Raw genomic sequence first — 72,089 nt, 5'->3', positions numbered from 1 at the left:
AAGCGAACCAATTGTGCCCCCGCTCAAGGTGTCAAAAGACATCGTCGCTAATGATCCGAGTATGGTGCCCGGTTATAGCAATCTTGGAGATTACCTGCCCGACGATGTACATTATGAAATCATGGAGGTGGACGAACACAAATACCATTACGGGAAGCCTCTCGTCAAAGATGAAAGATCTCTAAGCACGATGATGCGAAGACTACATGATTGGTACATGAAAACCTGCAGAGAGTCTGATGGGATGGATACTTTGACGCTGAGAGTTAAACCGGAGCATGACCTCGTTGGAATTGATCTGCTGAGTGTTCCATTTGAGGATTTCTTCCAGTTTTACAATCAAAAGGCCCTCGATAAAACAACGATCACTTGCTACTGTCTGTAAGTAGTACTACTTCTGTCATTAAGTCTCTCTATATAGGTCAGCTCTTTCATTGCATGTATTTATACTTATCCTCACTATATTATGCAGATTGAAGATCGCCGAATTGAAGAAAAGACAAATCGGTGATATTGGGTTCATTAACACAAATCTCATAGATGCATATACGGTTGGAAAACATCCCAAAGAAGCCGAGGCCAACTTGCTACAATCGTTGGTATTAAATCAAAACAAAGATATAATACTCTTTCCTTACAACTTCAAGTGAGTGTTACTGTCTTGTGCATATTCGGTTTCCCTTATTAGTCCAGGTTATGGTAATGTAATTGATGACTTATGCATGCATGCGCAGCTTCCACTATATTCTCCTAGAGATTAAGCTTGAGCAGGGAGTAGTAACCGTCTTAGACTCGAGACGCAAAGATCCCCACACTACAGGAATCAGCTATTTTGCCGTCTGCCACGGCGGACGGCAAAGGCATGAACGGCGGACGGCAAAGGCCTTTGCCGTCATCCACGGACGGCAAAAGGCTCCGGCAAAGTAGGCTACGGTAAACAGCTACTTTGCCGTCTGCTTCCTGGCGGCTGACGGCAAAGACCCTTTGCCGTCTGCAGCGGACGGCAAAGAGAGCGGACGGCAATAATTGTGCTCTAAGTCCGTTAAGTGGCTAACGGCAGGCCTTTGCCGTCCGCCGCGGACGGCAAACTTTCTAGTTCCTTTGCCGTCTGCCAGCGGACGGCAAACTTTCTAGTGTCTTTGCCGTCCGCCGCATGATGTCATCTACACGTCACTACATGGCAAAGATTCTTTGCCGTCTGCTGGCGGACGGCAAAGAGCCCGCAGATGGCAAAGAGCTTCTTTGCCGTCTGCCATTTCTTTGCCGTCTGCTTTTGGGTAGCTGATGGCAAAGAGCTTCTTTGCCGTCAGCTAGCAGACGGCAAAGAGCTGGCAAATGGCAAATTAGCTGATTCCAGTAGTGCCAGGACTATGCGAACATGACTCAAATGCTCGAGACGACCATATCAGCAACTTTGTTCATTTCCTGATATCAAGTAATTGTTTTCTTTGTCTGGCAGGGTTTGGAGAAAATTCACCTCAAAAGCTCCGGGACTGCCGAAGAAGCTGCAATTTAATCACCCGAAAGTAAGTACTATAGTAGCATGTTCCGCGCATCTCCTAGTGATTCAAGCGCTAGTTTCATCAATACCATTTAGCATGCTTGCTTATCAGTTTGATTGACCTCTATTTCTTGTAAAGTGGTTGTGGCAGGAACCCGGGAATAATTACTGTGGATACTACGTTTGCGAGTCCATCCGCTACACGACCTGTGAGCGGGGCTACACTGAAGAACAATATGAAGTGCGTAAGCAATAATATTCACAATTTTATTTTATTACCATCATTTGTGTTGAGTTTCATTTATTCATATATATATGTATTGACCCCCTTCTTCAAATTAGATGTTTCGGAAGCGGGATGAACTCCTAGCAGAAGATCGTATGCGAGGAATTCAAGAGGAATTGGCGGCATTCTTCCTTGACCACGTGATCGCTGAAAACGGAGAATACTATGTGGACCCTGTGTTCCTACAATTTAATTAGGAGATTGTATTGTAAGAGATAATTATTGTATATATGTAGCCGGTAGTGTCGGATAGATATACGAGAACTTGTTGTTCGACCAATATCTCGGAGAAGGAGAGGTGGTCGATATCACTTCTCTCTGTATGCATATGTTCATGACGATCTTCTGTTTCCTTCATTTGATTACTAGCTAGCGTGTCTACTCCTCTCCATACGTATATAGTACGTAGCGTCGACCAAGCACGGAGATAAGAGAGGACACTTCTCTCTATTTATTAGCTAGCTAACACAATATATGAAACACCTAAATTAACCCCCCAAAACCCCTAAACCACCCCCTTTCAAAAAAAACAAAAACCTCAGCTCCTGCCAGCTGCTGACGCGTGGATGCCTATTGGTCCCGGTTGGTGACACCAACCGGGACAAAAGGCCCTACCTATTGGTCCCAGTTGGTGGCACCAACCGGGACCAAACGCCCTCCTGCCTTGGCTCCCCGCACCGGCCACGTGGACGGCCTTTAGTCCCGGTTCGTGTAAGAACCGGGACTAAAGGGCTTGGGCATTAGTAACGACCCTTTAGTCCCGGTTCCATAACCGGGACTAAAGGCCCTTATGAACCGGGGTAAAAGCCCCTTTTCCTACTAGTGGGGGCCCGCCCGTCAGGGTTTTGTCGGCCACAGTGCTCACGGCGCGCGGGTGACGGCCGTTAGGGCGCACGGGCCGTCCCGACCAGGTAAAAACGGATCCGGCCCTCACTCTGTCTCCCTCGCGCTCACTCACTCTTACTCTCCCCCCTCGCTCTGTTTCCCCTGGCCGAGCCCTCCATCGTCACCGACCACCTCAGTTCCTGGTCGCCGGCCAGGATGCCTTCTTGGAATGATGGGGATGAGAGCTCCGACGACAGCATGGGGGGCAACCTGATGGACATGGAGTACTTTGTAAGCCTCATCCTCCTCCTCTCTGTCATTATCTAGGGTTAGGGTTAGGGTTGAATCGATTTGGGAATGAGGGTTGATGAGCTGCATATTTGTATGGATGGATTCGTTTGGTTTGGTTATCTATTAGTTTTGATCTAGGGTATGGATGGCACTGTGATGTCTGATCTGACCTTTAGCAAGGCAAAGCTTGACTCAAGTTGAACTAGTTGATGCATTGGTTCTGATCTACCTTTTACTGCATGTAGGACACACCTGACACCATCCTAGAGCCACTCTGGTGTGGTGCTCCCATGGAGGAAGTTGCCAAGTGTACTCTGCACGATATGAAGCCTAGGAAGTGTGTTGCTTTTGAAGGTGCTAACACTGTGAGGAGGTTCTATGGATGCCCTGTTCAGGTGAGTAATTGAGTATGCTGGGTGGATTCAGTTATGCCTAGTGGATTCAGTTAATGTCTAGATTCAGTTATGCCTAGTGGATTCAGTTATGCCTAGTGGATTCAGTTATGCCCAGTGGTTACTGAATTTGTACATTAACTCTGTTTGAACTGAATTTGGTACTGAATTTATGGTTACATGTCCTCCTTGTGTACCAATCCTCTTTTTGAATTGAAGTTAGAACTGAATTTATGCATTTTCTGAAGTATGTGTTCTCTGATCAAACTACAGGGATGTTTGAATTGTGGTGTAGTTCAGTGGGTTGATCCTGCCTGGCCTGATGTACTTAAGAACTGCCTCATCAAGTTGTGGGAAATGTTCCATGAGCAAAACCTTGGAAGGATTCAAGACAAGCATGCATGTGAGGATGAGGTTGCCAAGTTGAAGAAGGACTATGATCATCTCTGCACTGAGTATCATAAAATGGTTGATGATGTTAGCAAGATGTTTGACTGGCAGGATGGTGTTGGCAAGATTGACTACCAGAAAGCAATGGATGCTGAGAAATTTGAGAGGCAGAAGGAAGAGCTAGAGCTGGAGATGAAGATGGAGAAGCTAAGGCTAGCAAAAGAACAGTGGTGTATCCTTCAGGCTCAGGCAGACATAATTCACAACACCAGGAAGGCGATGAAAGGGATAAAGGTGGACAGGGATCTTCTTGCACAAGAGAAGACAGAGCTTGAGAAAGTAGTTGCTGATCTGCTGAATGCTGGCCATGGGAGCAAGGAAAAGCTTGAGAAAATTAAGGCCATACTGGAGGCTTGAAGATTTGGACAATGGTGGTTAAGTAAGTAAGGTGGCCTACACATATAACATGCCTTGCAAGATGATGGTAGGAGTATATTTTGTGCAGTCCTATATATATATGAACTGCTTAAGTTATGGTAACTAGAGTGGTGGAGAACCTTTGCTAAGTCTGGCTTATGTTATTGTGCTGTTAAGAACCTATCTATCTTAAGTAATGCAGTGAAGAACTGTTTTATTTATTTAGGTTGTTTTCCTGAAACTACCAATGTTGTACTAGTTTATTTTTGGGCCTAAACCCATTATGTATACAATGTGGGCCTAGACTGGGCTGTTTTATTACTCCACCTACCTACCACCAACCATTAGTAGTCTATAAAGCCCACCCCCTGGGTGAAACCGCAGTCAATCCCCCCATCCCCACCCTTCTCCACCCCCCAGCCGCCAAAGAAACCCTAGAATCCCAGGGAGAGATGGATCCTGGAGAGGTCATAGATGGAGAAGAAGATGTGCCCAGGCAAGCCAGGCGCAGAGATGCAAGGAGGAGGGCGAGAAGGCAACTTGCTGAGATGATCCTTGCAGCACGCAACCGCAAGGACATAGAGCAGTTCCTGGAGGCATTCCCCCTGGCTCCAACCCTAGTGATGATGATATCATCTACTGGGCAAGGAGGAGGGCAAATTTCCATCACTTTCAGGTCACTAGGCAGAGGTGGACTAGGATTCTGTACCCATGATGCTGCTGTTATGTTTCTGTGTTCCTAGATCAGTTCCTGAAGTTGGTGTAAGAACAATGTTGAATGAGCTATGTATGTGATGAATCAAGTTGTCTATGATGCAATGCAATGTATGAAGCTGGTGAAAGAAAAATGTTGAATGATCTATCTATGTGATGAATCAATCTGTCTATGATGCAATTTATGAGTGAATCTTTTATCTATATTTGTATGTATGAATGAATTGATCTAGTGATCTTGATGTTTTAAGTTAGATATGTTATGGTTTGGTCAGATGGCCAAATATTGTTGTTTTAGGTTTGATCTCTTAGGGTCTGGTGCCTAGATGGGCAAATCTTGATGTTTTAGCTTTGATATGTTAGGTTTTGGTCCTAGATAGCCACTTTGGGGTTGGTCGACAAGTTGCCACCCAAAGTGGCCACATTTGGCACCTTTGGGGGTTGGTCGACAACTAGCCACTTTTGGGGTTGGTCGACACGTTGCCCCCCAAAGTGGCCAAATGTGGCCACTTTGGGGTTGGTCGAGAATTAGCCACTTTTGGGGTTGGTCGACAAGTAGCCACCCAAACTGGCCACATTTGGCACCTTGTGGGTTGGTCGACAACTAGCCACTTTTGGGGTTGGTCGACAAGTAGCCACCCAAAGTGGCCACATTTGGCACCTTTGGGGATTGGTCGACAACTAGCCACTTTTGGGGTTGGTCGACAACTAGCCCCCCAAAGTGACCTAATCATATCAATCAATTATCAACAAAATAAGTCACTTGATCTACATAACAATGATCAGCATAAGAAATAATTTCATATGAACAATTCATAACGTAGGACATATCAAATCAAAATAGAGCTTGACAACATATAACTTAATTGTTCCAAGCAGTTCAAACACATACCACATAACTTAATTGTTCCAAGCAGTTCATACACAGACCACATAACTTAATTGTTCAAATGAAAACAGAGTTCACTGCAAATAACACAGATAGCAAGCATGCCTAACAAGCAGAGTTCAAGGCATAAAGCATAGTTGAGTGCAACACATTCAATGGTTGCCACTGGTTGTGAAATACAAAGCAAGTTTGCTTGGGGCCTTCCTCTTCCTCTTAGAACCAACATCAGCTTGACCTGATGTTGATGCTGCCCTTGGAGCATTGAAACCTCTTGCACTTGACCTGGTGTTCTTTGCTGGAGATGATGCACTTGACCTGGTGTTGTTGGCTGGTGCTGAAGCAGATGGTGGGTTCTTTCTCTTTCTTGATCCACCTGTTGAAACTACAGTAGATGTGGTTGCCCTTGTTCTTTTACCCAGTACATGTAGTCATCTGACCCATAGCCTTCAGTCTCAGTAAGTGCTATCAAGTTCAGAGAAGTGATGTCTGAAATAGAAAACCTCCTTTCCATGTTATCTCTGCCCTGGAAATGCAGCCTAACCTCCCAAATGTCATCATCCAGCCTGCATTACATAATATGTTATTTGAAAAGCCCAACTAACTAAGTGTTTTTTGCTACAAAAATTCAGTGCACACTAACTATAAAGTACAAAAAGGAATCTGAATCCAACAAATGCTTCTCTGAATCCACCATGCATTTCTACTAAATCTAACTAATCCTTCCATGCTAAGTGATACTGTTGCATCCAAAACTTGCCACAGAGTGTTTGCTCAACTATTATTCTGTGCATGTTCATGTTCTAAGATGAATCACAGTAGCATCAACCTAGGGTTTGGTCAAAAAACTAACTAAATTATGCTATGTTGTTTGAAATGAACAAGCAGAAATGCAGAAACTGTTGAAGGAGCTCATATGAGAAAAAAAACTTACTCCACCCCTCCAAATGCAGAGGCCCAGTGCTGGGAGTTGGCCGGATCTGCCTGCACAACGCTAGCAAAAGACCTCGCTTCTATGTACTCAAGCGAGAACTGGCAATCATCAGGCTACGGCGGTGTAGCCTATGGCGTAGGAGCCTACATCAGAGCTGCAGCCTGTGGTGTTCGCTGCGGCGGCGGCGGTGTAGCCTCATGACCTCAATGCAATCTTCTTCCCTATCGCTGACGTTGTCATGCATCAGGCCGCTGATGAGGAACATCGACGCTGGCAGCTCCGCATCCCTCACGGTGGTGCTCGACGATGCGTGGGATGAGGTGAGGGCGTGGCCTCGGGAAAAAAAGGCCAACAAAGCTCACATTCGGGAGAAGAATAAGGAAACCATGGAGGTCGGGGATCCCCTTCAATCAGAGCAATCACCTCAAGGCCATTGTCCAACTAGGATGATACCGAGTAGACTCAGATCCAATGATCGACAACTTTAAGTTTTCTTAGTCCTTCTTGATGGGAGTAGGGCCCTCAACGTCATATTCACCTATGCACTTGACTCTCACTAGACGCTAAGTATGTAATGACCCGTGACACACATTTCTTTACGGGATTATGCTCGGGGCTCCTGTAATCCTGGTTGGCCAAATTCATCTTAAGGTCAGTCTTAGAAATTTGGAGATTTTTTTTCTATAAAAGGTTATGCTCGACGTGGTTGATTTCAAGATGGCATGGTGTTTAAGCCATCTTGGCAAGGCCAACTCGTGCCAAGTTAATAGTGGACACTCAACACATGCATTAATGTTTCAAGATGCGCCAGGTCCAAAGGGCAATCATCCAGCACACAAAAAACCATCTTAAGGTGCAATAATGACAACTTTGACCTCATCACTGTGCTTCCTGATCACACCGAGCAAAATAGTTCTAAGCAAATGGTCTTCATGAACTAGAGTGGCTAATCTTATTCTCAATCCTAGGAGTGCCATCTTTGTCAACACCAGATCGTGACATCTATATAAGTTTGGGGATGAAGTATGATTAGGTGAGAAAATATTTAAATACTTGAGGTGTAACTTAGAATATGTTATGTCCCTACCATTAATAAGTCGTTATCTTCATTGCAAACTAATAAGACCTTATGTTTATCCGAAAAGGATTGTACTCCATCCAAAATGCATCGTCTTTTCTTTCCTTATTGTCTAACATTCGAACCTAGCAAATCCCAACAATATTATTCACAAAAAAACTTCTAACAGAAAATTGATTCATCACAATCGTTGTTATGCAAATCATAAATTATAAATATTTTGTAATTATAAACATGTACAAAAAATAACACTTCAAATGGTTAAATTTCGCTATAAATGACAGAGGGTTACCCTAAGGTAAAATTTAAGGATGAGTTTGAGCAAACACATGGTCAATTTCTTTTATGAAATTGACTAGCATATGATCTCTCTGTCCGTTGGTTACGCTATGACCCTTTTCTTTTAACTTGTTAGCATATCAGTTTGTTCCGAGCAGGACAGTTCAAATTTTTTGTATTCCTGGGTGAGTTAAAATAAATAGAAATTATGCTATAATTTTATACTTATTTATGATCCATTTTTATTGCACTACAATTCTTCGAAGTACATTTTTTCTTTGATTCAGTTTGCATAATAGACTAATAATGTTCTTTGCTAAATACTATTATCATTATTTGGTACATAGTTCTAATGTTGATCAATGAAAAATACACTTGTGTTGTGCTAGATATTTTATACAAAATTGTAGGCTGCTTATTATCGTTTAAGAGAGATTAATCCCTGAAATATGTTTAACCAAGTGATCTTATATTGTGTGTGTGTGTGTGTGTGTGTGTGTGTGTGTGTGTGTGTGTGTGTGTGTGTGTGTGTGTGCGTGCGTGCGTGTTATATTATCACTATATTTTGCGTTTGTCTAGACGCATCTAGGTTGATTATATTTTTAAATATCATGATAGAAATTTGTAAATCGTATGGTCTACTAGTTTTTGGTGTATTTATGTGTAGCAAAATATAAAGTTATATTCCTTTCGTTCACAAATATAAGATGTTTTGGACATTTCAATATAGAGTACACACGGATTGAAATGAGTGAACAAACACACTAAAAACATGTCTATATACATCCAATTCGAAGAAAAGCTAGAACATCTTATATTTATGAATGGGTCGTATGAGTTGTTTATGTTGAGTATCACACCACTTGCGCGTTGGCTCATAGCTTTACAATCATCTTCGTGTTGGTTTGATAATGACCTGGCATCACACACTCGCTTTATATTTAGTATTGAAATAACAGTGAACATCAAAAATTGTATATTTGGTTATAATTCTACTGCTTTTGGACTAGTATGCAGGTACGTACAAAGCACGTCCCCTCTAGTCCACAGTCCAAACAAACAATACATCTTTGCATTGGGCACCGTCTAAATACATTCATTTGAGCAACAAGTAATATGGATCGGAGAAAATACCATTTTCTTTGCTTCAAAGAAGGAAGATCACATGGCCATGAACTGGTCGTGCGTGCAATTGTTTAAACTTGTGTGCAACATGAGTGAAGTGGATCAACAGCAGTGGCTTGGTCGAAGCAATTTTATCACAAAACTCAAGACCAACTCTTTTGGGCCACCAAATAGCCTATACGGCCAGCTTATCTATAGTGCTATATGGTGGATTTACATTTTCCTAAATTAATGGATACTTTTTATTTTCAAATGCATGATTTTTGTAAAATTCACAAACAATTATGCTAACACATAAACATTTTGTGATACATTGATTTTTGTTTTCATATTTGAACTAATTTAAAGTAATACTTTAAAAAAATTAGCAGACAGGTTCCATTTCTCTCCTCCTCTACAAGAAAAGTTCTTCTCCTCCCGTCGGCGCCGCCGCCGGTCCGCCCCATCCCCGTGCGGAGGATCTCGCCTCCCCCCCCCCCCCCCCCCCCCCCCCCAAATTCAATGTCTTGGTTGGGGCTGTGTGGCGGCGGCGATGTCCCTTAGTAGGAATAATGTCTTCCACGTTCTATCCCCATCCCGATGGTGCGTCTGGCATAGCCGGAGGGCGTGTGGAGGTTTTTTCTCCGTCGGATCTCTCGGGATTCAATCAGTGCGGGTCTTCGGCGGACCTGTTTGGATCCGGTCTTTGTTCGTCTTCGTTTGGGTGTTTACAGGTTTGACCCTTCCGATCTACGACTTTCTTCATCGGCGATGATTGCTACTCTGGTGCGCTGGTCCTATGTGGCCTTAGCACGACGATTTCCTGACCGTCTACCAACAAGGTTTGCCCGACTTGGGTGATGGAGGGGTCATGACGGCGGCGCGCCTTTGGCTCGCTCAAGTGGTTGTAGTCGTCGCTAGGTGGTGCACGGACATGGTTGCAATTTTTATTACCTCTGTTGTTCTTTGTACTGCCATGATTGAAGATGAATAGATTGGAAATTTCTTGCAAAAAAAGTAGTATTTTTTAAAATCTGCCAAAAAAAATCAAGTGGGTGCTTCCCTCAGAGCCTCCAAATTTTGCTCCATGCGTGGGAGATATTTGGCCTGCCATATGAGGGATATAGGGGAGAACGTATCCGGTGCATATTCAGAAAACCAGACATGCAATCAAACCGATAAGGCTATCGGTGTAGGTTTTTACCTATCGGACCGCCTGTTCAACTAGTTTAATAGCGACAAAAACTGAAATATTTAAGTTTTTTTTAGAAAATTGACCTACGATCAAATGAATACACTTAATATTAGTTACAATCCAATAGTTTTGCTAAAAGACCGATACACCTTAAAAAACCAGACAAAGCCTTGGTTCTGGTTTTTCTGGTAGGACCACCGGCCTAGTCCGATTTTTCGAACTATGATCCGATGAACTAACTCAATTCATGCACCGGATGCACCGGTACTGTATGAGACACTGAATACAAAACTGAGGGATATGATCATGCTGATTGATGAATTGTTGAAACATTGTAGAATAGTCCTTTTATTTTATCAAAATCAATCCGCATTTCACAACTCCCTCTCCTATAAATAAATCTGTGTGTTTAGTTTAGTGCTTCGAAAGAGGGGTCGTATATCTTGAACTTCATGTTTGATTTCGGAAGCGTTTTGACTGCCTTGTTTGTCGAGATCCTTGAATCAAGATCAATGTTGAGTATATTTTTGAAAATCATTTTTGTTGCTTTTTGAAACATAACTCGAAACTTGAGTTCAACATTTACACGTTTTGTAATTTGTTGATGAGAAATATCTGCCTCTCTCACACATGGGTGTCGTGCTCACATGCTTTTATTACGTCAAGTTCAGAGTCAAGTTTCAAAAAAGCAAAAACTTATAACTTTGAAACATATTCAACTTTTAGCTTATTTTGAAGATTTCATCAAAGACAAAAAAGGCAGTCGAAATGGATCTCAAATCAAACATTCGATCCAAAACATAGGAACCTTTGTGTTTGGGAACAAAAATAACATACATATGTTTTATGGGAATGTGTTTTCTAAAGCGCGGGTTAATTTGCACAAAGTGCAAGGCTGCCTCCGTAAAAAAAAGGCATGGTCCAACTTTTGACTAAAATCTGGCCCATTATTTTGCATCTAAGGTCCAGAATCCTCCTAAATGTTAACCGTTACTCAGTACGATTTTATTCAGATGATGTGCAAATACAGAAAAATAGAAGTAAACACATATAATTTCTACCAGGTACAACCTTCCTCATGTGAGTTACTTGGTACATTCGATAGCATTGATCGTAGTTCCTCTTCTGCGTAAACAATGTCAGACAAAGTGTTGATCAGCTCTTGATTGTCTCCTTCACCTTGGGAGCAATACATCTGGAAGGCAGAGGATCTTGCTGCGTTCGTCAACTCGTGTGCTGCTTGAACTTTCTCTATTGTCAGCCTCCAGCCTTGCATCAACAGTTTATTTTGTTGCTCGAGTGTTTTAATTTTTCTCTTGAGCCGCTGCACTTAGGTTCTGTCACGTCGGCCTCCATTCTCAGCTTCCATGTTGAATTTTTTGCGGAGTATTTTGATCATTTCTTGCGCAGCAGCTTCTTCGATCGGCTTCTTCTATGGAATGAAATTTCTTTTCTTTCATGGTGCGTATTTCTCTATTGCCAGTTGGCTCTGACAGATCGTTGATTGTGATTCTTGCTGTAGCAGCATATTGATTGATTCTGTGGTGTCCTCCAATAAAGTGCCTGATTTCAAACATTGGTTTTTGAATTTGGAGCGCTTCTGTTATCTGTTCAAGGATAAGTTTTTGACTGATGCATACTGTTAATATCTCACCTGTTGTCGTGCGAGCGACAGTTATTTCCTGACTGATGGAGTATTAAATAAATATCAATAAAACATCACTAAACATATATCTATATTATATTTATTTAGTAGTATTATTTTTGTTAATACTTGTCTCACCAATCTTGGTCAAACTAAAAAATGTTGACTTAAAAAAACTATGCACGCTACATTTAGGAATGGAGGGAATACCTTTTCGCTTTATGCAGGGTGCACTTCTCTTGATTAACTGGGCGGTAGTATTATAATCTTCGGTTTCCTTGGGACCTGTGGTTTTGAGGTTCTTCATGCTCCACTCTGCCATTTTGAGAGCTTGTCCGAGTTTCTGGGCGGGAAGGCCGGTATTTAAAGGCCAACGCACCGCTACTAGTAGAAAACAGGGCTTTCGTTCGGACATGGCAAGCCCATCAGTCCCGGTTCAGTCACGAACCGGGACCCATGGGGGCATTCGTCCCGGTTCATGAGCCCAGGAGGCCGGCGGGGCCTCGTGGGCATTGGTCCCGGTTCGTATGAAACCATTTGTCCCGGTTCGAGGCACGAACCGGGACTAATGGGCCTCGCTCCTGGCGCACAACCATTGGTCCCGGTTCTTGGCTTGAACCGGGACAGAAGGCCCGGATTTAGTACCGGTTCTAGCCACGAACCGGGACAAGTGAGCTGCCTATATATACCCCATCGCCGCAGCAGAGCACTCCGCAGTGCTCTATTTTTTCTGGCCATCGATGGGAGGGCATTTGGGTGCTCTAGCTCACCTCCTATGCACATGAGGTGTTCGATGAAATGTCTGAGCCACACTAGTTAATCTTTCTCCTCTCGAAACTCGACCTCCGAGCTCCATTTTCCCCGAAATTTGTCTAGGTTTAGCGGTCCGTCACGTCCCATCCCCGTCTTCACCGCCGTCGATCGCCCGCGCCGATCTCGTCGCCAGCACCACCGTTGTGAGCCTCTTGTTCTTATCTTCTTTCTGAAAGAAAAAAAATTCTTACTTCAGATAGATACTTGTCTAATTTTGTTACTTTTATTATTCCTTCTTATTATATAGTGCGATGGTTTTGGTATCCGCCCCCGTCGGCCCTCGTCCTGTCTATGATTCGGATGTGGTATATATTATCTTTTTATAACTATTTGGTTCATTTATTGTTTATGACAATTATGCCGACCAACGTGACATAGATTTTATTTATCTAGGAGGTGGTTGAACCGAAAATTCTAACCGACCCTATTGTCGAGAGGTTAAATTTAGTTGAAGAAGAAAACAATTACTTGAAGGAAAAAAATAAAAAAAATTGAGGAGGAGAAGATGATATTGGAGTTGCATGTTGCGGATGTCGTCGATGACCACAAGATCAAGATGGATGCCATGCGGTTGAAGATTAGAAATATTAGAAAATATGCCATTCATACCGAGGCTTGGTATCATTATGCAGTTGGATCAATTGTTACCTTCGTTGCGATTATGATCGCATTTATTGTTGCATTGAAATGTTTTACATAATTTCAATATATGGTTTAATTAGATGCTCTAGAGAGCTATATATATGTTGTTCAATGAGAACTATGTATGTACTTTGGTTTTAATGTGATGATGAACTTCTATTAATTTGGTCACTTATCTATTCATGAGAGCTATATGTTGCCTTCAATTTCAGGGTCTTATAGCTCAAAATAATCAGTAAATGCATGAAAAATAACAAATGAAGTCAGAAAGGGTTGAAAATTGTTGATGTGGCTTTGAATGGTGCATTTTGAACACAGAAAAACTATGGAGTTCAAGTAAGTTCAAAAAAAAATGAAATCCCTTTGTAGCAGACAAGTTTCCGTATGAAACCCTGATACTTCGAAAAAGATTGTCCGTTTTGTACACGAAGTGCATCCAGTTTTTGCCGTAACCCTCTCTACGTTCTTGCACATGCTATGTGGGTGAAATGATGATACCATGCCAACTTTTAACCTTTTCATAGTTGATTTGAAATGCTTTTCAATTTCAGGGTTTTATAGCTCAAAATAATCAGTAAATGCATGAAAAATAATAAATGAAGTCAGAAAGGGTTGAAAATTGATGATGTGGCTTTGAATGGTGCATTTTGAACACAGAAAAACTATGGAGTTCAAGTAAGTTCAAAAAAATGAAATCCCTTTGTAACAGACGAGTTTCCGAATGAAACACTGATCCTTCGAAAGAGATTGTCCGTTTTGTACACGAAGTGCATCCAGTTTTTGCCGTAACCCTCTCTACTTTCTGGCACATGCTATGTGGGTGAAATGATGATACCATGCCAACTTTCAACCTTTTCAGAGTTCATTTCTAGTGCTTTTCAATTTCAGGGTCTTATAGCTCAAAATAAACAGTAAATGCATGGAAAATAACAAATATCATAAAAAATAAATAAGTAATTAGAAACAGAATAAAATAAACTTTAATAAAATATATAAGTAAAAACAAAATAAAATAAACTTTAATAACATAAATAAAATTTATGAAACTAAAATTATCAACGTATTTTCTGTTCAAAACATTATAAGCAACCTCTAGTATTACTGAAACTAAAATTATATAAAACTGATGCAACTAAAATTATCAAAGTTATTTCTGTTCAAAATCAATAAAAGCAAAAGGAATTTTCATAAAGAACTTTTTTTGTTAGAAACTTTAATAGCAAAAAGAATTATCATAAAATAAAATAAATAAGTAATTAGAAACAAAATAAAATAAAATAAATAAGTATTTTGTTGTAAGTAGAAACAAAATAAAAGAAATAAAGCAAAAAAGAAAAGAAATAAACTGGGAAAAAATAAAAAACGCCACCTACTGGGCTACCCACGCCGTCGCCGGCCGCGCCCCTGCGCCACGCCCCCACGCCGTCCGACCCCGCCCCGACGCCGTCGCCGCCCCTGCCCCGACGCTGCCTCCTCGTCGCCGTCGCCGTGCACCCTGTGAGCGCCGCCCCGATCCCCTCCTCCTCCTCCCTGTAATGGTCGCCGCCGCTGCTGCCGCGCCCCCTAGCTATTATATATGTGTAGTTTAGATTTGTAATTTAGTTGTATTAATTTGGATGTGTAGTTAGATGTGTAGTTAATTTAGTTGTTGTAATTTAGATTTATTAATTTAGATGTGTAGTTTAGATTTTTTTGGTGATATTATTATTGAATATGCAAATGTTTGTATGTTCATATATATGCAAAGAATATATCAATTTTTTCATAGAATTTTTATGATTTTTTTCTGTTGTAATTTTGTTCATAGAATTTTTATGATTTTTTTGTTCATAGAAATTTCTTTGTCAATTTATGTATATGTTCATATTGTGTAGGAATATGAAAATTGTGTATGATCAAAGTCATCTATGTATGTTCATATTTAGAAGAAAAAGAAGGAGAGAAAAAAGGAAAATAAGAAGAGGAAGAAGGAGAAGAAGAAGAAGAAGAATAAGAAGAAGAGGAGAAATAAATAAGAAGATGAAAAAGAAGAAAAAAAGAGTAGAAGAAGAAGAAATAGAGGAGAAGAAAAAGAAATAGAATAATATATTATTCTATTTTTTCTTCTTCTCCTCTATTCCTTCTTCTTCTCTTTTTTTTTTTCTTTTTTTCGATCTCCTCCTCTATTCCTTTCTTCTTCTCCTCTTCTTTTTCTTCTTCTTCCTCTTCTTATTTTTTATCAGGTATGTCGTTGTCGATATACGTACCCCCCTCCCCGATAACTTTTAGTAAGTACTACTTAGAAAGTGTTTAATAGAATTAGTTACAAAAATAATAGAACTAGTTAAACTAGCTTGTTTATTTTTAGTAAGTACTACTTTATTCTATTTATAGTAAGGAAATTAATAGAACTAGTTTGTTTTTTAGTTAAAGCAATTATTCCCGCATCGACATCGATGATGCCTATCCAGCATCCTCGTCGTCGACTCGGTGGAGGAGGCCGGCTTGATCAGAGGGGCCATGTCCGGGACTAGGCTCCGCCGGGCTGGTTTTGGGAGGTGCTACCTTCCGGGGGCGTAGGTTGGTGAGGAGCCAGCCCGTCGTTGACCCGATCCTTGTTTGGTGGCGGTCGCGTGGGCCAGTGACGGTGCCGAGGCTTCCGGACACCGCGGAGGTGGTACGTCACCGTGTTAGCGAGGAGGACCAGCACGCCCGTCGCTACATGGTTGCGTTGGAGGGCAGGTTCGACAATACCTGGCAGGTTCTTCAGGGATCTCACTTGAGCTATGATCCTGTGATGGTTCCTTCCCTTTGGGTGTCCACCGCCCGCGCCGATACCCGTCGGGCACTACAGTTCTAGCTGTACTGGCGATATGTATGATAGTATTCGAGGTGTATTAGTGATAATATTCGACGATGTACGGACGCATGGAGATGATGTAGTTTTGCTTTGCATCCTAATTTGAATACTACTTTATTTTGCGATTTGATTTTTCTTATTGAATGCTCAAATTGGAAAACTACTCCTACTTTGAATGCTAAAATTGGAGAGCACTATGCAAGGCATATGCATATGATTAGTTGATAGCTCATAGGGTTTTTGTTTTCGCAGAAATCTAGGAGCCCCCGGCCCCTCCATCATCCCCGCTGTCGTCCCCGTCACCGACCCCCTCCGACATGGTGAGACCAGCCAAATCCTCTTTTAGAAAGATAATTAAATGATATTTCGGGTTAACTTTAAGTCTGTCGAGTCTCCACCATATATGAGATGACGAAGAATCCCGACTATTGTCGTGGGGGTAGCTTCTCCTTCGTTCCCGTGTGCTAGACAATTTGGTGTATTGCACTCGGGAACGAAAGAAGGAGCTACCATCACCGACGGTCGCAAATGTCAGAGAGGAATCAGTGAGGGAGAGTTCCACCATATATATATGAGAGGACGAAGAATCCCGACTTTTGTCGTGGGGGTCGCTTCTCCTTCGTTCCCGTGTGCTAGACATTTTGGTGTAATGCACTCGGGGACAAATGGAGGAGCGACCATCACCAACGGTCGAATGTATACACCACGTGAGCTGAGAGTTTTCAAGAAAAGACTCGACAAACCGATAGTCAACCCGTGATGAATAATAATGATCTAATTTAGTTTTTGTAGTACATATATTTAATTGTACAAGTTTAATCTTTGAATTATGAACGTAGGAAATGTCATCATCGGACGACGAAAGTCTTCCGGGGGAGTGCGGGTGGTGCCACAACGATCGAGGTTTGTGCGACAGGCCTCACCTGGACGATGATCGACGCTTCAGCATTAAGCTCGAGGAGACCTTCGATGTTGAAACGGTACGCAACGACGACAAGTGTTTTTTCGTAATTAAGCATGACTTCAACTATTTCAACGTGTAATTTTCATCTTTTACAATTCGAGTATAGCTTATCCCATGCCATGCAAGACGCTATGTCTTGGAGAAGATGGATTTTGAAGACCATGAAAATTTTGAAACGAAGAAAATTCACCTAAGGACCCATCATGATGTGGATTTTGAAGTAAATTTGTATAATGCTGAGAGCGTAACCCATTTTGGTTGCAAAAATTGGGAAGCATTTTGCAAGATGTATGGTTTTGATGAGGGTATGCTTGTCACCATGGATCTTGGTGATCCTGAAATCGAGCAAGACAATATGCACATTTGGGTCCTTGTTGATACGCCTCCAGTTCTACCGCTATGTGAGTTTCTCAAACATAGTTATGAGCTAATTTATATTGTTTATTTCAAAATAGTTAACAGCTTATTTCCATTGACAGCTTATTTTGATTGTTCAAATAATGTGCGGAACATGGTAGACAAAACCCACTACACCGATGGCTCCGAATTAACTTATCAGGAGAAAAATCATCTGGTCGGATTTTGTACTGATATTGAGAATTACAATATCTACAATCAAACTCCTCAACATTATGGTCAATACGTGTCACTAGTGCACGTGTTGAACTACGGTAACTACCATGGAGATACCCTGGTAAGATATTTTACTATTACGACATCCGTGCATCTTTTGCATTCTTCTAAAACTAGTACATCATTGCTAACTATGAAGTTATTACTATGTTTTTCAATAAAGAATCCCAGAGGATTGTGTGCCTCATTTGATGTATCAGAATGGCAGCCTTCGTGTTTTGAACATATATCCAGGTCATCCTACGAATCTCAACTGTCCATACCGGATTTCTCAAAGAAGTGGAGACATGCTAATCAATAAATGGAAAAAAATGTATGGACAATCGTAAGGAGGTTCTTGGAAGCGAAAGGAAGCGAAGCGCAAGAATTGGAGACAGGATGATCTCCATTCTCCATAATGGAGAGTCAGGGTCTATATTGTTTTATGCTATTTTACCTTGAAGAGGGTATTTAGGTCCTACCTAATACTGATGATCATGTGCTAAAAACAAAGTAGGGTTGGTTCGATGACTATCAGGATGATGATCGTATGACTTGTTATTAATAACGAGTAGAAGTTGTATGATGTTGATTAGTAGGACTTGTTATTATGATGATGCATGATGCGAGCATGAAGAGTTATTATATATCTGTGGATGAAATGAATATGGATTGGATTGAAGTGAAGACAACATGCATGTGGTGCATGTCGAAAGTAGCATAATCCAAACTTAATCAAGTTAGGATTAGTATTACTTTCAACATGCACCACATGTTGCCTCACTTCAATCTAAGTCATGTTTAGGCATAGCAGTAGCAGTAGCATGGAGATAAGAGAGGACACATCTCTCTATTAGCTACCTATACCAACCTAAATTAACCCCCAAAACCCCTAAACCACCTCCTTTCAAAAAAAAAACCAGCCACTGAAATGCTGACGCGTGGAAGCTTATTGGTCCCGGTTGATGCTACCAACCGGAACCAAAGGCCCTCCTGCCTGGGCTCGCCGGAGCGGCCACGTGGAGGCCCATCTGTCCCGGTTTGTATAAGAACCGAAACTAAAGGCCTAGACAACGACCCTTTAGTCCCGGTTCCCCAACCGGGACAGATGGCCTTATAAACCGGGACAAATGGACTTTTTCTACTAGTGCGCGTTTAGTCATGTTCCTGAATGTTCACGTGAACTTATACATGTTGTTACTTTGACACGTATGTAAGCCTGCACTGATACGCGTCGTTGTTCTAACGATTTTTTCTGCATGCTTACCACATAGTCGTTTTTCTGCTGCATGCTTACCACGTGGTGATTTTTTACTGACTGACTGTGAACCACTGCTGCACCGCTTGACACAGTCAGTGGGAGACAGACGCATGTACATCGAGCGTGCACCGTTGAGACCAAAAGTTTGTGTTGAAGTGCCAAAATAAAAGGCTGGAGGGGAGTTACATCTTCAGTGTTCTCTTTTACAGACAGGTGGCACCTTCACCTCAGGTCTACCCGAGCTGTCGCTTCGGTGAGTACTTCACTGGTGTCCTTACTGCATGGTTGCCATCTGTGATTGCATGTGCATGGTTTACCCTCCATATAACCATGGTCTTCCATGACGAGATTAGTAGCACCCGCGGGCGGCGGCCCCGTCACCAGAGCATGATGCGTTCGCTCAGGAGCTCACCAGCACCACCATGAGACATCTAGGTCATCACCCCGACGAAGACCAGCCCGTTCAAACCAAATTTGGGTGCCGCCACTTCTGTTTGAAAGAAAGCAGGCAGAGACCGCCGCCGCTACACCCCTCGCCGCCTTCACGACCAAGAGTCAAAGCCATCACCGTCACCATGGTTCTTGCCGGAGAGCGGACCAGGCAGCCCACCGACAGAGTGACAACACCGCTGATGTTGTTCACTCTGCCGCTGCCCACAACACCTCGCTGTTGAAAGCACCACAAACACGCCAAGCACACCGCCGCCGCCGCCTCCACCACCACGGTGCCCAGCAGTTAGCGAGCCTCGACGACACCATGTCGGTCAACAACATGGACCGAGCACGAAATGCACACCTAGCTCCAGAACCAATGGATTTAGCTCCCCAAGCCGTTGCTGTCGACGAGGCACCACCACCAGGAGCCAGCCCCACCACCACTGCCGCCAAACAAGGCCATCACAGGGAGGTCTCCTTGTGCCACCCATGGCCGTCGTCATGCCAGATCTGAGGCGGAACTTTAATTATTTTGGAAGCCAAGAGAGTATTTCGATAAATCCATCCGGCAAACATTATAGATCTGGCCTCGCAGCTGAACCATGCCCACGTCGTCCAATTCGTAACGTCTGGCTCTGATTGGGGCGGAACCGTAAGTGGTCTCTGGCTTGCTCGCTCTCTCCGTCAGACCCGCAAAGCTTTCTCCCGTAACCTGTCGTCACCGTCGGGATCCTAGCACCGCCGCTTGCCGTCTCCGAACTCCATGGGTGCAGAGGACTTGGAATAGCAAACCAAGAGAGTTAAACTTTGTTTTGGTACTCCCTCCGTTTTTATTTACTCCGCATATTAGATTTGACTGAAGTCAAACTACATAAAGTTTGATCAATTTATAAGAAAAATATGAACATTTACAGTAACAAATCTATATGATGTGAAAGTACATTCAATAATGAATCTAACGGTATTGATTTGTTATTGTATATGTTAATAATTTTTGTCTATAAACTTTGTTAAAATTTAAAAAGTTTGACTTTGACCAAAACTAATATGCGAAGTAAGTAAAAACGGAGGGAGTACTAATTCCAGGGAGTACCACGTGTAATCATGTAGACATTGCGCAATGTGTGAGTTCATAGTATCAAATTACTCAGGGTTTTTTTTCCGCAGAAAATCAAATTATTCAGGTTACAGTTACCATTGTAGCAATGGTAGTTATTTAGTTGTACAAATAAATAGTTAACACTGTTAGACTAAGTATATATTAGATATACGTGTTGTAACATAACTGACGGTTCCTTCTTATAAATATATGATAGCCGTACCCATCAAGGGTATCGAGCATTGTTCCAAACCCTAATCTGTCTAACATGGTATCAGACGACGCGTTTGATCCGCGCCGTGCTTCCGCTTCCTCTGCTGCCGCCGCCTCGGCCTCCGCCACCGCGCCGCCTCCGTCAACCTTGGCAACGGAGTCGCCGTTCATGGCGTCAACCCCGCTTGCCTGGGCCCGTCCGGCCACATCAGGATCGCGCCCTCCAGCGCCCCGATTGCCCGCTGCCCAGCCGCCGCTCGTTCGTGATGAGTTGCCCCGCGATCGCATGCAACATGGCTTGCCTCGCGATCCATCAGACTACTACAGTCGCATGCAACTGCCCCACGATCCAGCCTCCGCTCGCCCGTATGATGGAGTTGTTGACGCGTGTGCGCAGCGCGATGCTTCTTACGGCGGGATTCCATCGCACGCTGCGCCGCCGCCTTACGTCGGGATTCCATCGCATGTTGCGCCGCCGTCTTCCGGTCCCCATGGTGCCTCTGTCGAGGTGCCCTTCGGCGGTCCGTATCCAGCGCCATACGTCGCGCCGCCGCCGTATGCTTCGTCCTCCACGGTGCCCCCTACGAGGCGCCTTATGGCGCGCCCTATGCTGCCCCTGTGCCGTACGTCGCGTCGCTGCATCCCTACGGCGTACCTCATACGGCGCCCTATGGTCATCACCAACACTACCGTCCGTCTCCGTCGGCCGATGCGCTGATTCCGTACAGGGCTCCTCCGACGTACGACTCGCAGCTCTCCGCATCGGTGGCTGAACCAGGACCTTTCCACTTTGCTCACATGGTGACGGTGAAGCTCTCTGCTGACAACTACCTCCTGTGGCGCGCTCAGGTGTTGCCGCTGATGCGTAGTCACTACCTTGAGGGGTATGTCGATGGTACGCTGCCGTGTCCCCCGGCCATGGTTCCGGTGCCCTCGGCCGCTGGTGGCTCCGTCATGGTGTCCAACCCTGCTCATCGTCGGTGGATCGCTCAGGATCAAGCTATTCTGGGTGCCATTCAGTCCTCGCTCACACCCTCCGTGGCCGGCATGGTGGTCTTTGCCGCGACGTCGAGGGATGCATGGGCCACGCTCGACTCCAGCTTTTCCTCGCAGTCGCTGGCCCGTTCCTCTGCCATTCGTAACCAGCTGGGTGAGGTCAAGAAAAATGACCTCTCCGTCACGGCCTTCTTCAACAAGGTCAAAAGTTTGGCTGATACACTGTCGTCTATTGGGAAGCCTCTTCGTGATGAGGAGTTTACTTCGTTCATTCTCAATGGGCTTGATGAGGACTATGATTCTCTCGTTGAAAACATTAATGGACGTGACACACCGATGCCGCCTCGCGATCTCTATGCATGCCTTCTCAACACCGAACAGAGGCTCGCTGCTCGCCGCTCCGTTGGCGTCTACACGGAGGGCCCTTCTGCGAACGCTGCTCTCTGCGGGGGCGCCCGTGGTGCCAAGCAGAAGGCGCCGCCGACCTCAGGCAACCAGCCCCGTCCGCCCGCTCCACCTCCGACGGCTGGCCGCAAGCGGCTTCACTGCGAGGCATGTGGTGGTGGGGTTGAGTGTCAACTCTGCGGCATCGAGGGGCACTTGGCGTCTCGCTGCCATCGTCGCTTTAAACGAGATTTTCTTGGCATTGGGAACAATGGGAAGGGCAATGAGAAGCAAGCTGCTCTCGCTACACCGGATCCCGGGTTCACTCCTTCATACTCGGTGGATCCTGCCTGGTACATGGATACGGGTGCTACGGACCATTTGACGAGTCAGCTTGACAAGCTGGCCACTCGCCAGCCCTACACCGGTCACGATCAGGTCCGCACGGCAAATGGATCAGGTATGCACATCTCACATGTTGGTCAGGCATCTCTTCTTTCACGTACCACTAAAACCTTGCATCTGCTTGATGTCCTTCGTGTTCCCTCGGTAACACGTAGTTTACTCTCGGTTCCTAAATTAACTCGTGACAACAATGTGTTTGTTGAGTTTCACCCTTTCCATTTTTTTGTTAAGGACCGGGACACGAGGGACGTTCTTCTTAGTGGTCGAGCTCGCGACGGCTTATACGCACTTGATGTGCCACGAGTCTCTCAAGTTTTCAGTGGTGTTCGGGTGTCGTCGTCGCAGTGGCACTCTCGCCTTGGCCACCCCGCTACTCCCATTGTGCGCCATGTGCTTCATCGCCATCATCTTCCTGTTGAGTCGAGTAATAAGGAGTTTCTAGTGTGTGATGCTTGTCAACAAGGCAAGAGTCATCAGTTGCCTTTTTCTGTATCAAGTCGTGTTGTCACGGCTCCTCTTGAACTTGTGTTTTCAGACGTGTGGGGCTATGCCCAAACTTCTGTTAGTGGTCACAACTATTATGTCAGTTTCATCGATGCTTTCAGTCGCTTTACTTGGATTTATCTTATTAAGCACAAATCTGATGTGTTTCATGTCTTTATGCAATTTCAAGCACATGTTGAACGATTGCTTAAGCACAAAATTATCCATGTTCAGTCAGACTCGGGGGGGGGGGGGTGAGTATCGTAATCTTAACACCTTCTTTCAGAAGCTTGGCATCTTACACCATGTGTCTTGTCCTCATACACATCAGCAGAACGGTGCAGCTGAGCGCAAACACCGTCACATAGTTGAAACTGGCCTGACACTTCTTGCACATGCCTCTGTCCCGTTTCGGTTCTGGAGCGATGCTTTTGTTACTGCCTGTTTTTTGATAAACAGGATTCCCACACGACGCCTTCACATGAAGTCTCCACTCGAAGTGTTGCTTAATGAAACTCCAGATTACTCCCTCCTCAAAGTGTTCGGCTGTGCGTGTTGGCCGCATCTTCGTCCGTACAATAAGCATAAACTTGAGTATCGATCTAAACAATGTGTGTTTCTTGGGTACAGTCCTCTCCACAAAGGTTACAAGTGTCTTCACATCCCGTCAAATCATGTTTACATTTCTCGTGATGTTGTGTTCGATGAGACTGTCTTCCCGTTTTCCACGCTCACATCACCCACCGATACTCCCGTCACTGAGTTGCACTCTTTTCCAGTTTTGCCTGATCAATTTGTTGATGCTGCATATTCTCCTCTGTTGTTGCCTAACCATGGTGCAGGGACTGGACGAGGCGCTCGACTTGAGCTTCTGGATGATGATATGGCCACAACTGCGCCAGTGCTGCTACGCCGGATGAGGCGCTCGACGAGGCTGCCCCCGCCACTACCCCGCTTGACCCCGACGTCGATCACGCGTGCATGCCCCATGCACAAGGATCCGACGGGGTGACCAAGTCGCCGGGGCCAGCGGCCTCGCTGTCGCCTTGGCCGGCCGAACCTGCGGAGCTGTCGGCCGGGCCGGCTGGACCCGCGGCGCTCTCCCCTGAGCCGGAGGCCTCGCAGGTCACCGAGTCTTCGTCGCCTGGTCCGTCGACGCCGATCACGCCCGGTCTGTCTTCGCCGACCCTGACCGTGCCACCGGATGCGCCTGTTGACTCGCCCGCCGGTGCGTCCTCCTCGCCGCTGATGGATAGTGGCTCCTCTGGCATGGCAGCTCCAGCGCCACCTCCGCCTGTCGTCCTGCGTCCCCATACTCGCAGCAAAAGTGGCATCTTCCAACCGAAGAAGCGCACTGACGGCACTGTCGCGTGGCTTGCGGCCTGTGTGGCACATGCTGAGGCTGACCCTACGACTGAACCACGACATTTTCGAGCGGCGCTTGGCATCCCGCATTGGCATGCTGCGATGGAGCAGGAGATTCATGCCCTTCAAAGAAACAACACTTGGCGTCTTGTTCCACCTCCATCTGGTGTTAATATCATTGACTCTAAATGGGTATTCAAGGTGAAGAAACATGCTGATGGCTCTATTGAGAGGTACAAGGCACGCCTGGTTGCCAAGGGGTTCAAACAACGGTATGGCATTGATTATGAAGACACATTCAGTCCTGTTATTAAACCAACTACTATTCGTGTTCTTCTCTCTTTGGCTGTTACTCGCGGCTGGTCGCTTCGACAACTTGATGTTCAGAATGCCTTTCTCCATGGAGTTCTGGAAGAAGAGGTTTATATGCGTCAGCCGCCAGGTTTTGTTGACCCTGCTCAGCCACATCATTTATGTCGCCTTGTCAAAGCTCTCTACAGTTTGAAGCAGGCCCCGCGTGCGTGGCATGCCCGTCTTGGCGCTGCTCTTCGTGCGCATGGGTTTGTTCCTTCTACAGCAGACACGTCTCTGTTTATTCTACAGCGACCTGAGGTGACTATGTACATTCTGGTATATGTTGATGACATCATCCTTGTCAGTTCGTCTGCTTCTGCTACAGATCGGCTTGTGTCCTCTCTTGGTGCTGAGTTTGCTGTTAAGGATCTTGGGAGACTGCATTATTTTCTGGGCCTAGAGGTTCTTCATTCTGATGGTGGCTTGACTCTTACTCAGAAGAAGTACTCTCATGATCTCCTGCGTCGTGCCGGTATGTTGCAGTGCAAGTCTGCTACAGACAAACTGACAGCTCTTGCTGGTGACTTGCTTGCTCCTGAGGATGCCACAGAGTACCGCAGCATTGTGGGTGGACTGCAGTACTTGCTCATTACTCGACCAGACATATCATTTGCAGTTAACCGTGTGTGCCAGTATCTTCATACACCACGTGATTCTCACTGGTCAGCTGTTAAGCGCATCTTGCGCTATGTTCGTCACACTGGTTCATATGGTCTCCATCTTCAGCCTGCGCGTTCTGGACTGATCTCAGCATTTTCTGATGCCGACTGGGCTGGTTGTCCTGATGATCGGCGATCCACGAGGGGACATGCTGTGTTCTTTGGGCCTAACTTGATCGCCTGGCAAGCTCGCAAGCAAGCTACGGTGTCTCGGAGTAGTACCGAAGTTGAGTACAAAGCTTTTGCTAATGCCGCAGCTGAGATCATGTGGGTGCAGTCATTGCTTCGAGAGTTGAAGGTCTCCCCAACTCAGCCGCCTGTTCTTTGGTGTGATAACATCGGTGCAACATACCTTTCATCCAATCCAGTATTTAATGCCCGAACGAAGCACATCGAAGTTGACTATCATTTTGTGAGGGAACGTGTTGCTCAGAAGCTCCTTCAGATTAAGTTTGTTTCTTCGAAGGATCAGCTTGCTGATATTTTCACTAAACCCTTGCCCTTGCCTTCTTTTGAAGGATGTCGTCGCAATCTTAACCTTCTGAGTGTTTCAGGACATAGTTAAGATTGAGGGAGGGTGTTAGACTAAGTATATATTAGATATACGTGTTGTAACATAACTGTATTTGTACGGTTCCCTCTTATAAATATATGACAGCCGTACCCACCAAGGGTATCGAGCATTGTTCCAAACCCTAATCTGTCTAACAAACACCATAAGATTACTAGGTCGGAGTTACCGCAAAGACAAAAAGGAAAGCAATTACATCATCTGGCTTGAGAGAGCTGCATGGCCGAAGGTAACACACTACTCGATTCGTAAGCTGCCGTATAGAGTGTGGATACAGTTCGCGAGGATGTCGGTGGCTGGGGTACATCACATACGCCTTCAAGCATCTGGACGACTTTTGACATGGAAGGTCTCTGGCAGAAATCTTCCTGGATGCACCATAGAGCAACCTTGGTTGTTCTCCCCCTCTGATCATCATCTCCATCATAATTGAGCTTGGAATCGAAGATACTGCGAAGATCACCTTCTTCCATCTTCTTGAACACAAAGGGTGGGAAATGGGCTTTCTCTGAGACCTCCATGGGATCAAAGTTCCTCCTCCCGCTAATTATTTCGAGCAGGACCATCCCATAGCTATAGACGTCACACTTCTCTGAGACGGCGCGGTTGGTGATCCACTCCGGCGCAAGATAGCCTTGGGTGCCTCTCATCATCGTGAAGGCGTGTCTTTGCTCTCTGCTCATCAGTTTGGCAAGACCAAAGTCGGATACCTTTGCAGTGAAGTTGTCATCAAGCAAAACATTCTCAGGCTTGATGTTGCAATGTATGATCTTTGACTCACAATCCTGATGAAGGTACGCCAGGCCCTTCGCTGTCCCAAGCACGATGTAGAACCTTGTATCCCAGTCCAAAAGGGTAGCATCATCTTCTTTAGTACCAAAAATCCACCTATGTAGAGATCCCTTGGACATATACTCGTACGCAACAAGCCTGTGCACCCCCTCGGTACAAAAACCTCGGAGTTTTACCAGATGTCTATGGTGGATGCCGCCGATTATCGTCACCTCAAAGTGAAACTCTTTCTCCCCTTGGCATACACCCTCCAGCTTCTTCACAGCAATGCGGCATCCATCAGGGAGCGTCCTGAGGTACACGGATCCAAATCCTCCCTTGCCAATCTTATTCCTTGTCACTCACAACGTCAGGCATCAAGCCACATATGAGAAACATCGACGCTAGCAGATCCGCATCTCTTACAACGGTGCTCGACGATGCGTGGGACGAGGTGATGGCGTGGCCCCATGAAAACAAAAGGCCAACCCGTGGAGGCCGGGGATACCCTTCAACCCGAGCAATCGCCTCAAGGCCATCGTCCAACTGGGATGATACCCAGTAGACTCAGAGCCAATGATTCGGCAACTTAAGTTTTCTGAGTCCTCCTGGATGGGGGCGGGGCCCTCAACATGATATTCACTTATGCACTTGACTCTCACTAAACCCCCAAGTCTGCTGGGCTCCTGTAATCCTGGTTGGCCAAATTCATCTTAAGGCCAGTCTTAGAAATTTGGAGAACTTTTTTTCCAAGAAAAGGTTATCCTCGACGTGGCCGATTTCAAGATGGCGTGGAGTTTAACGCCATCTTGGCAAGACCAACCCGTGCCAAGTTAATAGTGGGCACACAACACATGCATCAATGTTTCAAGATGAGCCAGGTTCGAAGGGTATCATCCAGCATAGAAAAACTATCGTGGGGCGCAATAACGGCAACTTTGACTTCATCGCCGCGCTTCCTGATCACACCAAGCCAAATAGTTCCAAGCTCAGGGTCTTCATGAACTAGAGTGGCTAATCTTATTCTCAATCCGAGGAGCACCATCTTTGTCAATACCTGACCGTGACATATACATAAGTTCGGGGATGAAGTATGATTAGGCGGGAAAAATATCTAAATACTTGAGGTGTAACTTAGAACATGTTATGTCCCTACCATTAATAAGTCATCATTTTAATTGGAAACTAATAAGACCTCATGTTTATCGGAAAAGGATTGTACTCCATCCACAACGTGTTGACTGTTTTCCTTATATTGTCGAACCTTCGAACCTAACAAGTCCCAACAATATTATTCACAAAAATTTGAACAAAAAACTGATTCCTCACAATCATTATTATTGTAAATCATAGATTATAAATATTTTTGTAATCATAAACATGTATTAAAAATAACACTTTAAATAATTGAATTTTGTTGTATGTGACAGAGGGTCACCCTAAGGTAAATTTAAGGATGACCTGAGCAAACACACGGTCAATTTCTTTTATGAGACTGGCTAGCATTTGATCCCTCAATCCCGCGGTCGCACTTTGACTCTTTAACTATTCATGTTTACTTGTGAGCATATCGGCTTATTCTGAGCAGGACAATTCAAATTTTTGGATTCCGAGCGAGTTAAAATAAAAAGAATTTACGTATTAACATTGTACTTATTTACGATCCATTTTTATTGCACTACAATTCTATGAAGTACTCTTTTTTTCTTTGACATGGTTTGCACAATAGACCAATAATGCTCTTTGCCAAATATTATTATCATTATTTGGTACATAGTTCTAATGTCGATCAATGAAAAATATACTTGTGTTGTCCTAGATATTTTATACAAAATTGTAGGCTGCTTATTTGCGTGTGTCTAGACGCATCTAGGTTAATTATGTTGTTAAATATCATGATAGAAATTTGTAAATCATATGGTCTACTACTTTCTGGTGTATTTTATGTATAGCAAAATATAAAATTATATTCCCTTCGTTCACAAATATAATATGTTTTGGACATTTTAATATAGAGTACATACGGATTGAAATGAGTGAAAAACACACTAAAACATATCTATATACATTCATTTCTAAAAACAAAGTTAGAACATCTTATCTTTATGAACGGAGGGAGTAGATCGTATGAGTTGTTTATGATGAGTATCACACCACTTGCACGTTGATTCATAGCATTCAAATCATCTTCATGTTGGTTTGATAATGACCTCGCATCACACACTCGCTTTAATTGGTGTCGAAATGACAATGTGCATCAAAAGTTGTATATTCGGTTATAATTCTACTGCTTTTGGACAAGTACACAGGTACGTGGAGAGCACGTCCCCTCTAGTCCACGGTTCAAACAAACAATACATCTTTGCATTGGGCACCGTCTAGACGCATTCATTTGAGAGACAAGTAATATGGATCGAAGGGAGTACCATTTTCTTTTCTTCAAAGATGGAAGATCACATGGCCACAAACTGGCCATGCATGCAATTGTTTATGCTTGGGTGCAACATGAGTGAAGCGGATCAACAACAGTAGCTTGGTCAAAGCAATTTTGTCACAAAACTCAAGACCAAATCTTTTGGGCCACAACATAGCCTATACGGCCCACTTCCCTATAGTGCTATGGTGGATTTACATTTTTCCTAAATTAATGGATAATTTTTATTGTCAAATGCATGATTTTTTTTAAAATTCACAAATAATTATCCTAACACATATAAAATTTGTGATATATTGAATTTTTTTTCATATTTTAACCAATTAAGTAATACTTTCTAAAATCTGCCAAAAATCAGGTGGGTGCTTTCCTTAGAGCCTACGAATTTTCCTGCACGCGTGGGAGATATTTGGCCTGCCATATGAGAGATATAGGGGAGAACATATCCCGTGCATAGTTTAGAAAACCAGACCTACCATTGAACCGATGAGGCTACTAGTTTAGGTTTTTACCTATCGGACTGCCCGTTCAACTGGTTTAATAGTGTCAAAACCTAAAATATTTAAGTTTTTTTTAGAAAATTGACATATGATAAAATTAAGGACAGTAAAACCGAGACAAAAACGATTCCTCTCAGCGATTTGCGTTTTCGGCCGTCCGTTGTTACGATCTGGACGTATCTGGCCGTCATACACTTAATATTGGTTATAATCCAAAATTTAACTCACAAATTATAGCTAGCCCAGTTGGTATTGGGCCTTTAGGTATGCCGTGTGTCAAGGTCAAATGTCCGATTCTTGGGTTACACATGATTTCCATGATATTAGTCCTTTTTTTTGCTAAAAGGCAGAAACACCTTAAAAAACCAGACAAAGCCTTGGTTCTAGTTTTTTCTGGTCGAACCAGCAGTCCGGTCCGATTTTTCAAACTATGATCCGATGAACTAACTCAATTCGTGCACTAGATGCACCCGTACTATATGAGCCACCGAACAGAAAACTGGCGGATATGATCATGTTGACAGATGAATTCTTGAAACATTGTAGAATAGTCCTTTTATTTCATCAAAATCAATCCTCATTTCACATATCCCTCTCCTGTAAACAAATCTAAGTGTTTAGTTTAGTGCTTTGAAAAAGGGGTCATATATTTTGAACTTCATGTTCGATTCTTGAAGCGTTTTGACTACTGAGGGAGTCCTGGACTAAGGGGTCCTCGGGCGTCCGGCCTGTTAGCCATGGGCCGGACTGATGGGCTGTGAAGATACAAAAACCGAAGACTCTACCCGTGTCCGGATGGGACTCTTCTTGGCGTGGAAGGCAAGGCTAGCGACCAAATATAAAGATTCCTTTCTCTGTACCGACCTTATGTAACACTAGTTCCCTCCGGTTTCTATATAAACCGGAGGGCTAGGTCTGTAGAGGAAGACAATCATAATCATAGTCATACAGGCTAGACTTCTAGGGTTTTAGACATTACGATCTCGTGGTAGATCAACTCTTGTAACACTCATATTCATCAAGATCAATCAAGCAGGAAGTAGGGTATTACCTCCATAGAGAGGGCCCGAATCTGGGTAAGCATTGTGTCCCCTGTCTCCTGTTACCATCAACCTTAGACGCACAGTTCGCGACCCCCTACCCAAGATCCGCCGGTTTTGACACCGACATTTGTGCTTTCATTGAGAGTTCCGCTGTGACGTCGAAGACGGGGTTGATGGCTCGCCTTGTTGTCAAGGATAATATCACTTCCGGAGGAGCCCTGGCTCCGGGCCAAACCCTCCGACTTGGCGGCTTTACCATGACCGCCTGTTCGGCCGTTAAGCCGACGACGATGACCTCTCGAGTCATCGAAAATCGTCTCCGCGTCGACTCCGAATACTCCAAATGGATGGATCCGACGGAGTTGTCGTCTTTAAACGAACTCCTAGATCGCATCGCCGCCTTGGGGGTCGCTACAGACTACGATCGGATTGGGCTTAAGCCTGACCAGAGAGAAATCAAATCTCCGCCGATCACCCATCAGATAGCAGTAGTGGAGGAGCAGGACAATAACTCTTCCTCTATATTGAGGACGAACTATGTTCGGACTTCCGGGGTAGAGGAGCCGGATACATGTCCGCGGAACGACGTGCCCTGCCCTCCGAACCTAGAATCGGATGACGGGCCTAAAACATCAGTTGGTACCCCGGAGTCCGAACTATTAAGTTCGGAAGATTTACAAACTCCGGATCCCAAATTGGGTCAGGGTTCAGATTTAAAACCACCCACCCACCCAGTTATACGCGATCTTATCTACATACGACAACAGTCTCAGGAAATGGTCCACCACTTTTGGGCCAGATTCCTCCTTGTCAAAGACAAGATTATAGATTGCCGCGATGAAGACGCGATCTCACTATTCTGCAACAATTGCACGGACGAAGGAATCCTCAACGCCATCAACCGCCCTCGCGTATTACACTTTGCTGACTTGGCAACCATAGTACAGAAGTACTGCGCAATGGAAAGCGCCTGGAAAACCCAGACAGCTCGTTGGGAACCACCGGTTTCAACTCAGCCCCTCGTTCGGGCAAAAAGGACGCACCCTCCTGGGGCGCCCGACCCAATAGTAAAAAAACTGAGGCCCATTATGGGGCGCCGAATAGTTCTGAAGGGATGGCTCGATGGGCCATGCAAAATACATACAACACATGATACCACACCAACCCACAACCTTAGAGCATGTTGGATACTCCGGCAAGTGGCCAAGAGCGGCGAAGATCTCCTCACCAAAAATACCCGAGAACAACACCCGCCGAAAGACGACGACCTCAGAGTATTGACGGTCTTCAAGACCTTTGCTTCAAACAATCAACGCAAAAGGGCACTCCGCGACCTCGCCGAAGTCTGCCAAGTCACAGCAATAAACCCCTGAAACGACACGGCCATAACTTTTAACGCCGGTGACGAACCAAAATTCAGGACAGTCCGGGCACCAGCCGCCTTGGTCCTCAGTCCGATAGTGGACAGCTTTCGGCTCACCAAGGTTCCCATGGACGACGGCAGCGGACTAAACCTCATTTACGAGGATACACTCAGCAAAATGGTAATAGACAGGAGTCGCATCGAGCAAAGTAGCACGACCTTCCGGGGTATCATTCCCAGTCGGGAGGCGCGATGCGCGGGAAAAATCACGCTCGACGTGGTATTCGGCACGCCGGAGAATTATCGGTCCGAGGAAATAACATTCCAAGTGGCCCCTTTCAACAGCGGATATCGCGCCCTATTGGGACAAGATGCATTTATACGCTTCGAAGTTGTACCTCACTACGGGTATATGAAGCTCAAGATGCCCGAGCCCAACGGCATAATCACTCTCGCCAGTGATCCGGACATAGCACTCCGCGCCGAAAATAAAACCGCATCCCTGGCCCTTGAGGCATTATCTGAAGCCCTCGCGGCCGAAGAATTAACCGCATTGCGCTCCACGGTGGACAGGGACGATGTAATTCTGGACAAACGACCCAAATCCACCTCCTTCAAACCAGCAAAAGAAATAGTCAAATTCCAAGTCCATCCAACGGACCCCAAGAAGACAACATGTATCGGGGCACAACTAGACCCAACGGTCGACGCTGCGCTACGAGAGTTCCTGTGCGAGAACTGGGATATATTCGCCTGGCACCCTTTTGATATGCCAGGAATCCCACGCAGATTGGCCGAACACTGCCTCAATATATTGAAGGGATATAAACCGGTCAAGCAAACACTGCGGCATTTTTCCGAACCCAAACGACAAGCTATGGGAGAGGAGCTAGCCAAGTTACTTGAAGCCGGATTCATCAGAGAAATAAAACACCCGGACTGGCTAGCAAACCTGGTGATGGTACCAAAGAAGGACAAATCCTGGCGCCTATGTGTCGATTTCAAAGACCTCAACAAGGCTTGCCCTAAGGATCCCTTCCCCCTCCCTCGCATCGATCAGATTATTGACGCAACTGCAGGACACGACTCACTGTGTTTCCTCGACGCGTACTCCGGATACCATCAAATCAAGATGAAGGAGTCTGATCAAACCACAACGACATTCATTACCCCATATGGGCCTTTCAGCTTTAGCACTATGCCTTTTGGGCTAAAAAACACTGGCGCTACCTACCAACGCATGATTCAAACATGACTGAAGAAACAGATCGGCAAGACAGCTGAAGCATATGTGGATGACGTCGTCATCAAAACCAGGCACGTCGAGTCATTGATAGATGATTTACGTCTTACATTCAACAACCTCAGTGCATACTGTTGGAAATATGCCCTAGAGGCAATAATAAATGGTTATTATTATATTTCTTTGTTCATGATAATTGTCTATTGTTCATGCTATAATTGTGTTATCCGGAAATCGTAATACATGTGTGAATACATAGACCACAACGTGTCCCTAGTAAGCCTCTAGTTGACTAGCTCATTGATCAACAGATAGTCATGGTTTCCTGACTATGGACATTGGATGTCATTGATAACAGGATCACATCATTAGGAGAATGATGTGATGGACAAGACCCAATCCTAAGCATAGCATAAAAGATCGTATAGTTTCGTTTGCTAGAACTTTTCCAATGTCAAGTATCTTTTCCTTAGACCATGAGATCGTGCAACTCCCGGATACCGTAGGAGTGCTTTGGGTGCACCAAACGTCACAACGTAACTGGTTGACTATAAAGGTACACTACGGGTATCTCTGAAAGTGTCTGTTGGGTTGGCACGGATCGAGACTGGGATTTGTCACTCCGTGTGATGGAGAGGTATCTCTGGGCCCACTCGGTAATGCATCATCATAATGAGCTCAATGTGACTAAGGCGTTAGTCACGGGATCATGCATTGCGGTACGAGTAAAGAGACTTGCCGGTAACGAGATTGAACAAGGTATTGGGATACCGACGATCGAATCTCGGGCAAGCAACATACCGATTGACAAAGGGAATTGTATACGGGATTGATTGAATCCTCGACATCGTGGTTCATCCGATGAGATCATCGTGGAACATGTGGGAGCCAACATGGGTATCCAGATCCCGCTGTTGGTTATTGACCGGAGAGGCGTCTCGGTCATGTCTGCATGTCTCCCGAACCCGTAGGGTCTACACACTTAAGGTTCGGTGACGCTAGGGTTGTAGAGATATGAGTATGCGAAAACCCGAAAGTTGTTCGGAGTCCCGGATGAGATCCCGGACGTCACGAGGAGTTCCGGAATGGTCCGGAGGTGAAGAATTATATAGAGGAATTCAAGTTTCGGCCACCGGGAAAGTTTCGGGGGTTATCGGTATTGTACCGGGACCACCGGAAGGGTCCCGGGGGTCCACCGGGTGGGGCCACCTATCCCGGAGGGCCCCATGGGCTGAAGTGGGAGGGCAACCAGCCCTTAGTGGGCTGGGGCGCCCCCCATGGGCCTCCCCCCTACGCCTAGGGTTAGAAACCCTAGGGTGGGGGGCGCCCCACTTGCCTTGGGGGGCAAGTATCCCCCCTTGGCCGCCGCCCCCTCCCTTGATGGGATTTTGGCCAGCGCCCCCCCTCCCAGGGGGCCTATATAAGGGGGGGAGGGAGGGCAGTAGTATTACAGCCTTGGGCGCCTCCCTCCTCCCCTGCTACACCTCTCTCTCTCGCAGAAGCTCGGCGAAGCCCTGCCGACATCCCGCTACATCCACCACCACGCCGTCGTGCTGCTGGATATCCATCAACCTCTCCTTCCCCCTTGCTGGATCAAGCAGGAGGAGACGTCGCTGCATCGTACGTGTGTTGAACGCGGAGGTGCCGTCCTTTCGGCACTCGGTCATCGGTGATTTGAATCACGGCGAGTACGACTCCGTCAACAACGTTCATTGGAACGCTTCCGCTCGCGATCTACAAGGGTATGTAGATGCACTCCTTTCCCCTCGTTGCTAGTATACTCCATAGATGGATCTTGGTGAGCGTAGGAAAATTTTAAAATTATGCTACGATTCCCAACAGTGGCATCATGAGCCAGGCCTATGCGTAGTTACTATGCACGAGTAGAACACAAAGTAGTTGTGGGCGTTGATGTTGCCAATTCTTCTTGCCGCTACTAGTCTTATCTTGTTTCGGCGGTATTGTAGGATGAAGCGGCCCAGACCGACCTTACACGTACGCTTACGTGAGACAGGTTCCACCAACTGACATGCACTAGTTGCATAAGGTGGCTAGCGGGTGTCTGTCTCTCCTACTTTAGTCGGAACGGATTCGATGAAAAGGGTCCTTATGAAGGGTAAATATAAATTGGCAAATCACGTTGTGGTCATACGTAGGTAAGAAACGTTCTTGCTAGAAACCTACAAGCCACGTAAAAACTTGCAACAACAATTAGAGGACGTCTAACTTGTTTTTGCAGCATGTGCTATGTGATGTGATATGGCCAGAAGATGTGATGAATGATATATGTGATGTATGAGATCGATCATATTCTTGTAATAGGAATCACGACTTGCATGTCGATGAGTATGACAACCGGCAGGAGCCATAGGAGTTGTCTTTATTATTTTGTATGACCTGCGTGTCATTGAATAACGTCATGCAAATTACTTTACTTTGTTGCTAAACGCGTTAGCCATAGAAGTAGAAGTAATCGTTGGCGTGACGACTTCATGAAGACACAATGATGGAGATCATGATGATGGAGATCATGGTGTCATGCCGGTGACGAAGATGATCATGGTGCCCCGAAGATGGAGATCAAAGGAGCAAAATGATATTGGCCATATCATGTCACTATTTGATTGCATGTGATGTTTATCATGTTTTGCATCTTATTTGCTTAGAACGACGGTAGTAAGTAAGATGATCCCTTATGATAATTTCAAGAAAAGTGTTCCCCCTAACTGTGCACCGTTGTGAAGGTTCGTTGTTTCGAAGAACCACGTGATGATCGGGTGTGATAGATTCTAACGTTCGAATACAATGGGTGTTGACGAGCCTAGCATGTACAGACATGGCCTCGGAACACAAGCAATACACTTAGGTTGACTTGACGAGCCTAGCATGTATAGACATGGCCTCGGAACACGGAGGACCGAAAGGTCGAGCATGAGTCGTATAGAAGATACGATCAACATGGAGATGTTCACCGATCTTGACTAGTCCGTCTCACGTGATGATCGGACACGGCCTAGTTAACTCGGATCATGTTTCACTTAGATGACTAGAGGGATGTCTATCTGAGTGGGAGTTCATTGAGTAATTTGATTAGATGAACTTAATTATCATGAACTTAGTCTAAAATCTTTACACTATGTCTTGTAGATCAAATGGCCCACGTTGTCCTCAATTTCAACGCGTTCCTAGAGAAAACCAAGCTGAAAGATGATGGCAGCAACTATACGGACTGGGTCCGGAACCTGAGGATCATCCTCATAGCAGCCAAGAAAGATTATGTCTTAGAAGCACCGCTAGGTGAAGCACCAATCCCAGAGAACCAAGATGTTATGAACGCTTGGCAGCAGCGTGCTGATGATTACTCCCTCGTTCAGTGCGGCATGCTTTACAGCTTAGAACCGGGTCTCCAAAAGCGTTTTGAGAAACATGGAGCATATGAGATGTTCGAGGAGCTGAAAATGGTTTTCCAAGCTCATGCCCGGGTCGAGAGATATGAAGTCTCCGACAAGTTCTTCAGCTGTAAAATGGAGGAGAATAGTTCTGTTAGTGAGCACATACTCAGAATGTCTGGGTTGCACAACCGCTTGTCTCAGCTGGGAGTTAATCTCCCGGATGACGCGGTCATTGACAGAATCCTCCAGTCGCTTCCACCAAGCTACAAGAGCTTTGTGATGAATTTCAATATGCAGGGGATGGAAAAGACCATTCCCGAGGTATATTCAATGCTGAAATCAGCGGAGGTGGAGATCAGAAAAGAACATCAAGTGTTGATGGTGAATAAAACCACTAAGTTCAAGAAGGGCAAGGGTAAGAAGAACTTCAAGAAGGACGGCAAGGGAGTTGCCGCGCCCGGTAAGCCAGTTGCCGGGAAGAAGTCGAAGAATGGACCCAAGCCTGAAACTGAGTGCTTTTATTGCAAGGGAAGTGGTCACTGGAAGCGGAACTGCCCCAAATACTTAGCGGACAAGGAGGCCGGCAACACCAAAGGTATATGTGATATACATGTAATTGATGTGTACCTTACCAGTACTCGTCGTAGCTCCTGGGTATTTGATACCGGTGCGGTTGCTCATATTTGTAACTCAAAACAGGAACTGCGGAATAAACGGAGACTGGCAAAGGACGAGGTGACGATGCGCGTCGGGAATGGTTCCAAGGTCGATGTGATCGCCGTCGGCACGCTACCTCTGCATCTACCTACGGGATTAGTTTTAAACCTCAATAATTGTTATTTAGTGCCAACTTTGAGCATGAACATTGTATCTGGATCTCGTTTAATTCGAGATGGCTACTCATTTAAATCTGAGAATAATGGTTGTTCTATTTATATGAGAGATATGTTTTATGGTCATTGCCCCGCTGGTCAATGGTTTATTTTTGATGAATCTCGAACGTGATGTTACACATATTCATAGTGTGAATACCAAAAGATGTAAATTTGATAACGATAGTCCCACATACTTGTGGCACTGCCGCCTTGGTCACATTGGTGTCAAGCGCATGAAGAAGCTCCATGCAGATGGACTTTTGGAGTCTCTTGATTACGAATCATTTGACACATGCGAACCATGCCTCATGGGTTAGATGACCAAGACTCCGTTCTCCGGAACAATGGAGCGAGCAACCAACTTATTGGAAATCATACATACCGATGTGTGCGGTCCAATGAGTGTTGAGGCTCGCAGAGGATATCGTTATGTTCTCACTCTCACTGATGACTTAAGTAGATATGGGTATGTCTACCTAATGAAACACAAGTCTGAAACCTTTGAAAAGTTCAAGGAATTTCAGAGTGAGGTTGAGAATCAACGTGACAGAAAAATAAAATTCTTACGATCAGATCGTGGTGGAGAATATGTAAGTCACGAGTTTGGTACACACTTAAGGAAATGTGGAATCGTTTCACAACTCACGCCGCCTGGAACACCTCAGCGAAACGGTGTGTCCGAACGTCGTAATCGCACTCTATTAGATATGGTGCGATCTATGATGTCTCTTACCGATTTACCGCTCTCATTTTGGGGCTATGCTTTAGACACTGCCGCATTCACTTTAAATAGGGCTCCGTCGAAATCCGTTGAGACGACACCGTATGAATTATGGTTTGGGAAGAAACCTAAGCTGTCGTTTCTAAAAGTTTGGGGATGCGATGCTTATGTCAAGAAACTTCAACCTGAAAAGCTCGAACCCAAGTCGGAGAAATGCGTCTTCATAGGATACCCTAAGGAAACTATTGGGTATACCTTCTACCTCAGATCCGAAGGCAAGATCTTCGTTGCCAAGAACGGGTCCTTTCTGGAGAAGGAGTTTCTCTCGAAAGAATTGAGTGGGAGGAAAGTGGAACTTGATGAGGTGATAGTCACCCCTTCCGTGCCGTAAAGTAGCGCAGCGCGGGAAAATGTTCCTGTGGTGCCTACACCGACTGGGGAGGAAGTTAATGATGATGATCATGAAGCTTCGGATCAAGTTACTACTGAACTTCGTAGGTCCACAAGGACACGTTCCGCACCAGAGTGGTACGGCAACCCTGTCCTGGAAATCATGTTGTTAGACAACGGTGAACCTTCGAACTATGAAGAAGCGATGGCGGGCCCGGATTCCGACAAATGGCTAGAAGCCACGAAATCCGAGATAGGATCCATGTTTGAAAATGATGTATGGACTTTGACTGACTTGCCCGATGATCGGCGAGCCATAGAAAACAAATGGATCTTTAAGAAGAAGACAGACGCGGATGGTAATGTGACCATCTATAAGGCTCGACTTGTCGCTAAGGGTTATCGACAAGTTCAAGGGGTTGACTACGATGAGACTTTCTCACCCGTAGCGAAGCTGAAGTCCGTCCGAATCATGTTAGCAATTGCCGCATACTATGATTATGAGATATGGCAGATGGACATCAAAACGGCATTCCTTAACGGCTTCCTTAAGGAAGAGTTGTATATGATGCAGCCGGAAGGTTTTGTCGATCCTAAGAATGTTAACAAAGTATGCAAGCTCTAGCGCTCAATCTATGGGCTGGTGCAAGCATCTCGGAGTTGGAACATTCGCTTTGATGAGATGATCAAAGCGTTTGGGTTTACACAGACTTATGGAGAAGCCTGTGTTTACAAGAAAGTGAGTGGGAGCTCTGTAGCATTTCTCATATTATATGTGGATGGCATACTATTGATGGGAAATGATATAGAATTCTTGGAAAGTATAAAGGCCTATTTGAATAAGTGTTTTTCAATGAAGAACCTTGGAGAAGCTGCTTATATATTAGGCATCAAGATCTATAGAGATAGATCAAGACGCCTCATTGGTCTTTCACAGAGTACATACCTTGACAAGATATTGAAGAAGTTCAATATGGATTAGTCCAAGAAGGGGTTCTTGCCAGTATTGCAAGGTGTGCAATTGAGCACGGCTCAATGCCCGACCACGGCAGAAGATAGAAAAAAGATGAGTGTCATCCCCTATGCCTCGGCCATAGGGTCTATTATGTATGCCATGCTGTATACCAGACCTGATGTAAACCTTGCCGTAAGTTTGGTAGGAAGGTACCAAAGTAATCCCGGCATGGAACACTGGACAGTGGTCAAGAATATCCTGAAGTACCTGAAGAGGACTAAGGATATGTTTCTCGTTTATGGAGGTGACGAAGAGCTCGTCGTAAAGGGTTACGTCGACGCTAGCTTCGACACAGATCTGGATGACTCGAAGTCACAAACCGGATACGTGTATATTTTGAATGGAGGAGCAGTAAGCTGGTGCAGTTGCAAGCAAAGCGTCGTGGCGGGATCTACATGTGAAGCGGAGTACATGGCGGCCTCGGAGGCAGCATAGGAAGCAGTCTGGATGAAGGAGTTCATTACCGACCTAGGGGTGATTCCCAATGCGTCGGGCCCGATGACTCTCTTCTGTGACAACACTGGAGCTATTGCCCTTGCGAAGGAGCCCAGGTTTCACAGGAAGACCAGGCATATCAGGCGACGCTTCAACTCCATTCGTGAAAGTGTTCAAAATGGAGACATAGATATTTGTAAAGTACATACGGACCTGAATGTAGCAGATCCGTTGACTAAACCTCTCCCTAGGGCAAAACATGATCAACACCAGGACGCAATGGGTGTTCGATTCATCACAATGTAACTAGATTATTGACTCTAGTGCAAGTGGGAGACTGTTGGAAATATGCCCTAGAGGCAATAATAAATGGTTATTATTATATTTCTTTGTTCATGATAATTTTCTATTGTTCATGCTATAATTGTGTTATCCGGAAATCGTAATACATGTGTGAATACATAGACCACAACGTGTCCCTAGTAAGCCTCTAGTTGACTAGCTCGTTGATCAACAGATAGTCATGGTTTCCTGACTATGGACATTGGATGTCATTGATAACGGGATCACATCATTAGGAGAATGATGTGATGGACAAGACCCAATCCTAAGCATAGCATAAAAGATCGTATAGTTTCGTTTGCTAGAGCTTTTCCAATGTCAAGTATCTTTTCCTTAGACCATGAGATCGTGCAACTCCCGGATACCGTAGGAGTGCTTTGGGTGCACCAAACGTCACAACGTAACAGGGTGACTATAAAGGTACACTACGGGTATCTCTGAAAGTGTCTGTTGGGTTGGCACGGATCGAGACTGGGATTTGTCACTCCGTGTGAAGGAGAGGTATCTCTGGGCCCACTCGGTAATGCATCATCATAATGAGCTCAATAAGACTAAGGCGTTAGTCACGGGATCATGCATTGCGGTACGAGTAAAGAGACTTGCCGGTAACGAGATTGAACAAGGTATTGGGATACCGACGATCGAATCTCGGGCAAGTAACATACCGATTGACAAAGGGAATTGTATACAGGATTTATTGAATCCTCGACATCGTGGTTCATCCGATGAGATCATCGTGGAACATGTGGGAGCCAACATGGGTATCCAGATCCCGCTGTTGGTTATTGACCGGAGAGGCGTCTCGGTCATGTCTGGATGTCTCCCGAACCCGTAGGGTCTACACACTTAAGGTTCGGTGACGCTAGGGTTGTAGAGATATGAGTATGCGGAAATCCGAAAGTTGTTCCGAGTCCCGGATGAGATCCCGGACGTCACGAGGAGTTCCGGAATGGTCCGGAGGTGAAGAATTATATATAGGAAGTCAAGTTTCGGCCACCGGGAAAGTTTCGGGGGTTATCGGTATTGTACCGGGACCACCGGAAGGGTCCCGGGGGTCCACCGGGTGGGGCCACCTATCCCGGAGGTCCCCATGGGCTGAAGTGGGAGGGCAACCAGCCCTTAGTGGGCTGGGGCGCCCCCCATGGGCCTCCCCCTGCGCCTAGGGTTAGAAACCCTAGGGTGGGGGGGCGCCCCACTTGCCTTGGGGGGCAAGTATCCCCCCTTGGCCGCCGCCCCCTCCCTTGATGGGATCTTGGCCGGCGCCCCCCCCTCCCAGGGGGCCTATATAAAGGGGGGGAGGGAGGGCAGTAGTATTACAGCCTTGGGCGCCTCCCTCCTCCCCTGCTACACCTCTCTCTCTCGCAGAAGCTCGGCGAAGCCCTGCCGACATCCCGCTACATCCACCACCACGCCGTCATGCTGCTGGATCTCCATCAACCTCTCCTTCCCCCTTGTTGGATCAAGAAGGAGGAGACGTCGCTGCACCGTACGTGTGTTGAGCGCGGAGGTGCCGTCCTTTCGGCACTCGGTCATCGGTGATTTGAATCACGGCGAGTACGACTCCGTCAACAACATTCATTGGAACGCTTCCGCTCGCGATCTACAAGGGTATGTAGATGCACTCCTTTCCCCTCGTTGCTAGTATACTCCATAGATGGATCTTGGTGAGCGTAGGAAAATTTTAAAATTATGCTACGATTCCCAACACATACAACATCAAGCTCATTCCGGAAAAGTGTGTTTTCAGCATCCCGGCTGGAAAACTGCTGGGCTTCATCGTTTCCAATAGAGGCATTGAAGCAAATCCAGCCAAAATCTGAGCTTTCTCACAATTGGCTACGCCAACGGACTTTAAACAGGTCCAAAAACTCGCCGGATGCGTGGCAGCATTAAGCCGCTTTATCTCCAGATTGGGAGAAAAGGCATTGCCACTCTATCGCCTTCTTCGGCGCACTAATCACTTCGAATGGACGGATGCGGCAACGGCCGGACTGGAAGAAATAAAAGCCCTTCTAGCGAGCAATCTAATCCTGGCCGCACCGAATGTCGGCGAACCCATGTTATTATACATATCGGCAACACAGCAGGTGGTGAGCGCCGTGCTCGTCGTTGAGCGAGAGCAGGACGGACACAAATTCCCGCCTCAGAAGCCGGTATACTACGTATCCACCGTCCTCACACCATGCAAATCCCGATACCCTCATTATCAAAAGATAGCATACGCGGTCTTCATGGCTTCCCGAAAGCTACGACACTACTTTCAGGAGTGTTCGATCATGGTGGCTTCCGAAGTACCACTCAATGACATAATAAACAACCGCGATGCTACGGGCGGATTGCCAAATGGGCCATTGAGCTCCTTCCATTCGACATAACATACAAACCACGTCGAGCCATTAAATCCCAAGTACTGGCGGACTTCGTCGCCGAATGGACAGAGGCCGAACTCCCTAAAGAGTACGTCACATATTCCAACTGGGTTATGTATTTCGATGGTTCCAAAATGCTGGCAGGGTTAGGAGCGGGCGTCGTTTTAACATCCCCCACTGGAGACATAGTCCAGTACGTACTCCAAATATTATACACAGACTCCAATAACGCGGCCGAATACGAGGCCTTATTGCATGGTCTTCGGATGGCTGTTTCCATGGGCATACAATGCCTGGAAGTGCGCGGGGACTCAAACCTCGCAATATCGCAAATAAATGGAGATTTCGACGCCAAAGATCCAAAGATGGCAGCTTACCGTAATGCCATTCTCAAGATGTCTGCTCGATTCGAGGGGCTCGAGTTCCATCATGTGGCTCGCGAAAGCAATCAAGTAGCGGATGTCCTTGCTCGCATCGGCGCTAAGCGCGACCCCGTCCCACCTAATATCTATCTGGAAAGGCTTTTCAAGCCTTCCGTGGTGTGGCAAGGGGAGAGTGGCAACACCAGTCCGGATCCAACCACATCCCCAGATTCTGAACACACTGACACCATCGGGGGCTCAGCCACCGAAATAACACCATCGGCCCATCTCATCATGGCAGTCATTGCCCCATGGACCGAACCCTTCTTGGCCTACCTTAATAGGCGAGAACTCCCTGAGGATCAGAATGAGGCTCGCCGCATTGTCCGGCGTTCAAAAGCCTACAAGGTTCATGACAGAGAACTCTACAAGAAAAGCGCTACCGGAGTACTCCAAAGATGTATCTCCGAGGAAGAGGGGCGGCAGCTCTTGGCTGAAATTCATGCCGGTCTCGGTGGTCACCATGCCGCGGCTCGGGCCCTTGTAAGCAAGGTTTTCCGTACAGGTTTCCATTAGCCGACGACCCGAGCAGACGCACAGGACCTTGTCCAATGTTGCGTCGGATGCCAGCTCTTCGCCAACCAGAGCCATATGCCACCCACTGCTCTACAAAGAATCCCCATCACTTGGCCGTTCGCGGTCTGGGTGCTTGATATGGTTGGACCCCTTAAAGGAGGAAGCCATAAGAAAAAAATATCTGCTGGTCATGGTGGATAAATTCACTAAGTGGATAAAGGCCAAACCAGTTAAAACGGCCGAAGCCGAGCCAGTGATAGACTTTATATCCGGCGTTGTACACCGTTATGGTGTCCCACACAGCATCATCACCGATAACGGCTCCAATTTCACAGCCGATGAGGTGAAAAACTGGTGCGCCAATCTGAGCATTAAGCTCGATTACGCCTCCGTCTATCACCCGCAAACAAATGGTCAAGTCGAACGAGCATGGTCTTATTATGAGGCATCAAGCCTAGACTGGTGCGGTCTTTGAAAGAATCAGACAAGCACTGGGTTGAGGAGCTCGACTACGTACTCTGGGGGCTGCGGACCACGCCCAATCGTACTACCGGATATACACCCTTATTCATGGTGTACGGCGCAGAGGCTGTGTTACCCTGCGACATTATTCATGACTCACCTCGAGTGCGCATGTACGAAGAGAGAGAGGCCGAGCTTGATCGGCAGGACAACTTAGATGCCCTAGAGGAGGAGCGCGACGCTGCAAAAGCCCGTTCCGCATTTTATCAACAGCAGGCTCGCATGTATCATAGCAGAGAAGTGTGGGCCAAGACCTATAATGTTGGCGAACTTGTTCTACGCCTGCCGGAGAAGAAAAATGACAAACTCAAGCCCAAGTGGGAGGGTCCCTTCATCATTGACGAAGTACTCACCGGAGGAGCGTACCGCTTGCGTGATGCGTCAGACAATCGCCTAGAGCCGAACCCCTGGAACGCGGCCAGACTCCGAAGATTCTATGCCAAGCGACGAACTCTATGTTCGTCTCCTTCTCCCTATTGTTTCCATTACTTTTTCCTCTTTTTTCGCTTTTTTCCTTTTTAGCCTTAAAGCTTTTCGTGCGGCTAAACCGTGCGCTTGTGAGATACACATCCTCAAATATGTAAGTCGATTATACCTGGGGGCTTGTTTGACAGAAGCTTATTATTGTTATTTTTCGAGCATCAAGCTCATCACATATGCACGTTTTCCCCATATGTACCTTTTCTTCGCCATTATATGCATCGATATGACTTAAATTTTGGCCAAGTTGAGTTGCCTGGCTCCTGTGCTTATGCCCTACGTTCCCGTTAGTTCGGCTAGGGCATAAAGGGAGCACCTCTGCGATTGTTACTGCCGGGTTATCCGGATGTGTACCTCAGACTGGGTGAAGCCGAAAGCTAGCGTTCTTAAGAGAATATTCGGTCGGCGAACTAAAGATGTTTTTATAGTCATTAAAATATGAACCCCCAGATGTTGAATATACTGTGATTTTTTCAATCACAGTTCGGACGTGCACATTAACGCATGTACACCCAGGGAAAGGAACCCTTAACGGAACTATTCTCTTTGGAAGATGTTTCTTACAATCACAATGTAATATAACATAGCTAGCCGGATACAACTTGTCTGTTCAAGCAACTATGACTCCTACGCCTGGTTTCCACGCATACCCCGGTATATTTTGCCGCCCAGGTATTCGGAAACACTCTGCACCTTCGGGCCCAGAGGTCGAAGCGAAAAGGTCTGCCATGACAATCATTTACAATCCGGCTAGGGACAAATACGCCAAGGAAAGTAATAGTCACTTGGACTCATAAATTTCCTCCTCCATACCGTCTAACAGGCTGTCTAACTTACAATCCTGTTGGGAATATCTGGCGGCTACTTCTACTTGGTCATATACCAAATTCACGGGAATTTCTTTCCCATCTGACCCTAGAGGTCCGACCCGGGCCATATGATTTGGATCAAGTTTGGTATACCATGTTTTTATCATGGCCTAGGCTTCTCGTGCACCTTCCCGGCAGGCCGATATCTTCCATAATCAGAAGCGCCGCCGCGCTCCCTTGAATAGCTCTATAAGCTCCTCCATCCTTCCTCGAGGGGAGGCGGATGGCCATAAAGCCTTGGCAACACTTCGCATCGCCTGCCGAGCTTGCTCGTGCATTTGCGACAGCTCTTGTAGCAGATCGCCCGAGATTCCGGACATCTCCTCTTCGGGACGGCCGGTCAGCATACCTACAGATATAATTCTGTCAGTCCCTTTCATCTCCGAACTACACGGAGGTAGGTGTGACCACATACCAAATATGCCGCGCGCAGCCTCTTCTTTTCCTTCACGGAATCAACCAGCTGGGCCCGTACATCTTTCAGTTCTTCGCCCAGCTGGGTGTGGGCATCCTGCAACTTGTTTTTCTCATCTCTAACTCGTGCCAGCACACGTTCGCCTGCAGCCAGCAGTCTTTTGGCTTCTTGCTCTTCCTCTTGGGTGGCTTTCAGTTGCTCCTTCAGTTGATCTGACGATCCTGCTATAAGATGAGCAACAGTGTTAGCATCGCCGGTATATAATTATGTTTTCTCGATGAAGGGGAACATTACCAGGTGATGCCTTCTTGGATTTCTCCAGTTCGGCGGTAGCAGCAGTTAGCTGGGTCCGACACTTTTCTAGTTCCTGAGACAACAGGTTGTTCTTCTCCTTCAGCACCTTGTTATACAATGATCCTTAAATCAGTTGTATCAACTGCTCCAAGTCTCAGGGGCTACTGGTATATAATTATCAGTTTTGTATAATATAAATTTACCCGCATATCTTTTACATGTTGGTCTGTGGCTCTGGCAAGCCCGTCTCGAGCAGCTTGGATATATGCATCAGCCGAGCTGAAGGCATTGAATGCCTCGTTTGTAAAGCCAGAGTCGCGTAGAATGACTCTCCGGCGCCGATGATTCATGGCGCTCTCCACTTCCGAGTTTGTGACGGATACATCATTCGACTCCCCCGCCAAAGGACAATCCGGCGTCACTCCCGTATCAGCCCTTGCCTTTAAAGCAGGGTCGGGGGCCTGACTTGTGGAGGCGTGGCCGGTAAGATTCCCGGACATAGTCCGGCAAACGCTTTTTCCGATAAGACACAACGGATAATGTCACGGTTGGATGTGAACCGCCAAAGGGCATATTTACAAATCCTTACCTCTTCAATGAAGGCTCGGCGGTGCCTTCGTTTGCCTTCCTCTTCGAAGGCTTGCCCGGCGTGGTGGCAGCTCTCTTTGGAGTAGCCCCTGGGGTAGCATGGCGCCGAACGCCTCCCCTTTTGAGCGCAAAACAGTGCGGTGGGTGAGGCAGAACGAGGGAACTCTTTCGGAGGAAATATCTCCTAATTACTTACGTGCGAAGCAGGGAGACGACCGGGATAGTCGGCGATGATGGACACTTCCGTGCCGTCATAGCTCGCCTGGTAAAACATCCCATCCTCGAGCACTACGAATATATCCGATGTGTCCTGGGTGTTGCTTCTCCGCATGCACACTCATTGTTTTTGATGGAATGCCTCTGAGGTTTCTGGCCTACTGCACTTACGCCTGGCGTTGCCCATGAAGACATGAAGAGATTCTACAGAATCCACACAAACGTCGATCATGTCCTGGGTGTTGATCAATCTGGCCGTGCAATGCAGGTACATGATCATCTGATTCCTCTTTATTTTGGCCGACTGTTCAAGTTGTGTCAAGTGTTTCTGGTTTGGTTGTGGACTTGTGCTTAGTGTTCTACTGCGTAGGGAGGTGGTAATGATGCCTCCTCGGTGGTCTCCTTTCTTGGCACATTGTTCAATTTTATGCGTTTCTTTTCACACATTGTCGTTTTAGTAGCAATGGCCAGGAGAGGAAGGTGTGTTCTATGCATTCTCAGTGCTTCACGTAATGCCGAAGTGTGTTGACATAGTTGCTTTCAGACCGAGTTTTAAAATTTTCCGGTACAAGAATGGTAGCTCTAGCAGAGGAGTTGGAATAGCAATCCAAGAGAGTTACACTTTGTTTATACTTCCTCCGTTTTTATTTACTCTGCATATCAGATTTGACTGAGGTCAAACTACATAAAGTTTGACCAATTTTGTAGGAAAAATATGAACATTTACAATAACAAATTTAATAAAAACGGGGGGAGTACAATTGCCAGTGAGTACCATGTGTAATCATGTAGACATTGCGCAATGGTTGAGTTCTTAGTATCAAATTATTCCGGGGGTTTTTTCCGCGGAAAATCAATTAATTCAGGCAATGGTAGTTATTCAGTTGTACAAATAAATAGTTAACACCATAACATTACTAGGTCGGAGTTACCGCAAAGACAAAAAGAAAAGCATTTACATCATCTGGCTTGAGAGAGCTGCATGGCTGAAGGTAACACAGTAGTCGGTTCGTAAGCTGCCGTATGGAGTATGGATACAGTTCGCGAGGATGTCGGTGGCTGGGGCACATCACATACGCCTTCAAGCATCTGGACAACTTTTGACATGGAAGGTCTCTGGCAAAAATCTTCCTGGATGCACCATAGAGCAACCTTGATTGTTCTCTCCATCTGATCATCATCTCCATCATAATTGAGCTTGGAATCGAAGATATTGCAAAGATCACCTTCTTCCATCTTTCCCATCTTCTTGAAAGCAAAGGGTGGAAATGGGCTTTCTCTTAGACCTCCATGGGATGAAAGTTCCTCCTCCCGCTAATTATTTCGAGCAGGACCATCCCATAGCTATAGACGTCACACTTCTTTGAGACGGCGCGGTTGGTGATCCACTCCGGCGCAAGATAGCCCCGGGTGCCCCTCAGCATCACAAAGGCATGGCTTTGTTCTCTGCTCATCAGTTTGGCAAGGCCAAAATCGGATACCTTTGCAGTGAAGTTGTCATCAACCAGAACATTCTCAGTCTTGACGTCACAGTGTATGATCTTCGACTCGCAATCCTGATGAAGGTATGCCAGGCCCTTCGCTGTCCCAAGTGCGATGTAGAACCTCGTATCCCAGTCCAAAAGGGGAGCATCGTCTTCTTTAGTACAAAAAATGCACCTATGTAGAGATCCCTTGGCCATCTACACGTACGCAACAAGCCTGTGCAACCCCTTGGTACAAAAACCTCGGAGTTTTACCAGATGTCTGTGGCGGATGCCGCCGATTATCGTCACCTCAGAGCGAAACTCTTTCTCCCCTTGGCCTACGCCCTCCAGCTTCTTCACAGCGATGCAGCTTGCGTCTGGGAGCGTCCCAAGGTACACGGATCCAAATCCTCCCTTGCCAATCTTGTCAAAGAAGTTGTTTGTTGCAGCTTGGAGCTCCCTGTAAGTGAACTGTGTAGGCGCTCCAGCTATCGTCTCCAGATATCCATACTCTTCTGCTTGACCTTGTGTTTTCCTTCCATAAATGCAGAGACCAACATAAATGAGCACCCCTATGAATGCTAAAGGTCCAATTACATAGACGATGGTGATACCGGTACGCCTCCTACCTTGCGCAGAGCCACGATTATTGCGAGGTACCTTGACAAAAGATGTAAAAAATCTTCCGTTTCTCATGTGGAAGCTACTGATCTGATCGAAAAGGAAGCAATTGCCTTGGTTGAAGACCACAGCAACACACGAACAATTGTTCATGCAGGCATCCTTGCATCCTGTGATGTTTGTGTTCGTTGCAACAGGCAAGGCGAATCTAGTGCCGGTATATCCAACTCCATCATCAAGTTGAGCTAGCTGAAACTCATCCCTTGAGCTACATGGTGACATGATACCGGGATTGCAGTTTGAAAACGAACTCAGGGCCGAAGAGCACTGACACCCTGCCCCGTCGATGCAGATAGAGTATGGGCTGCATCGTGCCGGCACGTCACATGAGCCCAACGGAATCCCCTTTGGGTGACTACTCCGTCCACTCCCATTCTGCAGGATGCTGAAGGCAATGGATCCTTCTCCACCTAGTACAGCAGTCAGCGTGCCGTTGGTGTTGGCGATGGCATCACCGTCATCATTTGGAATGAAAATCTGTGATACAAGCGACCTGGATCGATCATAGAAGTACCAAGAAGCTAAGCCGAGTTTCACAGAGTATATGTCACCTTTCCTGCCGGTGATCGTCCTGATATCCGTCGTTGCAGACCAGTACGGCTGGGATCTCTCCAGTCCCGTGTAGTACATCATCATGTCGCGGGACTTGATCTCGAGCCTATACGCCATGTTCTTCAGGGCCATGCCGACGACGAAGACCTGTCCAGAAACGAGCGTGTTTGTTGGGTTGCTGAAGCTGGAACAAAGAGGAGAGGTTGAGGTGTTATCTCTACCCAGCACAACGAGGTTGCCGGAGTCCAGCAGCCGCATGGAGGCACCCTTGCTGGAGGCGTTGGCGGTCCAGAGGACGGATCCTGCGGCAGACTTCAGGTAGGCATTGCCATCCTTGTCCAACACAAAGTTACTGTCCAAAAGAGAGACTGGGGAGTCGGCCTTGGCGGACCAGACCATGGAACTGGTGGCTAGGTGGACGATGGCGAGAAAGAAGATGGAGTCGACGTTGGTTGCGCTCTCTGACTCATCAACGAAACCGAACCCGAAAACAGAGCTGTTGGACAGGAGGAAGATGCCGTTGACGTCGATGTAATCGTGTGGAGAGGCAGTGAATCCAGGCAGCAGGTGAGGGAGTCCTGGATTAGGGGCTCCTCGGGTGTCCGGACTATTTGATATGGGCCGGACTGATGGACCGTGAAGATAAAAGCAAGAAGACTTTCCCCCTGTTCGGGTAGGACTCCTATATGCGTGAATGGCAAGTTTGTTGTTCGGATATGTTATTTCCTTCCCCCACAAACCGACTTTGTACAACCCTAAGCCCCTTCAGTGTGTATATAAACCGGAGGGGTTAGTCCGTAGAGGCTATCAAAATTCTCATAAGCTAGACAGCTAGGGTTTAGCCATTACGATCTCGAGGTAGATCAACTCTTGTAACCCCTATATTCATTGAATACAATAAAGCAGGACGTAGGGTTTTACCTCCTTTAAGAGGGCCCGAACCTGGATAAACATTGTGTCCCCATCGTCCCTTGTTACCATTGATCCTCAAACGCACAGTTCGGGACCCCCTACCCGAGATCTGCTGGTTTTGACACCGACATTTGTGCTTTCATTGAGAGTTCCATTGTGTTGTCGGTAGAAGGATCGATGGCTCGCCTCAACAATGACGCTGTTTTCGGGGAGACCTTTCTTCCCGGCAAACTATTTGTCTTTGGCGGCTTCGTGCTACATGCCAACTCGTCCGGTCACCTTGAGCAGATCGACAACTATGCCCCTGGTCACCTGATCAGGTTTGGAAGCTTAAACTACATCGCCGATATCCGAGGAGACTTGATCTTCGAGGGGTTCTCGGCGTCGGCCGTTGCTCCCCATCCACATGAAGGAGGCCCTTCGGATCCACCTTCAGATTCCGCTCAAGGGTCGACGCCCACCCATGCCCTGCCTTAGATCCGAGGCGGACCGCTTCGTCTGAAGACGGGAGGATAAACCCCGCCGGACTCTCTCCCATTATGGAGCTTCCTGCCGAAGACCCAGATGCGACCATACCGTCAGAGGGCCCGGAGTCAAACGGGATTCTCCCTATCATCGGGAAGCCGGACTCGCCTCTGGACGTCAACTCCGGACTCTCGAGGTCTGCGTCCATTGAGCTCGGTCAAGTGGTTATTACCGGACCTAGCTCCGCAGGTCCTCAGACGACCGTCCAGCTTTCACTCTTAAACGAAACACTGGACCTAATGCAATCTCTCGGCATCACGGAAGTGTTACCTCCGGACTACACCCAGCTTGGACCAGGGGCTGAGAGAAGGGAATTTTATGTTCCACCCAGCACCCACTTAATAGCCACTATCGAGGACCTAACCGACATGGTAGACTATGCCTCCGAAGACATCAATGGCATGGACAACGATGCCGGAGCCGAACCAGGTCAAAAGCCGCCTATCACTGGGTGCTAGAAGGCTACCTCAACTTACGATGTATACATGGTGGATACGCCTGAGAAGAAGGACGATGATGGCACTCACGACCCAGATGAGGATAAGCCCGTCGATGAACCACCAAAGCACCGGTGCCAGCGCCGCCGCTCTCGATCGCGTCGGGCGAGGGACAGCAACACCGGCACCGGAGATAATGACACTTCGGACAATGCCGAAGACCCCGACCACCCCGTCGAGCCTACGTACGAGCAGGATGTGAGGGAAGAGGGACAAGTCAACCCTGACGAACTTGTCGATCACGAGGATTCGGAAGATAGTAACTATTTACCGGCCTGCTACCTCTTGAGCACTTCGTTGGTTTTTTCCTTGAAGAGGAAGGGGTGATGCAGCAAAGTAGCGTAAGTATTTCCCTCAGTTTTTGAGAACCAAGGTATCAATCCAGTAGGAGGTTACACGCAAGTCGCCTTATACCTGCACAAACAAATAAGAACCTTGCAACCAACGCGATAAAGGGGTTGTCAATCCCTTCACGGCCACTTGCAAAAGTGAGATCTGATAGAGATAATAAGATAGTAGCTGCTCGCTTAACAGAAGAATGTTCGATATTGGAAAACTCTAGAAAACTCCTTTGTATGCAAGGATGTATATGGATAAATTATCTTTCAAGTTCAACTACGAGCAAGGATATAACATCCGCAAGACTACTAGTTCTATGAAGAATAGACCCACCCATAGAGGGCAGGGCACCGGCACAAGTAAAGAAATTTTGAATAACTCCTTTTCCAATAATATTACCGCTACCAATCCGAAACTTTTTAGTGTGTAAAATAGTAGGATCTTCAAGAGGATCATCAAAAACATCAAAGTTTTCAATATTATTATCCTTATCAACGATAACCTCCCCAGTTTCAGACATGACGGCAGCACAAAGAACTAACACACAAGAAGCAAGCGAAAAGAGGTGAACGGAAAAAGAGGGCGAATAAAACGGCAAGGGTGAAGTGGGGGAGAGGAAAACGAGAGGCAAATGACAATTAATGTAATGTGAGGGACAAGAGTTGTGATGGGTACTTGGTGTGTCTTGACTTGACTTGGCAACTGCGCCAGAAATGGCTAGTTGCTGGTAGATCGAATCTTGACTTGACTTGGCGTAAGCCTCCCCGGCAACGGCGCCAGAAATCCTTCTTGCTACCTCTTGAGCACTGCGTTGGTTTTTCCCTTAAAGAGGAAAGCGTGATGCAGCAAAGTAGCGTAAGTATTTCCCTCAGTTTTTGAGAACCAAGGTATCAATCCAGTAGGAGGTTACACGCAAGTCGCCTTATACCTGCACAAACAAATAAGAACCTTGCAACCAACACGATAAAGGGGTTGTCAATCCCTTCACGGCCACTTGCAAAAGTGAGATCTGATAGAGATAATAAGATAAATATTTTTGGTATTTTTATGATATAGATTGAAAGTAAAGATTGCAAAGTAAAATAGATTGGAAACTGATATGATGGAAAATAGACCCGGAGCCATAGGTTTCACTAGTGGCTTCTCTCAAGATAGCATAGGTATTACGATGGGTGAACAAATTACTGTCGAGCAATTGATAGAAAAGTGCATAGTTATGAGAATATCTAGGAATGATCATGTATATAGGCATCACGTCCATGACAAGTAGACCGAAACGATTCTGCATCTACAACTATTACTCCACACATCGACCGCTATCCAGCATGCATCTAGAGTATTAAGTTTAGAAGAACAGAGTAACGCATTAGGCAAGATGACATGATGTAGAGGGATAAACTCGAGCAATATGATATAAACCCCATCTTTTTATCCTCGATGGCAACAATACAATACGTGCCTTGCTGCCCCTGCTGTCACTGGGAAAGGACACCGCAAGACTGAACCCAAAGCTAAGCACTTCTCCCATTGCAAGAAAGATCAATCTAGTAGGCCAAACCAAACTGATAATTCGAAGAGACTTGCAAAGATAACCAATCATACATAAAAGAATTCAGAGGAGATTCAAATATTGTTTATAGATAAACTTGATCATAAACCCACAATTCATCGGATCTCGACAAACACACCGCAAAAAGAGTTACATAGAATAGATCTCCAAGAAGATCGAGGAGAACTTTGTATTGAGATCCAAAGAGAGAGAAGAAGCCATCTAGCTAATAACTATGGACCCGAAGGTCTGTGGTAAACTACTCACACATCATCGGAGAGGCTATGGTGTTGATGTAGAAGCCCTCCGTGATCGATTCCCCTTCCGGCGGAGCGCCGGAAAAGGACCCAAAATGGGATCTCACGGGTACAGAAGGTTGCGGCGGTGGAAATAGGGTTTCGTGGTGCTCGTGGATGTTTTCGGGGTGTATGGGTATATATAGGAGGAAGAAGTAGGTTGGTGGAGCTGCGAGGGGCCCACGAGGGTGGGGGGCACGCCCAGGGGGGGTAGTCGCGCCTCCCTGCCTCATGGCCTCCTCGCCTCTTTCTTGACGTCCACTCCAAGTTCTCTGGATCACTTTGTTCCAAAAATCACTCTCCCGAAGGTTTCATTCCGTTTGGATTCCGTTTGATATTCCTTTTCTGCGACACACTGAAATAGGCAAAAAAAAACAGCAATTTGCACTGGGCCTTCGGTTAGTAGGTTAGTCCCAAAAATAATATAAAAGTGTATAATAAATCCCATTAAACATCCAAAAGAGATAATATAATAGCATGGAACAATAAAAAATTATAGATACGTTGGAGACGTATCAAGCATCCCAAGCTTAATTCCTGCTCGTCCTCGAGTAGGTAAATGATAAAAACAGAATTTTTGATGTGAATGCTACCTAACATAATTTCTCAATGTAATTTCTCTTTATTGTGGCATGAATGTTTAGATCCGAGAGATTCAAGACAAAATTTTAATATTGACATAAAAATAATAATATTTCAAGCATACTAACTAAGCAATTATGTCTTCTCAAAATAACATGGCCAAAGAAAGTTCATCCCTACAAAATCATATAGTTTAGTAATGCTCCATTTTCGTCACACAAGAATGCTCTCATCATGCACAACCCCGATGACAAGCCAATCAGTTGTTTCATACTTTAGTAATCTCAAACTTTTTTCAACTTTCACGCAATACATGAGTGTGAGCCATTGATATATCACTATGGGTGGAATAGAGTATGATGATGGGGGTTACGTGGAGAAGACAAAAAAGGAGAAAGACCCGGCTAATCAACGGGCTAGGGAGATGCCCATCAATTGATGTCAATGCAAGGAGTAGGGATTGCCATGCAACGGATGCACTAGAGCTATAAATGTATGAAAGCTCAACAAAAGAAACTAAGTGGGTGTGCATCCAACTTTCTTGCTCACGAAGACCTAGGGCATTTGAGGAAGCCCATTGTTGGAATATACAAGCCAAGTTCTAAAATGAAAAAAATTCCCACTAGTATATGAAAGTGACAAAACAAGAGACTCTCTATCATAAAGATCATGGTGCTACTTTGAAGCACAAGTGTGGAAAAAGGATAGTAACATTGTCCCTTTTTATTTCTTTTTTTCTTTTTTTTGGGCCTTTCTTTTTTTATTTGGCCTTTCTTTTTTTGGGACAATGCTCTATTAATGATGATCATCACACTTCTATTTATTTACAACTCAATGATTATAACTCGATACTAGAACAAAATATGACTCTATATGAATGCCTCCGGCGGTGTACCGGGATGGGCAATGAATCAAGAGTGACATGTATGAAATTATGCATGGTGGCTTTGCCACAAATACGATGTCAACTACATGATCATGCAAGGCAATATGACAATGATGAAGCATGTCATAATAAATGAAATGATGGAAAAGTTGCATGGAAATATATCTCGAAATGGCTATGGAAATTCCATAATAGGTAGGTATGGTGGCTGTTTTGAGGAAGATATAAGGAGGTTTATGTGTGATAGAGCGTATCATATCACGAGGTTTGGATGAACCGGCGAAGTTTGCACCAACTCTCAAGGTGAGAAAGGGCAATGCACGGTACCGAAGAGGCTAGCAATGATGGAAAGGTGAGAGTGCGTATAATCCATGGACTCAACATTAGTCATAAAGAACTCACATACTTATTGCAAAAATCTACAAGTCATCAGGAACCAAGCATTATGAGCATGCTCCTAGGGGGATAGATTGGTAAGAAAAGACCATCGCTCGTCCTCGACCGCCACTCATAAGGAGGACAACCAAAGAACACCTCATGCTTCAAATTTGTTACACAACGTTTACCATACGTGCATTCTACGGGACTTGCAAACTTTAACACAAGTATTTCTCAAATTCACAACTACTCAACTAGCACAACTCTAATATTACCATCTTCATATCTCGAAACAATCATCAAGTATTAAACTTCTCATAGTATTCAATGCACTTTTTATGAAAGTTTTTATTATACCGATCTTGGATGCCTATCATATTAGGACTAATTTTATAGCCAAAGCAAACTACCATGCTGTTCTCAAAGACTCTCGAAATAATATAAGTGAAGCATGAGAGATTAATAGTTTCTATAAAATAAAACCACCACCGTGCTCTAAAAGATATAAGTGAAGCACTAGAGCAAAATTATCTAGCTCAAAAGATATAAGTGAAGCACATAGAGTATTCTAATAAACTCCGATTCATGTGTGTCTCTCCCAAAAGGTGTGTACAGCAAGGATGATTATGGTAAAATAAAAGCAAAGACTCAAATCATACAAGACGCTCCAAGCAAAACTCATATCATGTGGTGAATAAAAATATAGCATCAAGTAAAGTTACCGATAGACGAAGACAAAAGAGGGGATGCCTTCCGGGGCATCCCCAAGCTTAGGATTTTGGTTGTCCTTGAATTTTACCTTGGGGTGCCTTGGGCATCCCCAAGCTTAGGCTCTTGCCACTCCTTATTCCATAATCCATCAAATCTTTACCCAAAACTTCAAAACTTCACAACACAAAACTCAACAGAAAATCCCATGAGCTCCGTTAGTATAAGGAAGCAAATCACCATCATAAGGTAATGTAATGAACTCATTCTTTATTTATATTGGTGTTAAACCTACTGTATTCCAACTTCTCTATGGTTCATACTCTCCGATACTACTCATAGATTCATCAAAATAAGCAAACAACACACGAAAAACAGAATCTGTCAAAAACAGAACAGTCTGTAGTAATATGGATCAAACGTATACTTCTGTAACTCAAAAAATTCTGAAATAAATTTCTGGACGTGAGGAATTTGTCTATCAATCATCTTAAAAAAGAATCAACTAAATAGAACTCTCCAGTAAAACGTTGTAGCTAATCTCGTGAGCGCTAAAGTTTCTGTTTTTTACAGCAAGATCATAAAGACTTCACCCAAGTCTTCACAAAGGTTCTACTTGGCACAAACACTAATTAAAACATAAAACCACATCTAAACAGAAGCTAGATGAATTATTTATTACTAAACGGAACCAAAAAGCAAGAAACAAAAATAAAATTGGGTTGCCTCCCAACAAGCGCTATCGTTTAACGCCCCTAGCTAGGCATGAAGGCAAGAATAGATCTAGGTATTATCATAATAATAGTAGGGAAAATTACGGAAACTCATCTCATATTCCCTACGTTCAGCAGCAAGTTTTCTTTGTGGCAAGCAAAAGTAATCAAAAGGGCTAAATTTAATGGGACAAAAGTCCCCAAGATCAAGCTCGGGAGGTATGGGTTCCTCCTTTGGCCCCTTATATTGCACAACCAATTCATCATTATAAGCATTCTTTTGGCAATAAGTCATAAGCCTTTGTTCAAGATAAAAACCTAACCCGTTGTTCTGAATAGCAAAGTTATCATTGAGTTCAGAAATTCTATCAACTAGAACATCGGTAGGAACCTTCTTTCTAAGGTTTTCGTTATAGGCAACATGATCTAAAGACTGTAAACGCATAATATCTTCCTGATTAAAAAGGATAGGCTCTGAACTCATGTGCCAAAAAGATAGTAGCTGCTCGCTTAACAGAAGAATGTTCGATATTGGAAAACTCTAGAAAAATCCTTTGTATGCAAGGATGTATATGGATAAATTGTCTTTCAAGTTCAACTACGAGCAAGGATATAACATCCGCAAGACTACTAGTTCTATGAAGAATAGACCCACCCATAGAGGGCAGGGCACCGGCACAAGTAAAGAAATTTTGAATAACTCATTTTCCATAATATTACCGCTACCAATCCTAAACTTTTTAGTGTGTAAAATAGTAGGATCTTCAAGAGGATCATCAAAAACATCAAAGTTTTCAATATTATTATCCTTATCAACGATAACCTCCCCAGTTTCAGACACGACGGAAACACAAAGAATGAACACACAAGAAGCAAACGAAAAGAGGTGAACGGAAAAAGAGGGCGAATAAAACGGCAAGGGTGAAGTGGGGGAGAGGAAAACGAGAGGCAAATGGCAAATAATGTAATGCGAGGGATAAGAGTTGTGATGGGTACTTGGTGTGTCTTGACTTGACATGGCAACTGCGCCAGAAATGGCTAGTTGCTGGTAGATCGAATCTTGACTTGACTTGGCGTAAGCCTCCCCGGCAACGGCGCCAGAAATCCTTCTTGCTACCTCTTGAGCATTGCATTGGTTTTTCCCTTGAAGAGGAAAGGGTGATGCAGCAAAGTAGCATAAGTATTTCTCTCAGTTTTTGAGAACCAAGGTATCAATCTAGTAGGAGGTTACACGCAAGTCACCTTATACCTGCACAAACAAATAAGAACCTTGCAACCAACGCGATAAAGGGGTTGTCAATCCCTTCACGGCCACTTGCAAAAGTGAGATCTGATAGAGATAAGAAGATAAATATTTTTTGTAATTTTATGATATAGATTGAAAGTAAAGATTGCAAAGTAAAATAGATCAGAAACTGATATGATGGAAAATAGACCCGGAGCCATAGGTTTCACTAGTGGCTTCTCTCAAGATAGCATAAGTATTATGGTGGGTGAACAAATTACCCTCGAGCAACTGGTAGAAAAGTGCATAGTTATGAGAATATCTAGGCATGATCTTGTATATAGGCATAACGTCCGCGACAAGTAGACCGAAACGATTCTGCATCTACTACTATTACTCCACACATCGACCGCTATCCAGCATGCATCTAGAGTATTAAGTTCATAAGAACAGAGTAACGCATTAGGCAAGATGACATGATGTAGAGGGATAAAGTCAAGCAATATGATATAAACCCCATCTTTTTATCCTCGATGGCAACAATACAATACGTGCCTTGCTGCCCCTGCTGTCACTGGGAAAGTACACCGCAAGATTGAACCCAAAGCTAAGCACTTCTCCCATTGCAAGAAAGATCAATCTCGTAGGCCAAACCAAACTGATAATTCGAAGAGACTTGCAAAGATAACCAATCATACATAAAAGAATTCAGAGGAGATTCAAATATTGTTCATAGATAAACTTGATCATAAACCCACAATTCATCGGATCTCGACAAACACACCGCAAAAAGAGTTACATCGAATAGATCTCTAAGAAGATCGAGGAGAACTTTGTATTGAGATCCAAAGAGAGAGAAGAAGCCATCTAGCTAATAACTATGGACCTGAAGGTCTGTGGTAAACTACTCACACATCATCGGAGAAGCTATGGTGTTGATGTAGAAGCCCTCCGTGATCGATTCCCCTTCCGGCGGAGCGCCGGAAAAGTCCCCAAGATGGGATCTCACGGGTACAGAAGGTTGCGGCGGTGGAAATAGGGTTTCGTGGTGCTCCTGGATGTTTTCGGGGTATATGGGTATATATAGGAGGAAGAAGTAGGTCGGTGGAGCTGCGAGGGGCCCACGAGGGTGGGGAGCGCGCCCAGGGGGCTGGCGCGCCTCCCTGCCTCGTGGCCTCCTCACCTCTTTCTTGACGACCACTCCAATTCCTCTGGATCACATTTGTTCCAAAAATCACTCTCCCGAAGGTTTCATTCCGTTTGGATTCCGTTTGATATTCCTTTTCTGCGAAACACTGAAATAGGCAAAAAACAGCAATTTGCACTGGGCCTTCGGTTAGTAGGTTAGTCCCAAAAATAATATAAAAGTGTATAATAAAGCCCATTAAACATCCAAAACATATAATATAATAGCATGGAACAATCAAAAATTATAGATACGTTGGAGACGTATCACGGCCTCCGAAGAGGATGTTAGCCTCGGTAACGAAGATTTCATCGTGCGAGAGGAATCCGGCCCTTGAACAAGAACGCTTCAAGTGACAGCTCATCACCACAGCGAGGAGCCTGAAAAAGAAACAACAGCAGCTCCGAGCCGAACAGGATACGCTCAACGACAGATGGACCAAGGTCCTGGCCGCCGAAGAAGGATATGGCTTTGAGCGCCAAACAAAAAGTTACCCCAAACGCAGGCTCCTGCCACAATTCGACGACGAGGCCCTTGAGCCAATACCGTCAAAATACAATCATGCTGATCAACCGGACTGACCACCACGTGGATGGGGCAAAGCGGCTAATTATGCCGAATACCAGCCTATGCCCCCTCGCTGTAGAGGCAAGGAGGCAACGGCTCCGGGCTACACGTATGACCTACGTTAGGACTTGAACAATAGAGACGATCATACCCGATCAATCTATGGATCAAGAGGACGCGCTCCAGCACGAGATGATGGCCATCAGGCCTGGCACGACAAACACAATCAAATCCGGGGTCAGCCCCGAACACAGATGTCATCCGAACTCCGTCGCGATGTCACCCGGTATAGAGGTGCCGCACACCCCATGTGATTTACCGATGAGGTAATGCAGCACCAGTTCCCGGAAGGGTTTAAACCCGTAAACATCGAGCCTTATGATGGCACGATAGATCCCGCTGTATGGATTGAAGATCTTCTTCTCCACATTCACATGGCTCGCGGAGATGATCTCTATGCCATCAAATACCTCCCCCTAAAGCTAAAAGAACCAGCATGCCACTAGTTGAATAGCCTCCTAGAGAACTCCATTGGTAGTTGGGAGGACTTAGAGGACACTTTTTCGGACAACTTTCAGGGCACTTATGTCCGACCACCGGACGCTGATGACCTGAGTCACATAGACCAGCAACCCGGAGAGTCAGCCCACAAACTTTGGACTCGGTTCTTAATTAAAAAGAACCAAATTGTCGACTGACGCTGAAGCCTTAGAGGAATTTAAACACAACGTCCGTAACGAATGGCTCGCCCGACACCTCGGTCAGGAAAAGCCGAAGATTATGGCAGCTCTTACTGCACTTATGACCCGCTTCTGTGCAGGTGAAGATAGCTGGCTGGCTCGTAGAAGCAGCAGTACGAGCAACCCAGGCACCTCTGAGGCCAGGTATGGCAATGGAAGGCCACGACGCAGCAAAAATAAGCATCAAAACAACAACAAAGAAATCGAGGATACGACAGTAAACGCCGGATTCAGCGGCTCAAAACACGGTAAACACCATTCAAAGGAAATAGAGGGGGTCCAACAAAAACTGCTGGGTTTTTAAACATGCCGGTAAATTAAATGCCGAACATAAGGGGAAAGGACCTCAAAGCGAGGACGATGATGAGCCCCGCCCTCCGAACACAGGGGGACAGAAGAAGTTTCCTCCTGAGGTGAAAACTGTGAAAATGATATATGTCACCCACATCCCCAAGATGGAGCGCAAGCGCGCATTAAGTGACGTCTATGCCGTAGAGCCTGTCGCCCAAAATTCAACCCATGGTCGGCTTGTCCAATCACCTTTGATCGCAAGGACCACCCAACCAGTATCCTTCACGGAGGTTCGGCGGCCCTGGTCCTCGATCCCATCATCGACGGATGCCATCTCACTAGAGTCCTCATGGACGGCGGTGGCAGTCTCAGTTTGATCTATCAAGACACTGTCCGTAAGATGGGTATCGACCTCTCAAGAATAAAGCCTGGTAACACTACCTTTAAAGGAGTGATACCCGGCGTGGAGGCCTGCTGTACGGGCTCCTTAACACTGGAAGTAGTATTCGGCTCTCCAGATAAATTTCGAAGTGACGAATTGATCTTCGATATTGTCCCTTTCCGAAGTGGTTATCATGCACTGCTTGGACGAACTGCTTTCGCCTGCTTTAATGCAGTCCCACACTATGCTTATTTGAAGCTCAAAATGCTCGGACCGCGCGACGTCATCACAGTAAATGGAAATATGGAGCGCTCCCTCCGTACTGAGGAGCACGCCACAGCCCTAGCAGTCGAGGTACAGAGCGGCCTCATTAAGCCGAATAACTCATCGGTCATCAAGACACATGACACTGCTAAGCGAGTCCGATCTGCATTACAGAGCGATAGCTCGGCAGATCCGGAGCTCGAATAGCAGTTTATCCTCCGTCGATCGCCCTATAATGTTGCGGCATACGTACCGTGCGTACATAATTACGCACATCAAATACCTTGGGCATCACCGGAGACACACCGCGGAAAAAGTCTATAGTACGGCTTGACCCTATTCGGACCTTAATATTTTTCCACTGTAGGTTCATTAGAAACCTACCCACTCTACGGTTGTACAAGGGCTCTTTTCTCGGTCCTTCTTTCTTGCAGACGACCATCGACCTCTCCTCTCAAAGGATTTCTCACCAAGGAGAAACAGCGCAGACGTGCGGCATGGCATCATTGGGATCTTCAAACCACTACTTTTAGGCCCTGTGTAAAACTTTCCCTTGTGTAAACTCTCAGCATGTAAAATAGCCGCGATTTATGGCATTCTCTATAATAACACGTCTCGACGTATTAATGAGGGTATAAAGGAAACATTTGAATATCACTTTTGTTTGATATTGATTTATTTCATATTGCCAACTGTATTCCGTCCTTACTTCAGATTGCCACACGTGCTTTAGTCCGGCCTTACCATCGAGGGCTGTATTCGGCTCCCCACGTTTTCAAGTCCGAATACCTATAGAGTACTCTTCGGCGTCCCGGATATGGCATTATATGCATCGGCTCCGAATCTTGTCTTTCGTCTACAGTTAGGTTGCCCGACTCCTGTGCTTACCACCTTACGTTCCGCTCGTTCGGCTAAGGTAATAAAGGGAGAACTACTGCGATTGTACTTCTGGTTCGTCCGATCAAGTACCTCAGTAGAGAAAGCCAAAAACTGACTGTCATGATAAGCGAGAGCTGGTGGGCGATTCGGCGACTTACTACAAATCATTAGCGATTCACTCTGTGTTATACGAGGGGCTGGTCTTCGTCCAGCCGCGTGGAAAAGGCACCATAGTCCGGATTGCCTCACACACACAAGGGGCTAGTACTTATCCCCACGTTCAAACTCCTATGGCTAAGTAAAAGTAATAAAGCCGCATAGTCTGATTGTCTGGTTCACCTCACGGACACCTCCTTTACGGACCAAGACGTTGGATAAACTGTGGTCACGCATTACGACGAACACCCCCGTAGCATCTACGTGGGGGCTGAAGCCGACGACTGGCAACTTTTATAAGTAAAACGGCCGCACAAGAGGAAAAATCGCTTGAAACAAAAGGCGCAATACATAGATATATTACAAGCATGGGTTCATAACATAGTTTTTACAACCTGAATACATCTACTCAAATATGACGTCCTTAGAACATTGGCCCTCTACTATTCGGGCCCCTTCCAGGACGTCGTCGAAGTATCTCTCCGGCTTCCAATGATCTCTACCTTCGGGCGGGCCTGCGGTCGCCACGTCGGTGGCCTTCATCTTTGCCCATTGCATCTTGACGCGGGCGAACGCCATCCAGACACCTTCTATGGAGGCTGAGCGCTTCACAACATCAATCCGAGGCAGCGCGTCGACGAGCCGCTTCACCACACCGAAGTAGCTACTGGGAATTGGTTCGGCCGGCCAAAGCTGGAATAGATCCTTCATGGCCAAACCGACCACCCTATGCAGCTGCTTCAGCTGGTCGTTCAGAGGCGTCGGGTGCTCCGGCGCAAGAAATTGCGACCAGAACAGCTTCTCGATCGAGTTCCCCTCCTGGGCTCTAGAATTGTGCGGCATCGGCAGCACTCCTCGGAAGATCCGCAAACGTGTCCGTAGAACTCCACACTCGAGTGAGCAAAGCATATCTTTGACCTCCAAAAATACTCTGCAAAAGAAAGGCCTTACCAGCCGCTATCTGCCTCGCCTGACGGATCTCTTCGCGGGCACTCCGGGACTCGACCCGCGTCTCTTTATCCTCTTGGGGAGCTTTGGCGAGTTCGGATGATTGGGCCGAAGTCTTCTCCTCTAAAGCCTCGCATTTGCTGATGGCATTCTTCAGCTCCTGCTCGACTTCGGTCACCCAAGCTTCATGTTTGCGGCGGGCAGCCTGCTCGGTCTTCAGTTCTGCAGCCCCTTTGTCAGCGGCTGCCTTGTTTGCCTTTGCCTCTTTCTTGGCTTGGGCAAGGGCGCCTTTGAGGTTCTCGACCTCGGCTGCACCAACTATGCTCATAATCAAAGCATTAAATGAGTTAATGTAACACCCCGGATGTAACTTTCCATATTTGTAACTCCGACTCTTGCCATTTTCGGCTATGTGATATGATATTCCCTTCGTGGTCGGGTTTTGTTTTTCGATTTTGCATTTTGCTCATGTCATGAATTGCATATCATGTCATCATGTGCATTGCATTTGAATACGTGTTCGTCTCATGCATCCGAGCATTTTCCCCGTTGTCCGTTTTGCAATCCGGCGCTCCTATCTCCTCCGGTGCACCCCTCTTGTTTTCTTTTGTGAGCGGGTGTCAAACATTCTCGGAATGGACCGAGGGTTGTCAAGTGACCTTGGTATACCACTGGTAGACCACCGGTCAAGTTTCGTTCCATTTGGAGATCGTTTGGTACTCCAATGGTTAACCGGGTAACCGTAGATACCTTCTGTGTGTTCCAGCAAAAAACCCCTCAAAAACCAGCCCAAAACCCCTCCAAGTAATCTCCATGCTCTAGGTCGTTCGATCATGATCGTGTGGGCGAAAACCGCACCTCATTTGGAGCCTCCTAGCTCCCTCTACCTATTTATATGTGAGCACCCCGAAATTACATTCGCAGTCCCCGAAAACCTAGCCTTCGTCCCTCCGCGCGCCGGACGTGTCCGTACGCCGCCGGACACATCCCGCTGCCGCCTCCCGGCCTCCGCGCCCGCACCGCGCCGCCACCGCCCCGTCCGCCGGCCGCCGCCGGCCTCCCGTCGCCGCCCTCCGGCGCCGCCCTCCTCCGCCGCCGCCGACGGCGCCCCCCTCCTCCGGCCGCCGGCGCCTCATCCCCATCTCCTTCCTCCGACGCCGGCCGCCATCGCCGGCCCGAGCCAGATCCGATCGGGAGCAGCTACAGTAGGTTGACCCGAGACCCCCTAAAAATCCTCCAAGTCTTTTCTCTTCACAGCATTTGCCCATGTTCATCAGTGCATAACTCCTTGCATGTAGCTCCGTTTCGCGCGTATAATATGTCAAATTGTTCGCCTCGTGATGCTCTACATTTTGTTCAATTGCACCATGTTCATTAGAGGTCATCTTGATGCCCAAATCTCTGTTGCAAGAGGGCTAGTTGTTGTTATCTTCTGGTTCTTAGCAGAACTTGGAGATTTGTCATGTTTGTATCATTAAATCTGTGCATCTTATGGGCATGAGCTCTACATGTGTTTTGTTGTATACCATGCCATCTTTCTAGTGGTGTATGCCATGTATTTTTGTGATCTCTGTGGTGACTAGCACAAGCATGCAAACTAGGCCCCGTAATGTTTCTGATTTCAGGGACTTGGTGAATTCTCTTAAGTCTTTGTCTCCTGTTATTTTGTTGCCATGTAAACTTGATGCTACAGAGAGATCCATGCATATTTTAGAGATGTTCAGTAAGGATGTTTTGTAGGTATAGTTGTAATTGATCCATTCCTACCCTTGTGTGCAATTATGGAGTGCCATAGCATTACTCAATCTTGCTCTACTTTTGCTATAAAATATTTCTGGCAGATTCTTAACATGATATGCAATTTTGCCAAGCTTATTGTAGTTGATCCATACATGCTATGCTTTTATTCTTGCCATGGATAGCTTCACAAACATGCCATCTTGCTGTAGGTATGCTTGTTTTGTCATGGATTGCCTTGTGGTGAGTGCATCAAGCTCACAAACATGTCCTCATATTATTGTTTCTGCCATGCTCTGTTTTCTGCTAAGTCTGAAACCTGATAACGAAACTTGCTATGTTCACATGCTTGCCATCATATCTTCTGGTCCTTTTTGGCTTATGGTCAGTAAGGGACTTGTGTCATATGCATTTAGTAGAATACTGCCATGCCTTGTTTTGCTATGTTAACTTCCTGTAGCATTTTAAGTGCTATCATCCTGTTAATCGCAGATTCGTGTCATTCTTGTTTTGCCCGCCATTTGCAAACCGTGCATCCGTTTCTGGTGATCTTTATATCGATTTCGACCGAAATCATCTCATCTTTCCAGTGGCATGCTTGGTTTGCCAAGTTACTGCCTTGTTCATCATTTTCCTTCCGGAGCACGCATATGCATCGCATATCATATCTTGCATATCATACATGTTTTGCATCATGATGTTTGTGCATTTCTCGTGGTTGATTGTGGTTCCGTTTGTTTGTGTTCATGTCTTGGGTAGAGCCGGGAGACAAGTTCGTGAACGAGGAACCTGTTGAGTACGCTTACGAGGATCAAGCTTTCGACAACTCTCAGAACCTTGTAGGCAAGATGACCACCCCTCGAAATCACTTCTATCTTTGCTTTGCTAGTTATTCGCTCTATTGCCTTGCTGCGCTACCTAGCACTTGCTATATCATGTCTCCCATTTTGCCATGTCAGCCTCTAACCATCTTTTCCTAGCAAACCGTTGTTTGGCTAAGTTACCGCTTTTGCTCAGCCCTTCTTATAGCGTTGCTAGTTGTAGGTGAAGTTGAAGTTGTTCCATGTTGGAACATGGATATGTTGGGATATCACAATATCTCTTATTTAATTAATGCATCTATATATATTTGGTAAAGGGTGGAAGGCTCGGCCTTATGCCTGGTGTTTTGTTTCACTCTTGCCGCCCTAGTTACTGTTATACCGGTATTATGTTCCTTGAGTTTGCGTTCCTTACGCGGTCGGGTGATTTATGGGACCCCCTTGACAGTTCGCCTTGAATAAAACTCGTCCAGCAAGGCCCAACCTTGGTTTTATCATTCGCCACCTAAGCCTTTTCCCCCGGGTTTTCGCGAGCCCGAGGGTCATCTTTATTTAAACCCCCGGGCCAGTGTTCCTCTGAGTGCTGGTCCAAACTAGAGCCACTTGCAGCGCCACCTTGGGGAAACTTGAGGATTGGTTTTAGTTGTACATAGTGTTCATCCGGTGTGCCCTGAGAACGAGATATGTGCAGCTCCTATCGGGATTTGTCGGCACATTCGGGCGGCTTTGCTGGTCTTGTTTTACCATTGTCGAAATGTCTTGTAAACCGGGATTCCGAGACTGATCGGGTCTCTCCGGGAGAAGGTTTATCCTTCGTTGACCGTGAGAGCTTATGATGGGCTAAGTTGGGACACCCCTGCAGGGTATCATATTTCGAAAGCCGTGCCCGCGGTTATGAGGCAGATGGGAATTTGTTAATGTCCGGTTGTAGAGAACTTGTCACTTGACCCAATTAAAATACATCAACTGCGTGTGTAGCCGTGATGGTCTCTTCTCGGCGGAGTCTGGGAAGTGAACACAGTCTGAGTTATGTATGGCGTAAGTAGGAGTTCAGGATCACTTCTTGGTCATTTCTAGATGACGACCATTCCATTGCTTCTCTTCTCGCTCTCTTTTGCGTATGTTAGCCACCATATATGCTTATTACCGCTGCAGCTCCACCTCATTACACCATTCTTTCCTATAAGCTTGAATAGTCTTGATCTCGCGGGTGTGAGATTGCTGAGTCCTCGTGACTCACAGATTCTACGAAAACAGTTGCAAGTGCCGACGATGCCAGTGTAGATGATGGGATCGATCTCAAGTGGGAGTTCGACGAGGAACGTGGTCGTTACTATGTGTCTTTTCCTGATGTTCAGTAGTGGAGCCCAGTTGGGACGATCGGGGATCTAGCATTTGGGGTTATCTTATTTTCTTCTGGATCTTGACCGTAGTCGGTCTAAGTTTGTATTTTGGATGATGTATGAATTATATTCATGTATTGTGTGAAGTGGCGATTGTAAGCCAACTCTTTATCCCATTCTTGTTCATTACATGGGATTGTGTGAAGATGACCCTTCTTGCGACAAAACCACTATGCGGTTATGCCTCTAAGTCGTGCCTCGACACGTGGGAGATATAGCCGCATCGTGGGCGTTACAGTTAACCTCTCAACATATATGTCACTTTTGATATACAACTAAAGCTTCTAAACATTATACGCATACCTTACGTCTCATCGAACCGCTTGTTAATGCGGCCGATCTCTTCATCGGCCACCTGAAGCTTCCGATTGAGTTCGGAAACTTCCACGGCCTTAGCGGTCGCCGCCAATAGGGAAGTCTACTACAATAACAGAGCAGTATGTTAACTCTCCCGAATACTATGTGGATCCTCTGTCTGGTTTCTTTCAAACCAGACAGAGCCTTAGGGGCTACTGTCTGTACACAGGTATATTCCTCTATATGAAAATAAAATTTGTGTAGGACATTACGTCGCATACCTCAAAGCCTATCAGTAGGCTGGTGAAAGCTTCGTTCAACCCGCTTTTCACAGACCGAACCTTCTCCACCAGGGTGCGGTTCTCCTCCATGATGGAAGCACGTTGTAGTGCTTCCTTCAGAGCTTTGGGTGCCTCCGGATTGGTGGAGGTCGCCGATGGAGCAGATGCTCCTCCCCCCTCTTTCAAAGGGTGCTGCTCACCCGATCCAGGAGCCGCATTGGCCTCCGGAATGGTGTCCGGCTGGGGCCTGGATTGTTGGGTGTCCCCACCGTCGGTTGTCATAGGGGTTGCCTACCCTAGGTCTTCGGCGACCAAGTTATTAACCTCGGGCGCTTTCTCGACAGCCTCGTCCGCCCCCCTTGGCCAGGAGAATTCCTTCATGATAACACCTCGGTGTCATCCATGGTGATAGGCGAGGGGGCTCGTGGCGGCATCTCGCTCTCTGCCATCTCGGGCGGCAGAGAGTTCCCCTCCGATAATGGAGTGTTCGGGACCTCGTGTGGTGGGCTGAAAGACACATAGCAAAATAACTTATATAATGGGAATAGGAAGGCCAAAGATAAACAGTGAGTATCTGAATACTTACGATTCGGCCAGGGGCTTCACCCTGGGAGGCGTTTTGGGGACCAGTTCGGCATCTAAGAACTGTCTTGGAGGATCACTTTCCCTCTCTTGGGCGACTCCCCCTTCGGGTCTTCGGAGGCCGCCCTCTTCTTCTTCCTTCCCTTATGAGGGGAGTCGCTTTCCACCACCTCCTCCTCTTCTTCTTACTCGTCTCCCTCGTGGGAGGAGAGGGCTTCAATCTCTCCGAACACTGTGTCCGAAGGACCCTTGTGGCGGGTGTCGGTATCAAAACCGGCGGATCTCGTGTAGGGGGTCCCGAACTGTGCGTCTAAGGTCGATGGTAACAGGAGACGGGGGACACTATGTTTACCCAGGTTCGGGCCCTCTCTATGGAGGTAATACCCTACTTCCTGCTTGATTGATCTTGATGAATATGAGTATTACAAGAGTTGATCTACCACGAGATCGTAATTGCTAAACCCTAGAAGTCTAGCCTATATAACTATGGTAATGTGTATATCCTTTCCGGACTAACCCCTCCGGTTTATGTAGACACCAGGGGGATCTAGGGTTTACATAGAGTCGGTTACATAAGAAGGAATCTTCATAATCGGTCGCCAAGCTTGCCTTCCACGCCAAGTAGAGTCCAATCCGGACACGGGTACAGTCTTCGGCCTTCATGTCTTCACAGCCCATCAGTCCGGCCCAATGGATAACAGGCCGGACGCCCGAGGACCCCTTAGTCCTGGACTCCCTCAGTAGCCCCTGAACCTGGCTTCAATGAGGAGGAGTCCGGCGCGCAGATTGTCTTCGGCATTGCAAGGCGGGCTCCCTTCTATCCGAGCTTCAAGATAGTCTTTGGATGCGATGATAGTATCCGGACCTGTCACACACACCATACACAAACACAGAGAGAATATATTTTTACATGAGTCTAATCTGCTGACAGCTTTTTTACAACATGACATCACGTCTGTCCGGTCATAATTTCGAACCGTTTTTCGTCTGCCGCCCCACGTTTCGAGACGCGGTTGCCATTGGCACGTCTTGTCGAAGCAGAGATCGTGTCCCCTTATTACGGGATTCTCATCAATACGGGAGTGGGTGACCCAACCGTGCCATTTGCATGGCCCTTGGGAATAGGCGAGTGGGGAGACGCTTGATATTCATGGCCTTTATAAGGGGATAAGGATTCCCTTTCTTCACCCACACCTCGGCTCCTCCTCAGTTCTTCTGTCCCTGAGCTCCAGCGCCCAAGCTTTTAGCTTTTCCCTCGTCCGAGAAAGCACTCCAAAGATGTCCGGATCCAGAGCTGGGGGTAAGTGGATGGCCTCCTCCGTCAAGAAGAGGGATATCAAGGAGCTCCGGGAGGCCGAATATCTGGCCAAGGAGATCCCTCACTGATAACCCACAAGTATAGGGGATCAATTGTAGCCTCTTTCGATAAGAGTGTCGAAGCCAACGAGGAGCTAAAGGTAGAACAAATATTCCCTCAAGTTCTATCGACCACCGGTACAACTCTATGCACGCTTGACGTTTGCTTTACCTAAAACGAGTATGAAACTAGAAGTACTTTGTAGGTGTTTTTGGATAGGCTTGCAAGAAAATAGAGAGCACATAAATAAAAGCTAGGGGCTGTTTAGGTAAAGACACAACTAAATTAGTTTTAGTAGAGAGCTTTTTGTTACGAGAAAGTTATTTGTCCCTAGGCAATCGATAACTAGACCAGTAATCATTATTGCAATTTTATTTGAGGGAGAGGCATAAGCTAACATACTTTCTCTACTTGGATCATATGCACTTATGATTGGAACTCTAGCAAGCATCCGCCACTACTAAAGATCATTAAGGTAAAACCCAACCATAGCATTAAAGCATCAAGTCCCCTTTATCCCATACGCAAACAACCTACTTACTCGGGTATGTGCTTCTGTCACTCACGCACCCACCATAAGCAAATCATGAACATATTGCAAACCCTACAGCGGGAATCCCTCACGCTTGCGCGACACAGAGAGCACCATAGGACAGCACCAATAATAAAACATGCAACTCAAACCAATCTTTATCATCAAATAGCCCATAGGACAAAACGGATCTACTCAAACATCATAGGATAGCCATACATCATTGGGAAATAATATATAGCGTTGAGCACCATGTTTAAGTAGAGATTACAGCGGGTAAGAGAGAGGTTACACTGCTGCATAGAGGGGGGAAGAGTTGGTGATGATGGCGGTGAAGTTGTTGGTGAAGATTGCGGTGATGGTGATGGCCACGGCAGCGTTCCGGCGCCACCGGAAGAGAAGGGGAGAGGGGGCCCCTTCGTCTTCTTCTTCCTTGACCTCCTCCCTAGATGGGAGAAGGGTTTCCCCTCTGGTCCTTGGCCTCCATGGCATGGGAGGGGCGAGAGCCCCTCCGAGATTGGATCTGTCTCTCTGTCTCTCTCTGTTTCTGCGTTCTCCCCGCTGCCCTTTCACCGTTTCGTGTATATATGGAGATCCGTAGCTCCGATTGGATTGAAACCTTCACCGTGATTTTTTCCCAAAATTTAGCTTTCTTGCGGCCGAAGAAGGGCATCAACCGCCTTACAGGGGGCCCACTAGGGCCAGGGCCGCGCCCCCTGCCTCGTGCCTCCCTCGGGCACCGTCTCGCGTGGATTTTTCTTCCCATATTCTCCGAATATTCCAAAAATAATCTCCGTCCGTTTTTATCCCGTTTGGACTCCGTTTGATATGGATATTCTGCGAAACAAAAAAATGCAACAAACAGGAACTGGCACTGGGCACTGGATCAATATGTTAGTCCCAAAAATAGTATAAAAAGTTGCCAGAAGTATATGAAAGTTGTATAATATTGGCATGGAACAATCAAAAATTATAGATACGACAGAGATGTATCATTCACCGACTCCCGGCCAAGGGATAGATCGTCCCTACTTCAGAGCCCCACGAGAGGGTTGTGTTTCTTGCACATTTCGTCCGTGGGCTGGGCTTCCCTCTTCACCCCTTCGTCCG

The 72,089-nt window shown here is 46.0% G+C and overlaps 2 protein-coding genes across 2 annotated transcripts; both read right to left on the bottom strand.

Moving 5' to 3' along the window:
• Positions 1-26,229: 26,229 nt before the first annotated feature.
• Positions 26,230-27,342, bottom strand: LOC141042532 (G-type lectin S-receptor-like serine/threonine-protein kinase SD2-5). Its single transcript, XM_073511217.1, has 2 exons — positions 27,230-27,342; positions 26,230-27,157 (listed from the first exon to the last, which is right to left on the bottom strand). Exons 1-2 carry the CDS (start codon positions 27,340-27,342, stop codon positions 26,230-26,232), a joined length of 1,041 nt encoding a protein of 346 aa, XP_073367318.1.
• A 21,185-nt stretch (positions 27,343-48,527) lies between these two features.
• Positions 48,528-50,345, bottom strand: LOC109766494 (G-type lectin S-receptor-like serine/threonine-protein kinase SD2-5). Its single transcript, XM_073511216.1, has 2 exons — positions 48,987-50,345; positions 48,528-48,929 (listed from the first exon to the last, which is right to left on the bottom strand). Exons 1-2 carry the CDS (start codon positions 50,343-50,345, stop codon positions 48,528-48,530), a joined length of 1,761 nt encoding a protein of 586 aa, XP_073367317.1.
• Between the last annotated feature and the right edge of the window lie 21,744 nt (positions 50,346-72,089).

Source organism: Aegilops tauschii, chromosome 3 (assembly GCF_002575655.3).
Source record: "Aegilops tauschii subsp. strangulata cultivar AL8/78 chromosome 3, Aet v6.0, whole genome shotgun sequence".
NCBI lineage: Eukaryota > Viridiplantae > Streptophyta > Magnoliopsida > Poales > Poaceae > Aegilops > Aegilops tauschii.
Note: the sequence above shows the minus strand (reverse complement) of the source record. Positions and strands in the feature narration are given on the sequence as shown.

Bases quoted from the DNA above. Each gene is read 5' to 3' on its own strand.
- LOC141042532 (XM_073511217.1), bottom strand. From the start codon at position 27,342: ATGGCCTTGAGGCGATTGCTCGGGTTGAAGGGTATCCCCGGCCTCCAC. The intron at 27,158-27,229 runs GTAAGAGATGCG...GTGAGTGACAAG, and splicing joins ACGCATCGTCGAGCACCGTT to GAATAAGATTGGCAAGGGAG.
- LOC109766494 (XM_073511216.1), bottom strand. From the start codon at position 50,345: ATGGTCTGGTCCGCCAAGGCCGACTCCCCAGTCTCTCTTTTGGACAGT. The intron at 48,930-48,986 runs GTAAAACTCCGA...GCGTACGTGTAG, and splicing joins GCATCCGCCACAGACATCTG to ATGGCCAAGGGATCTCTACA.